The 72089-nt window shown below is 37.4% G+C and overlaps 4 protein-coding genes across 4 annotated transcripts; all 4 read left to right on the top strand.

The window, feature by feature from the left end:
* The first annotated feature begins 2826 nt into the window (after window positions 1-2826).
* On the top strand, window positions 2827-3774 carry LOC134375321 (olfactory receptor 5B17-like). The gene has a single exon (XM_063093671.1). It carries the CDS (start codon window positions 2830-2832, stop codon window positions 3772-3774), a length of 945 nt encoding a protein of 314 aa, XP_062949741.1. The 5' UTR covers window positions 2827-2829.
* Window positions 3775-26443: 22669 nt separating this feature from the next.
* On the top strand, window positions 26444-27391 carry LOC134375346 (olfactory receptor 5B17-like). The gene has a single exon (XM_063093713.1). The coding sequence runs from the start codon at window positions 26447-26449 to the stop codon at window positions 27389-27391; it is 945 nt and encodes a 314-aa protein (XP_062949783.1). The 5' UTR covers window positions 26444-26446.
* Window positions 27392-33099: 5708 nt separating this feature from the next.
* On the top strand, window positions 33100-34050 carry LOC134375332 (olfactory receptor 5B17-like). The gene has a single exon (XM_063093685.1). It carries the CDS (start codon window positions 33103-33105, stop codon window positions 34048-34050), a length of 948 nt encoding a protein of 315 aa, XP_062949755.1. The 5' UTR covers window positions 33100-33102.
* Window positions 34051-54293: 20243 nt separating this feature from the next.
* On the top strand, window positions 54294-55232 carry LOC134376611 (olfactory receptor 5B3-like). The gene has a single exon (XM_063095101.1). It carries the CDS (start codon window positions 54297-54299, stop codon window positions 55230-55232), a length of 936 nt encoding a protein of 311 aa, XP_062951171.1. The 5' UTR covers window positions 54294-54296.
* The last annotated feature ends 16857 nt before the right edge of the window (window positions 55233-72089 follow it).

Below are 72089 nucleotides of genomic sequence, written 5' to 3'. Positions count from 1 at the left end.
TTTCTAGTTGAATTCTATCAAATCTTTAAGGAGGAATTAATATCAATTCTCCTCAAACTATTCCAAAAAATTGAAACAGTAGCAACTCTCTCATACTTATTCTATTAGGCCAACACAACTCTGATACAAAAACCAGATAAAGACACACATAAAAAAGAAAATTATAGGCCAATATCCTTGATGAACATAGATGCAAAACTCCTCAACAAAATATTAGCAATCAGAATACAACAACACGTTAAAAAAATTATACACCATGATCAAGTGGGATTCATCCCAGGGATTCAAGGATGTTTCAGCATACGAAAGTCGATAAATGTGATACATCACATCAAGAAACTCAAGGACAAAGACCATATGATTATCTCAAAGATGCTGAATAAAACATTTGACAAAAGTCAACACTGCTTATGATAAAGACTCTCAACAAATTATGTATAGAAGGAAAGTATCTCAACACAGTCAAAGCCATCTATGACAAGCCCACTGCCAGTATCATTCTGCATGAGGAATAACTGAGGGATTTTCCATTAAGAACAGGAAAAAGACAATGATTTCCACTCTCACCACTTCTATTTGACATAGTACTGGAGGTACTAGCCAGAGCAATCAGGCAAGAGAAAGAAATAAAGGGCATTCAGATTGGAAAGTATGAAGTCAAACCATCCTTATTAGCACATGACATGATACTACATATGGAAAACCTAAAGACTCTACCAAAAAAATCCTAGAGCTGGCTAATAATTTCAGTAACATTGCAGGATACAAAATAAATGCCCCCAAATCAGTTGCATTTATATTCTCCAAAAATGAGCTAACAAAAAGAGAAATCAAGAAAGTAAGCCCATTTACAAAAGTTACGAAAAAAATAAAATACATAGGAATCAATTTAACCAAAGAGGTGAAAGATCCCTACAATGAGAACTACAAACCACTACTGAAAGAAATTAGAGAAGACATTCCAAAAGATGGAAAGACATTCTACGATCTTGGATTGGAGGAATTAACATTGTGAAAATGTCTATATTACCCAAAGAGATCAACAGATTCAATGCAATCACCATCAAAATACCAATGACATTCTTGACAGAAATGACCAAAACAATCTTACCATTCATATGGAACAACAAAAGACCCCAAATAGTCAAAGCAATCCTAAGCAAAAAAAAAAAAAATTAATAATAATAATAAATAAAGGCAAAGGAATAAAACACCACCTAACTTGAAATTATATGATAAAGGTATAGTAACCAAAACAGCATGGTACTGACATAAAAATAGACACTTGGACTAGTGGAGCAGAATAGAGAAACCAGAAATCACCCCTCAGGCTTACAGCCATCTGATAGTTGACAGAAGGAACAAAAACCTACATTGAGGAAAAGACTGCCTCTTCAATAAGTGGTGCTGGAAAAATTGGATATCAATATGCAGAAGAATGAAATTAGACATGCACCTCTCACCATTTACCAGAATCAACTCAAAATGGATTAACGACTTAAGTATAAGACCTGAAACTGTAAAATTAGTAAGGGGAAATATGGAGGAAACACTTCAGGAACTAGATATGGGCAGAGACTTTATGAACATGAGTTCAAAAGCACAGGCAACAAAGGAAAACATAAACAAATGGGACTATATCAAATGTAAAAACTTCTGCACAGCAAAGGAAACAATCAGCAGAGTGAAATGACAACCTACAGAGTGGGAAAAAATTTTTGCTAACTATGCATCTTATAAGGGATTAATAACCATAATATACAAGAAACTCAAGTAATTACACAGTAAAAAACCAAATAACTCAATTAAAAAATAGGCTAAGGAGCTGAATAGACATTTTTCAAAGGAAGATATACAAATGGCCTGCAGATACATGAAAAAATGCTCAACATCACTAGTTATCAGGGAAATGCAAATTAAAACCACATTGGGATATCATCTCACCCCAGTTAGACTGGCTATAATCAAAAAGAATGCGAAGAACTAATGCTGGCGAGTGTGCAGAGAGAAGGGAATGCCCCTACACTGTTGGTGGGACTGTAAATTAATACAACCACTATGAAAAACTGTCTGAAGTTTTCCCAAACAACTGCAGATTGATATTCCACATTATCCAGCATTCCCACTTCAGGGTATATACCCAAAGGAATGGAAATCATCATGTTGAAGGGATACCAGCACTCCCATGTTTATCGCAGCTCTGTTTACTATAGCCAAGATATGGAAACAACCTAAATGTCCATCAATGGAGGTTTGGATAAGGAAACTGTGGTGTACATACACCATGAAATACTACTGTGCCATAAAAAAGAATGTAATTCTCCCATTTGCAACAACACGGATGAGCTTAGAGAAACTTATGTTGTGTGAAATAAGCAAAGCACAGAGGGATAAATACCACGTGTAGTCACTCATAAGTGGGAGCTAAGAGAGAAAGAGGAAAGGAAAGAAAGACCACAGTGGTGTGTTGGAATTAACAGAAGGGGAGAGCATACCTAGGGATACAAAGTAGAGTTGGGGAAAGCTGGATGGGGATGGGGAGGGAGGTCTGGAGGAACTGGGTGGGACACATGAGGTAAAATGACAATTTGTAGTAATGTGCATGCTGCCAGTATGGATATGGATAACACATCTTGGGCATGAGTGCTGACAATCTGCTTGTATCACACGAATATTCAGAACTATGAAAATAATTATTAATTAATTAATTAATTAATGAAAAGAATAATGCTTATACATTTCTATTTCTGTGCAACACTTTTTTGTTCATCACTCTGGTTCTTTATCTCTCTTTGCCACAGAGCACCATGTGTTTGTAAAATAACATCTATGGAGAATAATACGAAGGTGAGTGAATTCATCCTGCAAGGACTAACCAATGCCCCAGAACTGCAGGTTCCCCTCTTTATAATGTTCATGCTCATCTACCTCATCACTCTGATTGGGAATCTGGGAATGATCAAGTTGATCCTGCTGGATTCTCGGCTCCACTCTCCCATGTACTTTTTCCTCAGTAACCTGTCTCTGGTGGACTTTTGCTACTCATCAACTGTCACTCCAAAGGTTTTGGGTGGGCTGCTTATTGAAGACAAGGTCATCTCCTACAATGCGTGTGCTGCTCAGATGTTCTTTTTTACATTCTTGGGTACTGTGGAATGTTATCTCTTGGCTTTAATGGCCTATGACCGCTACGCAGCAGTGTGTAAACCCCTCCATTACACCACCATGATGACTGCAAGTGTGTGTGCTCGTCTGGCCATAGGCTGTTATGTCATTGGTTTTATGAATGCTTCTATCCAAACTGGAGACACCTTCTGCCTCTCTTTCTGTGAGTCCAATGTGATCCATCACTTTTTCTGTGATATTCCAGCAGTCATGACTCTGACTTGCTCTGAGAAGCACCTTAGTGAGCTGATTCTTGTTCTTATTTCGAGCTTTAATGTCTTTTTTGCACTTTTTGTTATCTTGATATCCTACCTGCTCATATTTATCACCATTTTGAAGATGCACTCAGGTGAGGGATATCAGAAGGCTTTATCTACCTGTGGCTCTCACCTCACTGCAGTTGCCTTATTCTATGGAACTGTTATCATCATGTACTTACAGCCCGGCTCCAGTCACTCCATGGACACAGACAAAATTGCATCTGTGTTCTATACTATGGTTATCCCCATGCTGAATCCTATAGTCTACAGCCTGAGGAACAAGGAGGTCCATAGTGCATTCAAGAAGGTTGTAAAGAAGGCAAAACGTTCTCTAGGTTTACTCTTCTAATGATGTTAAATCCACAAAAAGTTATTTCATCTCTCATAGATCTGCTTTGTGCAATAACTCATGTAAAACAAAACATTTTGCATAGTTTTATTTATTTAGTTGAGGTACCGTTCTAAGTATCCACAAATTAGAGAACTATGATAATCATTTTTAATGAAGTTTAATAAAGTATTTGCTTTTTGTTGTCACATCTTATCCAGATATAATTTCTGCATTTTAGTAAATTAATGTTTCAATCTCTACCACGTCATTTTATTCAAGAAAGCTTGCTCATGGGACAATTTACAAATAGTAAATAGCTCTATTAGAATTAAAAGGCAGAGATGATTAACTCATTTTTTAACTTAACCTTATAACTATCAAAGAGATTGAGATGGGAAAGGAAATAATAAAACTACTCTATTTGCAGATGGCATGCTCTTTAATATATAAAATCATAAGCAATAACTGAAAATTATTAGAACACATAAATGAGTTCAGCAAAGTTTAAGATATAAGATCAATATACGAAAAGCTGTGGTATTCGTATATACCAGAAATAAATCATCTGAAAATAAAATTAAGAGATTCCATGTACAAAATTATAAAAAATAATATATAGAGAAAAAATAACAAAAGAAATGCAGTGCTTAACTCTTAAAACTACTAAACATAGTTGAAATTCATGAAAGAAAATCTAAGTAAGAAAAGACATTCCTTGTTCATGGATCAATGTTGGAGACCAGCAGTACTCCCTAAATGATCTGCAGATTCAATTCCCTCCCTGTCAAATCCCAGCTGGCTTTTTTCTGATATTGGTAAGTCTATTCCAAAATTCATAAGAAAATTCATGAGAAAAAGAATAACCAAAATAGTATTTAAAAAGAAGAGCAAAGTTGGAGTATTCTCACTGCAATTTCAATACTTACTATATATGCTACAGTAATCAAGATAGTATGGTATTTCCTTAGCATAATGTTCTACAGGTTCATCTATGCTGTTGCAAGTTACAGAATTTCCCCTTTTTTAAGGCTGTACAGTATTCTGTTGTGTAAGTATACCACATTTTCTTCATCTATTCACCTCATGATGGACACCTAGGTTGCCTCCATATCTTGGCTATTGTGAATAGTGCTGCAATGAACATTACACTGCAGTTATGTCGATATGGTGGTGTGTGACCCAGAAGAAACAAGACCATCTCAGCCAGCAGCCAGGTGCAGGGAGGAGATTTCAACCTGTGTTAGAGCATGCACTGCCACAGTGATCCTCTGGTCAATGTCAGCTCTGTGTGGGCTGTATATGAGAATAGTGTCTTCATGTGCACTGAGGGCAGCAGCCCAGTTCAGACCCTATGGTCCTTCCCAGACACTGTCTACAAGATGCTGGTCCAGAGATAGACGACCTTAAATGTTTAGAAAGTGGGGGAGTTTCAAGATGGCGGCGGCTGCGGCGGCTGGCGCGGAGTAGCTGAGGTGGAAAAGGTGGCCACTGGGCCTCAGGCAGCCGGGAAACTTGTGGACCTTCCTCTGGCCATCTCCTAAGGGAGGACTGCTGCTGCTGGCCGGTCGTGGGGGCTCAACGCCACTTTGCCCCCGGCAGGAGAGGCTGCCTCATTTACAGGCAACAGCTTTGAAGTGTGGAGCAGGAAAAGAACTGATTCTTAGCTGCAAAAACGAGTCTTGAAACAGGGAACACGGCGCCAGGGCTGCTGTGGATGCAGCCAGGATCCCGGAGGCTGGGGCCGCACTGAAGGCGGCCAGCTGCCCTATTCAGGATTCGAGGTTACAGGCCGGCATTAAAGAAGATTCCTGGGAGCGCCCGAGCGGCGCCGCGACTGAACAGCCCGAGGCGGCAGCGCCGAGAACACGGAAGGCAACAAACCAGAGACAGAGCGAGCGCCCGACCTGGCACAGCACTGTGAGTGATCCCTGGCACAGCTCTGTTCGGGGGGTGGATGCCCACGCGGCTCCTGCCTGCACCACCAGGCCACTCACTGCCCCGGTGCAACCTCCATTTCCCCAGGTGCGGGCAGCTCCGCCCTGCTCGGCCATCACTGAGCCCATTTGCTTGGCCTGGCGCGGGGCTTTCCGGACCCTGCGGGCCGGCCTCCTCTCCCACTCCCTCCGCGGTTCTCTGGCGGGGCTGGGGGTGTGGGGCGTCCCGACCAGTGTTGGGAGGGCTAGAAAGTACGGGCAGGCCGACTGTTACTCCACCACACCCTGGACTCCGGCCCGGTAAACTTCCTGTTACTGGGAGGCAGATAACATCTCTGCGACCACCAGTTTGGAAAAAAGCCTAACGAATTTCTGGTTGGGAATGTTGTGGTAGGAGAGTTCCCAGGTCCGCTTGAAGCTGCCGGAGAGCAGGCTGCAGGCGGGCACTAGACTCGGTTTATACCGGGGGGATACAAAGGTGAACAAGACCCAAGAAAGATCTACACAGTGCTACAAAGGCACCCAGAGAGACCGGTCGTCTGCGCCTAGCAGAAACCTGGTAGACTTCCTGGGCGAGGCGGTGCCGAGCAGGGTCTTGAAGGCCCAGCTGATAGACGAGGGGTGCAGAAGACACACCCCAGCCCAGCACAGTGTGCACAGAGAGGGGAGACGTGCGGCCAGGGAGGCGGAGACTCGACAGAAACCACACACCCGGTGGGGTCGCCACTGCACGATCTAACAGCCTGGGCCAGAGCACACGGAACGGGGAGAAGTCCTGTACAGGAAGTGAAAGCTCAACAGAGATCACACACCCTGTGGTACGTGATCCACCAGCCCAGCAGAGTACAAGCTGACCAGAAAGGTGGATCCCCGGAGAAGCCCAAGACCCGAGGCAACCACACACACAAGACACTAGAGGCCAACTGAGCAGTCACGGCGGGAGCCATACCAAATTGGCAACCACAGCAACATCCTAGTTAGTCATTAGTCTCAAACCGGTGGACTGTGAAACCCCCTGCCACAATGAATAAACACCAAAAAAAAGACACCAGAAATACAAAAAATCAAGAAAGTACACCACCAAAAGTTAATAAATCTCATACTCTAGATCCTATAGAACAAGAAGCCCTTGAAATAACTGACAAGGAATTTCGAGTGATAATTCTAAGGAAACTGAATGAGATACAAGAAAACTCAGCTAGACATCATGATGAAATGAGGAAAAGTATACAGGATCTGAAAGAGGAAATATACGAGGAAATCAATGTCCTGAAAAAAAATGTAGCAGAACTTGCTGAACTGAAGAAGTTATTCAGCGAAATAAAAAACCCAACGGAGAGTTTAACCAGCAGGCTTGTCGAAGTTGAAGAGAGAACCTCTGAACTTGAAGATGGGCTGTTTGAAATAACACAAGCAGACAAAAAGAAAGAAAAAAGAATCAAGGACATGGAAGAAAATCTGAGAGAGATATCAGACAACCTCAAGCGCTCAAATATCCGAGTCATGGGTATTCCAGAAGGGGAGGAAAATGGAGATTCCATTGAAAACATATTCAACAAAATAGTGGCAGAAAACTTCCCAGGTATAGGAAAAATCACAAATCTTCAGATCCAGGAAGCTCAACGATCTCCAAACGTATTCAACCCAAAAAGGCCTTCTCCAAGACATGTCATAGTCAAATTGGCAAAACTCAGAGACAAAGAGACAATCTTAAAAGCTGCAAGAGAGAAGCGTCAAATCACCTATAAGGAGCCCCAATCAGGTTAACATCAGACTTCTCATCACAAACCCTAAAAGCTAGAAAGGAATGGGATGATATTTTCAAAATACTAAAAGACAAAGATTGCCAGCCAAGAATACTCTACCCTGCAAGGCTATCCTTCCGAAATGAGGGGCAAATAGTATATTTCTCAGACAAACAAAAACTGCGGGAGTTCACTACCACAAGACCACCCTTACAAGAAATCCTCAAGGGAGTACTGGGTTTGGTTCCTGAAAAATAACTACCACTGCCATAAAAACCTAAGAAAAATCTAAACGAACTAGTACAATAAAAATGGCATTCATGAAGAGAAAACAAGCTAACAAAAACACTATCTACAACCTAAGGAACCAACAAACAAAGAAACCAAACAGTAAATCAGAAAGCAAGGAACAAAAGACACCTAAGACAACCAAACAACCAATAAAATGCTAGGAATAAATCAACACCTTTCAATAACAACTCTTAATGTTAAAGGCTTAAATTCCCCAATTAAAAGACACAGACTGGCTGACTGGATCAAAAAGCAGGACCCAACTATATGCTGCCTACAAGAGACCCACCTCACCCATAAAGATTCACACAGACTAAGAGTGAAAGGATGGAAAAAGATTTACCATGCAAACAGAAAAGAAAAACGAGCTGGAGTGGCTATTCTTATATCTGACAAAATAGACTTTAAACTAAAAACCATAAAAAGAGACAATGAGGGACACTACTTAATGATAAAAGGACTGATCCATCAAGAAGACATAACAATCATGAATATGTACGCACCCAATGTTGGAGCAGCCAGATTTATAAAACAAACTCTATTAGACTTAAAGAAGGAAATAGACACTAATACCATAATAGCAGGGGACCGGAACACTCCACTGTCAATATTAGACAGATCATCTAGGCAAAGAATCAGTAGAGAAACACAAGATCTAAACAACACTCTAGACCAATTGGAATTGGCAGATATCTACAGAACCTTCCACCCAACAACCTCAGAATATTCATTCTTCTCATCAGCACATGGATCATTCTCCAGGATAGATCACATATTAGGTCACAAATCAAGTCTCAATAAATTCAAAAAAATTGGAATTATCCCATGTATCTTCTCAGACCACAATGGATTAAAACTAGAAATTAATAACAAACGAAACTCTGGAAACTATACAAACACATGGAAATTAAACAGCATTCTACTTAATGACATATGGGTCCAAGAAGAAATCAAGCAGGAAATCAAAAAGTTTATTGAAACTAATGAAAACAATGATACATCATACCAAAACCTGTGGGATACTGCAAAAGCAGTATTGAGGGGAAAATTTATTGCATTAAATGCTCACTTCAGAAGAATGGAAAGATGGCAAGTGAACAACCTAACACTTCACCTTAAAGAACTAGAAAAACAAGAACAATCCAATCCTAAAGTTAGCAGACGGAAAGAAATCATTAAGATCAGAGCAGAACTGAATGAAATTGAAAACCAAAAAACAATTCAAAAGATCAACGAATCAAAAAGTTGGTTTTTTGAAAAGATAAATAAAATTGACAAACCATTAGCATGGCTAACAAAAAAAAGAAGAGAGAAGACTCAAATAACAAAAATTAGAAATGAAAAAGGCGATATTACAACTGATTCATCTGAAATACAAGGAATCATTCGAGACTACTATAAACAACTATACGCCAACAAATTTGAAAATCTGGAGGAAATGGATAAATTTCTGGACACACACAAGCTCCCAAAACTGAACCGTGAAGACGTAGAAAATTTGAACAGACCAATAACAATAAAGGAGATTGAAGAAGTTATCAGAAGGCTCCCAACAAAGAAAAGCCCAGGACCAGATGGATTCACAGCAGAATTTTACCAAACATTCAAACAGGAATTGACACCGATTCTTTACAAACTATTCCAAAAGATTGAAACGGACACAAATCTCCCAAACTCATTCTATGAAGCAAACATCATCCTGATACCAAAACCAGGTAAAGATATAACCAAAAAAGAAAACTACAGGCCGATATCCTTGATGAGTATAGATGCAAAAATCCTCACTAAAATACTAGCAAACAGAATACAGCAACACATATGAAAAATTATTCATCACGATCAAGTGGGATTCATCCCAGGGATGCAAGGTTGGTTCAACATATGCAAATCAATAAATGTGATACACCATATTAATAAACTCAAACACAAGGACCATATGATCATCTCTATAGATGCTGAAAAAGCATTTGATAAAGTTCAGCACTCATTCATGACAAAGACTCTCTATAAGTTAGGTATAGAGGGAAAGTATCTCAACATAATTAAAGCCATATATGCCAAACCCACAGCCAATATCATCCTGAATGGGGAAAAGCTGGAAGCTTTTCCTTTAAGAACAGGAACTAGACAAGGATGCCCACTCTCACCACTCCTATTCAACATAGTGTTGGAAGTACTAGCCAGAGCAATCAGAGAAGAGAAGGAAATAAAGGGCATCCAGATTGGAAAAGATGAAGTCAAACTGTCCCTGTTTGCAGATGACATGATCCTATATATCGAAGAGCCTAAAACCTCTACAAAAAAACTGTTGGAATTGATAAATGATTTCAGCACAGTAGCAGGATACAAAATCAACACAGAAAAATCAGTAGCATTTCTTTTCTCCAATAGTGAACATGCACAAGGAGAAATCAAGAAAGCCTGCCCATTTACAATAGCCACCAAAAAAATAAAATACTTAGGAATTGAGTTAACCAAGGAGGTGAAATATCTCTATAATGAGAACTACAATCCACTGCTGAGAGAAATTAGAGAAGATACAAGAAGATGGAAAGATATTCCATGCTCTTGGATTGGAAGAATCAACATAGTGAAAATGTCCATACTACCCAAAGTGATATACAAATTCAATGCAATCCCCATCAAAATTCCAAAGACATTTTTCTCAGAAATGGAAAAAACTATTCAGACATTTATATGGAACAATAAAAGACCACGAATAGCCAAAGCAATGCTCAGCAAAAAAAATAAAGCTGGAGGCATAACACTACCTGACTTTAAGCTATACTACAAAGCTATAATAACCAAAACAGTATGGTACTGGCATAAAAACAGACACACTGACCAATGGAATAGAATAGAGAATCCAGAAATCAACCCACACACTTACTGCCATCTGATCTTTGACAAAGGCACCAAGCCTATTCACTGGGGAAGGGACTGCCTCTTCAGCAAGTGGTGTTGGGATAACTGGATATCGAAATGCAGGAGAATGAAACTAGATCTATACCTCTCACCGTATACTAAAATCAACTCAAAATGGATTAAGGATTTAAATATACACCCTGAGACAATAAACCTTCTTAAAGAAAACATAGGAGAAACATTTCAGGAAATAGGACTGGGCACAGAATTCATGAATACCACCCCAAAAGCACGGGCAACCAAAGGAGAAATAAACAAATGGGATTATATCAAACTAAAAAGCTTCTGCACAGCAAAAGAAACAATTAAAAGAGTTAAAAGACAACCAACAGAGTGGGAGAAAATATTTGCAAAATATACATCTGACAAAGGATTAATATCCAGAATATATAAGGAACTCAAACAACTTTACAAGAAGAAAACAAGCAACCCAATTAAAAAATGGGCAAAAGAGCTAAGTAGGCATTTCTCTAAGGAAGATATCCAAATGGCCAACAGACATATGAAAAAATGCTCAACATCACTCAGCATCCGGGAAATGCAAATCAAAACCACATTGAGATAGATACCATCTAACCCCAGTTAGGATGGCTAAAATCCAAAAGACTATGAACGATAAATGCTGGCGAGGCTGCGGAGAAAAAGGAACTCTCATACATTGTTGGTGGGACTGCAAAATGGTGCAGCCTCTATGGAAAATGGTATGGAGGTTCCTTAAACAATTGCAAATAGATCTACCATACGACCCAGCCATCCCACTGTTGGGAATATACCCAGAGGAATGGAAATCATCAAGTCGAAGGTATACCTGTTCCCCAATGTTCATCGCAGCCCTCTTTACAATAGCCAAGAGTTGGAACCAGCCCAAATGCCCATCATCAGATGAGTGGATACGGAAAATGTGGTACATCTACACAATGGAATACTACTCAGCTATAAAAACGAATGAAATACTGCCATTTGCAACAACATGGATGGACCTTGAGAGAATTATATTAAGTGAAACAAGTCAGGCACAGAAAGAGAAATACCACATGTTCTCACTTATTGGTGGGAGCTAAAAATTAATATATATAAATTCACACACACACACACACACACACACACACAAACCGGGGGGGGGAAGGAGATATAACAACCACAATTATTTGAAGTTGATACGACAAGCAAACAGAAAGGACATTGTTGGGGGGGGGGAGGGAGAAGGGAGGGAGGTTTTGGTGATGGGGAGCAATAATCAGCCACAATGTATATCGACAAAATAAAATTTAAAAAAAAAAAAAGGCCACTTTCAAACACTCCTACCCCCCATTACCAACAAGGGAGCATGAATTCACCTTTACCCTCTCTGGTTCTCAGATGGGTGACCATGTTCCAAAGTGAGCTATTTGGTAAAGGCACTGAACCATTCCCAAGTGAGGATGTGTCACTGCCACTAGCATGCACACCCACTGGCTGCAGCCACATGGGCAGGAGAGTCTGGGCTGGGCAGCACACCACCTGATGGGGCCACACAGGATCTAGAAGCCCTTCTCATGTCTTCCAAAATGTGATTCATTGTGTTTTGAGCCAACTCTAACAGGCACCTTGAGATGTGTTCCTTCTGCTGTGCGCCTTTCCATCCTGGGCTTCATCAGGCTTTTCTGAGGTCCAGGAAGTCCACACTATGCACAGAGCCCAGTGCATAGAGTCCGGGCCCAGCCTCTCCTCTCATACCTGCCTCCAAGCACTGGCTTTGAGAAAGTCCAGAAGCTACTACCCTATCCCCTAGACGACTGGTGAGTTGTCTAGAACACTTTAGTATATGTATTTTTAACAGAAAAAGACACTTTTCCTTTAGGACCTATAGTTACATTTCTCAAGTCAGACAGATGTTAGATTCCCAGCCATGCCCAGGACATCCTTTCTCTCCTGACTCAACTCTGGCCCTTGTGTGAGTGTAGTTGGGACAACCTGAGTGGGTGTGGCTGGGGTACCTTGTGCCCTTTGACAGTTTCTTCCTCTCCGCATTCATGCTCTCTGTGAGTCATAGGCCAAGAACGGCTAGCTGAGGAAGCTGGTGCCAGGCTAGTACAAGTTATTTTCTTTTGAACATTTGTTTTGCACAGTGTTTTGCTTTGACTTGTTTGTGCATCCTGTGAAAAATAACAGTGTCTCATGTCACTAGCATAGCAAAGAAACTGGAATAAGTGAATGTGGTCCTCAGGAGATGCTGCACTCAACAGCAACTAGACAGCCCAGGGCAGAGACAATGGCAGAAGAAAGAGGGTAGGCTGGACTCACAGATCCCTCTTCTCTACACCTGAGATCCTCCAGGCTGCCAGAGACATGGTCCTAGGTCCATTTTCCCCTCCTTTCCCCACCACTCGTGATCTAGTTTCCTATATTCTGAGGTTATGTCTGGGATGCTGGTCCTGGGTACCTTCAGCAGCAGAATGGCACTTCCCATTTCTGCTGCTATTCACTCCCAGCACTAAACTCCCACCCCCCGCTCACCCACACACACTCAGCTTTTTATAACATTCCGGTGCTAGACAAAGGCCTGGCCACTCCTCCGGTATAATTGGCAAGAGGCCTAATACTTGCTGAGAGGGGGAGCAGGAGAGGGGCTAGCTAGATTCCAGGGAAGGAGACTCCAGACCTGCAGGAATTGACAGTAGAACCTGCATTGTTGTGCAGGTGCTGCCATCACCACCACACCTCTGCCACCACACCTCCACCTGCTTCTGGCTTCCATCTCCTCCCACTTACAGTTAGGCCCTCACTGCCTGGAAAGTTCCACATAGGTTTCCATGGAAACATTAGAGGCTGGGTGATATACATCCACCTTGAGTAATCTGGAGAGTAATTCATCTACCTGCCCTGTTAAGTAAGCCCTGCCTGAATCTTAGGGAAGTGATTTTATGTTGCACATCTGGTTTGAGCCCCCAGCACTACTGGACATTTGGGTTAATGGTCATGCCCCGCATATTTCTGAGCAGAGCAGTGATGGTGGCCAGCTGGGCAGAGCATCCTTGTTTGGGCTAGGAAAGCTTTACCTTCTCTGAGTGCCTCCAAGAGACACATGGTCCATGGTGGTGGGAGACCACATCTAGGAGTGGTCAATTTTTGGTCTTCCACTCCATCCACCCCAAATCCTTACGTAGACCCCACCTTTTCCCAGAAACGTCTATATGGAAGTCAGAAGGAAGTTCAAAGAAACAAATAAATGGCTTTCCTTGTTTATCATGGCTTAATAGTTTCCATTGTGTGTGCGTGTATGTGTGTGTCTGTGTGTGTGTACTGCCATATTATAATCCACTCATTTGTTAACAGACATTTAATGGCTATTGTGAATAATTCTGCAATAAACATGCAAGTGCAGATATCTCTTTGGTATATTATTTCATTTCCTTTGGATATATACCCAGAACAGACAGTCCCTGAATTAGGATGGTTCAACTTACAATTTTTCAACCTTACGATAGTGTAAAAACAGTGCACATTCAGAAGAAACAATACTTCAGACAGTATTCAATAAATTACATAAGGCATTCAACATTTTATTTTAAAACTGTGTTAGGTAATTTTGACCAACTGTCGACTAAGTGTTCTGAGCATGTTTAAGGTAGGCTAAACTAAGCTGTGATATTTGGTAAGTTAGGTGCATTAAAAGCATTTTTATTTTATTTTATTTTATCAATATATGATGTAGTTGATTGTGTCCCTTTACTGATTCCTCCCTCCCCTCTCCCTCTCTCCCCTCCTGCCCATCAATATCATAACTGTTCACTTATGTTAACAAACTCAAGGAATTCTGATTGTTGTGTCTTCTTCCCCACCCCACCCCACGTTTGTTTGTTTATTTATTTAATTATGTTTAGCTCCCACAAATAAGTCAGAGCATGTGGTATTTCTCTTTCTGTGCCTGACATTTCACTTAATATAATTTTTTCTAAGTCCACCCATGTTGCTGCGAATGGTAGTATTTCATTCCTTTTTAAAGCAGAGTAGAATTCCATTGTGTAAATATACCACATTTTCCATATTCACTCATCTGATAATGGGCATTTGGGCTGGTTCCAACTCTTGGCTATTGTAAATAGTGCTGCAATAAATATTGGAGTACAGGTATCCCTTCAACATGATTTCCATTCCTCTGGGTATATTCCCAGCAGTGGGATAGCTGGGTCATATGGTAGATCTAACTATAGTTGTGTGAGGAAACTCCAAACCATTTTCCATAAAGACTGCACCATTTTGCAGTCCCACCAACAGTGCATGAGAGTTCCTTTTTCCCCCCAATCTCGCCAGCATTTATCATTCTCAGTCTTCTGTATACTACCCATCCTGACTGGAGTGAGATGGTATCTCAGTGTGGTTTTGACTTGCATTTCCCAGATGCTGACTGATGTTGAGCATTTTTTCATGTGTCCGTTGGCAACTTGTATATCCTCCTTTGAGAAATGCCTATTCAGCTCCTTTGCCCATTTTTTAATTAGGTTATTTGTTTATTTGTTTGTTTGTTTGTTAATTTTGCTGTAAAGTTCTTTGAGTTCCTTGTATATTCTGGATATTAATCCTTTGTCAGATGTATGTTTTGCAAATATTTTCTCCCACTCTGTTGGTTGCCTTTTAACTCTGTTAATTGTTTCTTTTGCTGTACAGAAACTTTTTAGTTTTATATAATCTCATTTGTTTATTTTTTCTTTGGTGGCCCATGCTTTTGGGGTCTTATTCATCAAGTCTGTACCCAGTACCACTTCCTGGAGTGTTTCCCTTATGTTTTCTTTAAGGAGTTTTATTGTTTCAGAATGTATATTTCTTTAGTCCATTGTGAGTTGATTTTGGAATATGGTGAGAGGTATAGGTCTAGTTTCATTCTCCTGCATATGGATATCTAGTTTCCCAAAACCATTTGCTGAAGAGGCAGTCTCTTCCCCAGTGTGTAGACTTGCTGCCTTTGTCAAAGATCAGATGGCTGTAGGTATATGGGTTGATTGGATTTTCTATTCTATTCCATTGATCCATGTGTCTGTTTTTATGCCAGTACCATTTCGTTTTGGTTATTATAGCTCTGTAGTATAGTTTAAAGTCAGGTAGTGTTACGCCTCCAGCTCTTTTTTTTTTTTCCTCAGAATTGCTTTAGCTATTCATTGTCTTTTGTTATTCCATGCAAATGTTAGGATAGTTCTTTCCTTTTCAGAGAAAAATGTCATTGGAATATTGATGGGGATTGCATTGAATTTGTAGATCACCTTGGGTAATATGGACATGTTCACCATGTTAATTCTTCCAATCCAAGAGCATGAGATATCTTTCCATCTTCTTCTGTCCTTTTTAATTTCTCTCAGCAGTGGTTTGCAGTTCTCATTGTAGAGATTTTTCACATCCTTGGTTAACTTTGTTCTTAACCATTTTATTCTCTTGATGGCTATTGTGAATAAGCTAGCTTTCTTGATTTCTTTTTCTGTATCTTCACTGTTGGAGTATAGAAATGCTACTGATTTTTATGTGTTGGTTTTGTATCCTGCAACTTTGCAGAAATCATTTATCAACTCTAGGAGTTTTTTTTGTAGAGGCTTTAGGCTGTTCAATTTATAGGATCATGTCATCTGCAAAGAGGGACAGTTTGACTTCATCTTTTCCAATCTGGATGCCCTTTATTTCCTTCTCTTCTCTGATTGCTCTGGATAGTACTCCCAACACTATGTTGAATAGGAGTGGTGAGAGTGGGCATCCTTATCTAGTTCCTGTTCTTATGGAAAAAGCTTTTCCCCATTCGGGATGATGTTGGCAGTGGGCTTTTCATATACAGCTTTAACTATATTGAGATACTTTCCATCTATACCTAACTTGTAGAGTCTTTATCATGAATGAATGTTGGATTTTGTCAAATGCTTTTTCAGTGTCTGTAGAGATGATCATACGGTCTTTGTCTTTGATTTTATTGATGTGGTGTATCACATATATTGATTTGCATATGTAGAACCAGCCTTGCATCCCTGGTACGAATCCCACTTGATCGTGCTGGATAATTTTGTGTGTGTTGCTGTATTCTGTTAGCTAGCATTTTATTGAGGATTTTTGTATATATATTCATCAAGGATATATGCCTGTAGTTTTCTTCTTTTGTTGTATCTTTGTCTTCTTTTGGCATCAGGATGATGTTTGCTTCATAGAAAGAGTTTGGGGGAATGGCCTCTGTTTCAATCTTTTGGAATAGTTTGTAGAGAATTGGTGTCAATTCCCCTTTGAAGGTTTGGTAGAATTCTGCTCTGAACCCATCTGGTCCTGGGCTTTTCTTTGTTGGGAGCCTTCTGATAACAGCTTAAATCTCCTTTATTGTTATTGGTCTATTCAGATTTTCTATATCTTCTTGGCTCAGTTTTGGTAGTGTGTGTCCAGAAATTTATCCATTTCCTCCAGATTTTCAAATTTGTTGGCATATAGTTGTTTATCGTAGTCTCTAATGATTTCTTGTATTTCTAATGTATCAGTTTTAATATCACCTTTTTCATTTCTAATTTTTGTTATTTGGGTCTTTTCTTCTTTATTTAATTAGTCTTGCTAATGGTTTGTCAATCTTATTTATCTTTTCAAAAAACCAACTCTTTGATTCATTGATCCTTTGTATCATATTTTAGGTTTCAATTTCATTAAGTTCTGCTCTGATCTTAATTGTTTCTTTCCATTTGCTAACTTCGGGTTTGGATGGTTCTTGTTTTTCTAGTTCTTTCAGGTGAAGTATTAGGTTGTTCACTTGCCATCTTTCCATTCTTCTGAAGTAAGTATATAATGCTTAAAATAAATTTCCCCCTTAGTACTGCTTTTTCAGTATCCCACAGGTTTTGGTGTGATGTATCATTATTTTCATTAGTTTCAATACTTTTTTTTATTTTCTGTTTAATTTCTTGTTGGACCCCTATGTCATTAAGTAGAATGCTGTTTAATTTCCATGTGTTTGTATAGTTTCCAGAGTTTCATTTGTTATTGACTTCTACTTTTAATCCATTATTATCTGAAAAAATACCTGAAAGAATTCCAATTTTTTTGAATTTGTTGAGACTTGATTTGTGACCTAACATTTCGTCTGTTCTGGAGAATGCTGCACGTGCTGAGGAGAAGGATGAATATTCTGAGGTTGTTGGATGGAATGTTCTGTAGATATCTGCCAAGTCCAATTTGTCTAAAGTGTTGTTTAGATCTTGTGTTTCTCTGATGATTGTTTGCCTGATAATCAGTCCAATAGTGACAGTGGGATGTTCAGGTCCCCTGCTATTATGGTATTAGTTTCTATTTCATTCTTTAGGTCTGAAAGAGTTTGTTTTATAAATTTGGCTGCTCTGACGTTGGGTGCATATATATTTATGATTGTTATGTCTTCTTGACAGATCAATCCTTTTATCATGTAGTGGCCCTCATTATCTCTTTTTATGATTTTTAGCTTAAAGTCTATTTTATCAGATATAAGAATAGCTATTCCAGCTCTTTTTTCATTTCTACTTGCATGGTAAATCTTTTCCATCCTTTCACTCTTAGTCTATGTGTGTCTTTACAGGTGAGGTGAGTCTCTTGAAGGCAGAATATAGTTGGGTCCTCCTTTTTAATCCAGTCAGTCAGTCTGTGTCTTTTGAGTGGGGAATTTAATCCTTTTTCATTAAGAGTTGTTATTGAAAGGTGTTGACTTACTCCCTGCATTTTATTGATTTTTGTTTGGATGTTTTAAGTATGTTTTGTTCCTTTCTTTCTGATTTGCTGTTTGTCTTCTGTATTTGTTGGTTTCTTGGGGTGGTAGATAAACTTTTTTTTCTTTCTTGTTAGCATTTTTATTTTACTAGTGGGTTCTGTTTTTTCTTGAGTATTTATGGCATTATTGGTTGTTTTTCAGGTATCAAACCCAGTACTCCCAGTACCATGTATAATGCTCAGTGCAATGTCTGTATCACGACAGGCACTCAGTGTTTACTCCCACTACTGCTGCTGCTACTACTACTGTAACTCCTACTACTACTATTATAGTAGTTGGAGGTAATATATTGATAAAGGCATGAATTCATAAATAAAATAGTATAAATTTTAAAATATAATAATGTTGTAATATAATTAGTAAAATATAAGACAATCAAAAATTTATTTAAGAGTAGAACATAAATATGAGAGAGAGAGAGGGAGGCAGAAACAGAGAGAATAGAACTTTAAGAGAAAAATTAAGAAAAAATTTCTTAGATTGTAGATACAATGTAACCATTCAGGCGAAGTCTCCTGGGGATCATTTACAGCAACGGAACTACAAGAACATGCTTATTTAGTAATTTACCTGGTTGTGAAAATAAGTAGAACTCCTTAGCAACTTGAATGAATATGGCCTTGAGAATATTACTGCTATTCTTTTAATCCCAGTTTCATGTTCTGTGAAAATTCAGTTTATATAATACACAGTGTACATTTTTCACAGAGCTATACAAAATTGCATTCAGTGCTATATCATACACTACTAACACTATGCCTGACACAGGGAATTAGTTCAGCATTAGTTTCCTTGTTATTCTTCTCCTAGCTGGCTTTTCACACCTGGCTAGATTTAGAAGTAATTACTTTTGAATAAACATGTTCTATCCTACACGCCCAGTACTGAAAATAAGGTTGGCATAGCTCTTACACACAGGGCATAGCTTGAATCAGATTGATCTAATTCATTCCTTTCACTAAAGGATATTGAGTCTCAACTGTGGGCCAGGCCCTGTGTTAGTTGCACTCATTACTAAGTGAACAATATCTTTCCTTTCTTATTATGGGGATAGACATAGCGAACTCTGCAAACTAGCTCTCAAAAAGTGGTAAATGCTATAACAAAAATAAAGTATTATAAAATCTTTATCAAAGTGTTCAGAATGTGCCAGTAAAAACCATGAAATTTCTTCCTTCTGAAAGATGCTATATTGTACCCAAACACATTCATGTGAATCTGATTACAGTTGTTTTTTGAAAATACTTAATTGCTACATTCTTCTGATACACAAAGAGTGACCAATACATTGTCCAAATTCTCTTATGGGATATAAAGGTATGTAAAATGGTTCTTTTAGATCTAAGAGTTCAGGGATGTAGGGATGAGAATAGGATTTTACTGTAAAACACAGAACCAACGATAACACTGTCCATTGTTGCTGACGAGATGGTTATAAAGCTGCATGGCTTAATCTTCTTAATTCACAAGATGAAAAACCCTCTCTATCCACATTCTAAGCTGTTATCCTGCTCTGATATGACAACGAATATGAAAGTTCTTTTAAAAGTATAAAATATATTAAGATATTATACTCTAAAAGAAAACATAGAAGAAACACTTCAGGAGGTAAAACTAGGCCAAGACTTTATGAATAAGATCCCAAAAGCACAGACAACAAAAGAAAAATAAACAAATGGCATTAAATCAAGCTTAAAAAACTTCTGCACAGCAAAAGAAACAATAACAGAGCAAAAAGGCAACCAATAGAGTGGGAGAAAATATTTGCAAACTATGCATCCGACAAAGGATTAATATCCAGAATAGACAAAGAACTCAAACAACTGAGCAGTAAGAAAACAAGTGATCCAATTGAAAAATGGGCAAAGGAGCGGAATAGACATTTCTCAAAGGAAGATATGCAAGTGGCCAACAGACACATGAAAAAATGCTCAACATCACTAATCATCAAGGAAATGCAAATCAAGAGCACATTGAGATATCATCTCACCCCAGTTAGACAGGCTATTAACAAAAAGACTGAAGAAACCAAATGTTTGCAAGGATGTGGGAGAAGGGGAACCATACTATACTCTTGATGGGACTGTAAATTAGTGCAGCCATTATGGGAGACATGGTGGAGGTTCTTCAAAAAACTGCAGATAGGACTGCCACATGATCCAGCAATCCCACTGCTGCGTTTATACCCAGAGGAATGGAAATCATCATGGGATACCTGTACTCCCATGTTTATTGCAGTGCTATTTACAATAGCCAAGAATTGGAACAAGCCTAAATGCCCATCACTGGATATGTGGATAAGGAAAATATGGTATATCTACACAATGGAATACTACTCTGCTATTTAAAAAAATGAAATACTACCATTCACATCAACATGGATGGACTTAGAGAGAATTATATTAAGTGAAATGAGTCAGGCACAGAAAGAGAAATACTGCATGTTCTCACTTATTTGTGGGAGCTAAAAATAAATAAGTAAATATACAAAAAGATGGGGGGGGGGAGAAGGCACAACAATCACAACAATTCTTTGAACTTGTTAAGCCAGTGAATAGATATTGATGTTGATGGGGGAGTGGGGAAGGGAGAGAAGGAGGGAGGAAAAGGAGGAATTGGTAAAGGGACATGAAAATAAACTACATTGTACATTGATAAATTAAAAATTTTTTAAAATGGGCCAGTGACCTGTATAGAAATTTCTCAAAGGACGACATACAAATGGCCAGCAACTATATAAAAAACATGTGTAACATCATTAATCATCAGGGAAATGCAAATCAAAACCACAATGAAATATTACCTCACCCCAGTAAGAATGGTTACAATCAAAAAATCAAAAGATAACAAGTGTTGACAAGGATGTGGAGAAAAGGAAACTCTTACACACAGCTGATGGGAATTTAATTTAGTACAACCATTATGAAAAACAGTATGGAGGTTCCTCAAAATATTAAAAATAGAGTGTCATATGATTCTGCAATCCCCCTACTTGGGTGTATATTCAAAGGAAATAAAATCAATATGCTGAAGAGATACCTGCACACCTATGTTTATTGCAGCACTATTCACAATAGCTAAGGAAAAGAATCAATGTAAATATCTATTAACAGAGAAGTGGGAAAGGAAAATGTAGTATATATGCACAATGGAACACTATTTGGCCATCAAAAAAAAGAATAAAATTCTTTCATTTGTGGCAACATGGATAATAAAATTCTTTCATTTGCGGCAATATGGATAAATAGCATTTGTTAAGTGAAAGTAGCCAGGCATGGAAAGACAAATGCTGCGTGACCTCATTTATATGTGGAATCTAAAATATAGAAGTTGAGAGTAGAATGTTGGTTAGCAGAGGATGGAGAGTAGGGGAAGGAAAGCAATGGTGAGAAGTCGGTCTATGTGTATAAAGCCTATGTGTATAGTTAGAAGGAATAAGTGTTGGTGTTTAATTGTGTAGTAGGATGACTACGGCTAACAATATTGTATATTCCAAAGTAGCTTGAGCATAGGAGTTTGAATGTACTCATCACAAAGAAATACTAAACATTTAAGATGATGGATATACTAATTACCCTGCTTTGATCATTATTCAAAATATACATGTATCAAAATATCATGTTGTACCCCATAGATGTCTACAATTAAAAATGTTTTTAAAGTTAAAATTTTCAAATAGTGAAAATACAACTCACAGAAAAAATAGGTGAAAAATATGAGACAATTTAAGAGATAAGAAGGATATGCTGAAAAGTTTAAACATATTATTGTGTGAACTCCACATGGAAAGAATAAAAAAGAACAAGAAAAAAAATTCAAATATTAAATGAATGAAAATTTGCCATATTGAAGTAATTTGGGTCCTTGGACTGAAAAACCAATTAATTTTTGAGAGAATCCATTTTTAAAATTCTGCATTGAATCACACTTTTGGGAAAGTGGAAACACAAGGACAAGAACATACTTTTTAGATGTCAGAGAGAGAAATATACAAAATAATAACAGTCAGCCTGATATTAGTCTTTTCATCAAAGGAAAAATAATCAGCAAACAGTGAAATTTCATCATTAAAAAGTTTTGAGAAAACAAATATCAATCCAGATCTCAATATCCAGATAAAATGCCAGAGAAGTCTGATTGCAAAATCAGGACATTTATCAGATATAAAAAAAAAAAAAAATTGAAAGTGGGTTTACTATCCAGAGGTGGTACAGAGGTACAGTGAAAGTGTTTCAGGAGCGAGAAAAGATGTAATCTGTCTTATTTGAGAATTCGGAAAAAGGATTCAAGCAGGTTTTGTTCTTTTTATTCTTTCTCTTTTGGTCTTTCTTACCTGTAGCAGGAGTGTACTCTGTCTTTTTGTCCAGCTTTATTTATGCACTAAGAAAAATGGGACCGGAATAGAACAGAGGTTAACAGAGGCAGGGAAGGTGGGGGATAATGGAGGAATAGAAAAATATCTATGAAAAACAATAATATTGTATAATACTGAATATACTAATTATACTGAAAAAAAATTCCAAAGAAACGGTGGTGTAATAAACGAACAAACACACAGATAGATAGATAGATAGATAGATAGATAGATAGATAGATAGATAGATAGATAGATAGATAGATAAATGGGAAAGGATCAGTGGAGAGACTTACAATCCTGGGAAGCATATTAAATTAGGTTCCGCAAAGTAGACTTCATTGCAAGTGATTTGCATTCAAGTAGTTTATTTGGGAATTAACAGCAGAGAGCACTGATGAGGCAGTGGGAAAGTAAGTCAGAGAAGGGAAGGATGCCAATGCATCATTTCATTAGTGGGTAGATTGTATCTTTGAGCAACTGGGGGCTCAATCTAATGATAACCACTAGAAGACTGAATAAAACATGTCTCTGTTATATCACCTGAAAGATGAGAAATTGGGTACTTATCACTCTACATCTATCTGTCATTTACCTATTGCTGACACGAAAGAAATTAAATTACTTATACATGAGCTAAGCTTACGCTTAGAGCAAAATAAGTCCTAAATCTAAGAGATGCAACCCTTTTTTTTTTTTGTAATAAGTATTGGCCTGTACATGGTCAATGAGTGCCAAGAGGCTGTGGATAGAGCACCAACCGCATCTGCTGAGAAAGGGTAATTCAGAGTAGAAAAAAGTGCATCACCCTACAGATCTGAGTCACAGTTTCAAATTGACTCATCAGCATTAAGGCAGATTCTAATCTTTATCTCTATAACACCCGTGTCATGTTTTTTAGTTGTTTGTAAACACAAGAAAGGAAAGCAGGAGTTTTAATTACCAATTTCCTATAGAAATTGGCAAAAAAAATATTTAGGATATAAAACAAGTTTGATAATACAATAAATGTAATTGGATTAAACACAATGCTTATGTACTTAATGAAAAGTTTGTAAAATTGGGGAAGAAAAAAGGAATAACAGCAATTACCACAAATTCGTCTATGTGCTACTCAGCATAGCAAACTTGATCCCTGCTCACAGTTTAATTGCTTCTTCAGTAGGTAAGGAGAATGAGGAGAAGCAATTGCCCTCACAGGGACCCTCTTCCTCAGAGAGTGTCATACCAGCACAATTTTCTCTCTGTTCTCATTCATTAGGCCCCTAAATTATATCATGGCTTCACATGACAGTATTTTAAAGGGACAAGACTGATCAAAGTCACTTTAGTCACCATTTAGGAATGCTAATACCAGCCTTTCCCCAACTGAGTATTTGCAGTGAGTCTGCAACCACAGGTAGGGAAAACTCCCTAAGATAAAAATTATATTGAAACATGTTGAAGGGATAGCACCTTACTAAGATCTACATAGACCTGCCCTCATTTGCTCTTCACAGATACAGTTCAGTAAAGTCGTGGGAGAGATAATTTTATCATTTCTATTTTACAAATAAGGAAACTGAGTGCAGTAGAAGGTGAATAACTTTCCTAAGCATACAGAAAAAAATCCATGGTGCAGGCAAGACCTAAACCCAGGCTTCCTAGCTCATGTTAGTGATTCTTTCTCCACCTCTTTATGCCTCAGGGACCTTGCAAACTTTTTGAAACGTAATGAGAGAGATTTTCTCCAGTATTATTTGTACATTCTTCCAAGGATAAATTTCTGATTTCAAACTCACTCTTCAAGATTGATTGTTGCTTGTTTTCAAGGCACAAGGTAAGCTTTTATATTCAATATATACTTCTAGTAAAAAATGAAATTGGTGTAGAAGCAGTGGGGCAACTACATGTTCGATCGTTTTGTCTCAGATCTGGTCTTTGAACACTTTCTGAAGCATTTAAATGCAAAAACATTTTAATCAGCAGAGAATACAATGATATTTATGAAATGCTATGTTGCTTTATTTAAGAGGATCGCAAAAATCTAGTATAGATGATCCTTTGAGTCCTTGATGAATTCGTCCTGTTTACTAAGTGTTGACCTGTCATTGTCACCAAAACAGGGTGCAACAATTCTATAGACTCCAGAAGGAGTATCATAAAACTACCAAGATGCGTACTCTGTGTTCTCTATCATTTCCCCACAATTTCACTTTTTCATTACTTGCCTATATAGCAAATCTGACATTGCATCGATTAAAAGAGCAGATACCGGAGTAAATTAGACATGGGGTTAAATAAAAATCAAATAAAAAGATTTAAAACAGTGTTTGCACATGAACAGACCTACAGGCTAGAGTCAATCCTCTAGACTTGAGTTTTCAGCCTCAGTATCTGATATCCAGCTAAGTGTTGACAGTAACGACAGTAAAAATGAGTGTAAGATAGGAGATAGGAGGGAATTCTTTCAGCACAAGTTAAAATGTGGTTTGCAAAAAAGAAATTAAACAAAAGAGGACTTGAAGATCACCGGGTTCTCCTGCAGAATGGTTGACACAACCACTCATCTGGGAGAGAAAAAACAGTGAGTAAAATGGAAGGAAACAAAAGAGTTAAGTGGAAGTAGTGTTTGAGAAACCACAAATCAAAGAGCAAAGCTAACAGACTTCAAAACCCACCCACACCTTGAGCCCTGTGTGTTGCCACCTACCTTTCCTATATCAATATATAGAGCATCATTCCATCCTAATAACAATATGGTAGTTAGCACTCATTATGTTAACTTTTGTCATGCATTATTTCACTTAACTCTCAAAATAAGCCCTTGAAGTAGGTCACAAGACCACCTTCATTTTACTGATGGATTAAATAAGATCAGGAAAGTGAAGTTAAGGCCAATGTCTCCCAAGAAATAAGTGGTAGGCTTTTAAGTTAATGCAAATGCACCTCTTTCCAGAGCCCAAGATTATTACCCAATGCTATACTTCCTTTTCAGAATTGGCTTTAATATTTGTACGTGACTCTAATGCTGAATTTATTCCTCTGTATCTATTATGCATTTATTTGTTAATTGCTCTACTATGAAAGCCCATGCATTATGCCTGGTATAATGAAGACAATGATTAAATGTAAATTGGGTAATATTACAATTAATTCAAATTTATTAACAGCATTTACATTCGGAACCATCCTGATTGTGTCTAAAGCTTGGCTCAGTATGTTAATACTTGGGTGATCTTGAATAAATTATTAAACCTTCTTGTTACCAAGTTACTTCATACATAAACAGGTACAATAACTAATCAACCTAATGGGGTTATGAAAGGATTAAATACACAGACAAAGTGTCTGGCATTTGACAACTATAGGAGTTTAAGCAGTTAGACTCAAAAGATCTTATTCGGCAGATAGATTTTTTTCCAGGTATGTGACCTTGAGGAACCCATTATCCCTTTCCTGTGACTCAGTTTACTCACATACAAAGTTAAGAAGTTGGAAAGATGATTCATGAAGACCTTTTCTTTTCAAATATCCATTACCATATAGGTAAGTTAACCACTAAATTGTGTTATGTCCATATATTGGATCTGGATAATAATGGGGGGAAAAACTATTGTTATAATAAAATAATGCTTATACATTTCTATTTCTGTGCAGCTCTTTTTTGTTCAAAATCTGTTCCTTTATCTCTCTTTGCTACAGAGCATCTCATGATTCTCAGATCACATCCATGGAGAATAACACAGAGGTGAGTGAATTCATCCTGCAAGGACTAACCAATGCCCCAAAACTGCAGGTTCCCCTCTTTATAATGTTCATGCTCATCTACCTCGTCACTCTGATTGGGAATCTGGGGATGATCATGTTGATCCTGCTGGATTCTCGGCTCCACTCTCCCATGTACTTTTTCCTCAGTAACCTGTCTCTGGTGGACTTTTGCTACTCATCAACTGTCACTCCAAAGGTTTTGGCTGGGCTGCTTATTGAAGACAAGGTCATCTCCTACAATGCATGTGCTGCTCAGATGTTCTTTTTTGCACTCTGTGCTACTGTGGAATGTTACCTCTTGGCTTTAATGGCCTATGACCGCTACGCAGCAGTGTGTAAACCCCTCCATTACACCACCATGATGACTGCAAGTGTGTGTGCTCGTCTGGCCATAGGCTGTTATGTCATTGGTTTTCTGAATGCTTCTATCCAAACTGGAGACACCTTCTGCCTCTCTTTCTGTGAGTCCAATGTGATCCATCACTTTTTCTGTGATGTTCCAGCAGTCATGACTCAGACTTGCTCTGAGAAGCACATTAGTGAGCTGATTCTTGTTCTTATTTCGAGCTTTAATGTCTTTTTTGCACTTTTTGTTATCTTGATTTCCTACCTGCTCATATTTATCACCATTTTGAAGATGCACTCAGGTGAGGGATATCAGAAGGCTTTATCTACCTGTGGCTCTCACCTCATTGCAGTTGCTTTATTCTATGGAACTGTTATCATCATGTACTTACAGCCCAGCTCCAGGCACTCCATGGACACAGACAAAATTGCATCTGTGTTCTATACTATGGTTATCCCCATGCTGAACCCTATGGTCTACAGCCTGAGGAGCAAGGAGGTCCATAGTGCATTCAAGAAGGTTGTAAAGAAGGCAAAACGTTCTCTAGGTTTACTCTTCTAATGATGTAGAATCCACAAAAAGCTATTTCATCCCTCTTAGATCTGCTCTGTGCAATAACTCATGTTTAACAAAACATTTTGTATATTTTTATTTAGTTAGTTGAGGTACACGTCTAAGCATCCCCAAATTAGAGAAGTATGATAATCATTTTTAATGAAGTTTAATAAAGTATGTGCTTTTTGTTGTCACATTTTATCCATATTAAATAATGTCTGCATTTTAATAAATTAATGTTTCAAAAATTGCTAAGTTATTTGGTTTAAGAAAGCTCGATCATGGGACAATTTACAAATAGTAAATAAGTATATTAGAATTAAACGGCAGAGATGATGAACTTTTTTTTTTTTTTTTTTTTTTACCTTAACCTTATAACTATCAAAGGGATCCAGATTGGAAAGGAAATAATAAAACTACTTCTATTTGCAGATGAAATGATCTTTAATATATAAAATCATAAGCAATCACTAAAAATCATTAGAACTCACAAATGAGTTCAGCAAAGTTTAAGGTATAGGATCAATATACAAAAAGCATTGGCATATGTATATACTAGAAATAAATCATCCGCAAATAAAATTAAGAGAATTCCACATACAAAATTCTCAAAAGTAAGATACAAAGAGAAAAAATAACAAAATAAATGCAGTGCTTAACTCTTAAAACTACAAAACATAGTTGAAAGTCATGAAAGAAAATCTGGGTAAGAAAAGACATTCCTTGTTCATGGATCAATGTTGGAGGCCAGCAGTACTCCCTAATTGATCTACAGATTCAATTCCCTCCCTGTCAAATCCCAGCTGGCTTTTTTGCTGATATTGGTAAGTCTATTCCAAAATTCATAAGAAAATTCATGAGAAAAAGAAAAACCAAAATAGTATTTAAAAAGAAGAAAAAAGTTGGAGTATTCTCACTGCAATTTCAATACTTACTGCACATGCTACAGTAATCAAGATAGTATGGTATTTCCTTAGCATAATGTCCTCCAGGTTCATCTATGCTGTCACAAATTACAGAATTTTCCATTTTTTGAGGCTGTACAGTATTCTTTTATGTATGTATACCACATTTTCTTCATCTATTCACCTCATGATGGACACCTAGGTTGCCTCCATATCTTGGCTATTGTGAATGGTGCTGCAATGAACATTGCACTGCAGTTATGTCGATGTGGTGGTGTGTGACCCAGAAGAAACAAGACCATCTCAGCCAGCAGCCAGGTGCAGGGAGGAGATTTCAACCTGTGTTAGAGCATGCACTGCCACAGTGATCCTCTGGTCAACGTCAGCTCTGTGTGGGCTATATATGAGAATAGTGTCTTCATGTGCACTGAGGGCAGCAGCCAAGTTCAGACTCTGTGGTCCTTCCCAGACACTGTCTACAAGATGCTGATCCAGAGATAGAAGACCTTAAATGTTTAGAAAGTGGACCACTGCACTCCCTACCTGGGGTATGTAGCTTTTGTACATCCTGGGAAAAAGAGATAGAAAATCCACGTGCAGACACGCCTACCTACCCATTACCAACAAGGGAGCTTGAGGGACCTTCAAGAATTCAGTTTCAGCCTCTCTAGTTCTCAGATGGGTGACCGTGTTCCAAAATGAGCTATTTGGTAAATGCACTGAACCACTCCCCAAGCGAGGAAGTGTCACTGCCACTAGCATACACACCCTCTGGCTGCAGCCACAGGGGCAGGAGAGTCTGGGCTGGGCAGCACACCACCTGATGGGGCTTCACAGGAGAAACAAACAAACAAACAAACAAATGAACAATCACAATAATACTTTAAACTTTTGGAAAAAAGGAGCAGAACTGTGGTTATTAGAGGTGGAAGGGTGAGAGGGAGGAGGAATGGCAAGAAACTAGTTAAGGGTCACAAAGATTGATTACGTTTAGTAAACATGAGTATATAATTATCCTGATTTGCTCACCACATATTGTACACGTGTATTGATATTCGATTCTGTACCCCCCAAATACATACAACAATTATCTTTCACTAAAAAAACTGTCAGGAAAAGAGAGAAAAAAACAAATATAAAATGGCTTAGAATTTGCCAAATTGAAGAAATTTAAGTTCTCTGTTTGTAGAATCACACCAATTTCTGAGTAATACAATTAATAGCAACAACAACAAAATTGTTGAGTTACATTGGTGTGAAAATGCAAAAATAAGAAACAGAAACTTTTTTAGATGACAGACAGAGAAACACACAAAGTAGTAATAACCATCCTGGTATCAGTCTTTTTATATGAAAAATAGAATAGAAGTCAGCAGACTTTCTTCAAAAATCTCAGGGAAAATAACCATTTGATTGGGAAGGTGAAATCAAGACATGATCAAATACACATAAAAAAGAAAACTTACAATGCACAGGTACAGAAGGATAGCAAAAGTGTTTCAATAAGAGGGAAGGGATGTAAATACATTAGACTGAGGAATCTGGAAGAAGGAACAGAGCACGTTTTGTTACTCTGCTTTTTGCTTTCTCTTTTCTTCCTGCTTTTCTGCAGCCAGGATGCTTTCTGTTCTACTTATCCTACTCTTTGGTAACAATAATGACACAGGATCTGCCTGTGCAAAGGAGAGATGCTTAATCTTGGGATATGCATTGAACGAGGTTCCACAGAAGCAGACCCAGGGTCAGTGATTTGAATTCAAATAGTTTATTTGGGAATTAATAGCAGAAGGCACTGGTAGGGTGGTGGAAAAGTGAGATAAGGAGAAGTCAGTACAGGATTTTGTTTGTGGGTAGGTAACATCTACAGACAACTGAGACTTGATTGTCCTGGGAACCATGTATAAACGATTCTCAGGTAACATCTGAAAGGTGAGGAGTCTGGGGAATGTTGGGTTCTACTTTTTCTCACATTTACTAATGGCTGCCCCAGAGGAATTAAATGGTTCACACATGCGCTGATCATATTCTTGCAGAAAAATAAGCCCTTAGTTCAAGAGTTGCAGACTGTTAATTTTTTTGAATACACATTGGTCATTAGAGAGACAGTGAGTGCCAAGAAGATATGGGTAAAACACCAATGGTGGCTGTTGCATGAGGGTAAATTGGAGGAGCAAAGAAACCCTCTGGCTACAGATTTGAACAAAATTTTCAGATTGACTCACTAAGATTAAGTTAGATCCTAATCTTTATCTCTCTGACAACTACACTATATTTGCCTGTTCATTGTAACTCAGGAAGGGAAAATAGAGATATTATTTATCAATCTCCTAAAATTTCTAGTGGCCTAGTAACTCATTATATTACCTAAAACAATAAAAAGGTGAAAAAACAAAATAAATAAAAACACAGCATATAGGATATAAAATAAATTTCTAGAGATATATTTCAAATAACAAAAATCACAATAAATGTAAATTAAACTCACTCTCTATACATGTAAATGTCACCTTGATTTAAAAAATGAGGGGAAAAGGTATGACATCAAGTAGTGCAAATGCATGTGTCTGCTATACAACATACAACACTATGCCCTGCACACAGTTTAATTGCTTCTTCTGTAAATAAGTGAGATGAATAGAAACAATTGTCCTCACTGGGACCCTGTTCCCCAGAGGGCTCCATGCCCATTCAATTTTCTCCTGGTTCCTATTCATTAGGCTCTGAAATGCCTATTGTGACCTCACATAACATTATTTTAAAGAGATCAGACTCAGAGCAGAGCCTCTGGCCATCATTTATTGAAACATGTGCTGATACTTTCATTACATAGCAATCTCTCCCATAACTGAGTATATGCAGTGAGTCTTGGAACCTTTTAATTAGCACCTGAGAGAGTTTCTCAAATATTATTTATGTATTCTTCCAGGGATAAATCTTTTTAAATTTATTTTATTAAGAATATTCAAGAGATACAAAGCTAATTGTCACCCCTCGTGCCCATGATGTGAGGGCCAGATTCATACTGGGGGCATACCCATTACCAGAAATTACTTTTGTACCCTGTCCCCACCCAATTATTCCCCAACCTCCCTCCCCCTCCCTCTCTCCCCCCAACTCTGCTTTGTAGCCCTAGGAATGTTCTCAGGGATAAATTTTTGATTTCAGACATACAATTCAAGATTTAATTTCCCTCATTTCAAGAAGTAAGGTAAGCTTTTATATTCAATATACACTTTTAGTGAGAAATGTAATTTATGTAGAACAGTAGAGCAGTTACATCTTCTGTGAGTTTTTGAGCTCAGATATGACTGGACAGTTTTTCTCGATCCTTGACATGGGTCTAAGATTCAAGTGCAAAAACATTTTATTCAGGCAATAGTGCAGTGATATTTATGAAATGGTGTGATGCTTTCCTTAATAGAATAAGCAAAACCCTAGGATAGGTGATGCTCTTTTTAAAAAATTATCTTTCTTTATACATATTTATGGGGTACAGAGTTGACTATCAGAATTTGTGTACAGTATGTGATGGTCAAATCAATAGTATTAGCATGTTCATCATTAAAAATCACGTTACATTTTGTGTGCCTTACCCAATTACTCCCTATCCCCCCTTCCCCTCCGTGTTTCCCACATCTAGAAACTTTAAGTCTGTTCTCTCCTGAACATTCAATGTTTTAATATAGTCTTTCTTTCTTTCTTTGTATCTTAGTTCCCACTCATGAGTGAGGACCTGCAGTGTTTCTATTTCTGTGCTTTGCTTATTTCACTTAACTTAATTTTCTCAAAGCTCATCCATGTTGCTGCAAATGATAGAATTTCATTCTTTTTTATGGCTGAGTGGTATTCTGTTGTGTATATATACCACAATTTCCTTATCCAGTTGTCCACTGATGGGCATTTAATTTGGTTCTATATCTTGGCTATTGTAAACAGAGCTGTGATGAACATGGGAGTGCAGGTATTTCTTTAACACGATGATTTCCGTTCCTTTGTGTATATACCTATGAGTGGGACTGCTGTGTCCTATGGTAGTTCTATCTGTAGTTGTTTGAGAAACCTCTATACTGTTTTCCATAACGACTGGACTAATTTACAGTCCCATCAACAGTGTAGAAGAGTTCCCTTTTCTAATGATCATCTATACACTCATTACGATTGTGCTTAACACCCACATTGTGCTTTCTTAAAACATTATCTCATTTAGCTCAATAATAATCCCTTAAGCAGATCCCCACACCACATTGATTTTATTGATGAATAAAATGAGGCTCAGAGAACATAGTTTAGGACCAGTACCTTCCAGGTAGTAAATAGTAGGGCTTACATGTAAATGAAAATATACCTCTTTCCAGATTCTGTTTTTGGAATAATAATTAATCAACCTAATGGAGTTGATGAGAGGATTAAATAAATATATTCATATAAAGCACCTAGTACGTGAGAACTATACAAGCATGAAACGGTTAGAAGACCAAAAGATCTAATTTGGAAGATGGATTTATTCCAAGCATGTAGACTTGACTTATTAGCCTTTTCTGCAACTCTGTTTACTCATACACAAAATTAAGACGTTGGGAAGGTGATCTGTGAAGTGTCTTCCTGCTAGGTCTATTACTGTACAGATAGTTATCTATTAAATTATGTTTATCGTGTCCACACTTTAGATCTGGAGAATAGTGAAGAATTAGTTCTTGCTATAATGAAATAATGCATCTACATTGTAATTTCTTTGCAACTCTGTTTTGTTCATGACTCTGTTTCTTTATCTCTCTTTGCTACAGAGCATCTCATGATTCTCAGATCACATCCATGGAGAATAAAACGAAGGTGAGTGAATTCATCCTGCAAGGACTAACCAGTGCCCAAGAACTGCAGGTTCCCCTCTTTATAATGTTCATGCTCATCTACCTCGTCACTCTGATTGGGAATCTGGGGATGATCATGTTGATCCTGCTGGATTCTCGGCTCCACTCTCCCATGTACTTTTTCCTCAGTAACCTGTCTCTGGTGGACTTTTGCTACTCATCAACTGTCACTCCACAGGTTTTGGGTGGGCTGCTTATTGAAGACAAGGTCATCTCCTACAATGCGTGTGCTGCTCAGATGTTCTTTTTTACATTCTTGGGTACTGTGGAATGTTATCTCTTGGCTTTAATGGCCTATGACCGCTACGCAGCAGTGTGTAAACCCCTCCATTACACCACCATGATGACTGCAAGTGTGTGTGCTCATCTGGCCATAGGCTGTTATGTCGTTGGTTTTCTGAATGCTTCTATCCAAACTGGAGACACCTTCTGCCTCTCTTTCTGTATGTCCAGTGTGATCCATCACATTTTCTGTGATGTTCCAGCAGTCATGACTCTGACTTGCTCTGGGAAGCACATTAGTGAGCTGATCCTTCTTCTTATTTCAAGCTTTGACGTCTTTTTTGCACTTTTTGTTATCTTGATTTCCTACCTGCTCATATTTATCACCATTTTGAAGATGCACTCAGGTGAGGGATATCAGAAGGCTTTATCTACCTGTGGCTCTCACCTCATTGCAGTTTCCTTATTCTATGGAACTGTTATCATCATGTACTTACAGCCCGGCTCCGGTCACTCCATGGACACAGGCAAAATTGCATCTGCGTTCTTCTATACTATGGTTATCCCCATGCTGAACCCTATAGTCTACAGCCCGAGAAACAAGGAGGTCAACAGTGTGTTCAAGGAGGTTATAGAAAAGGCAAAACATTCTCTAGGTTTGGTATTTTAATGACGTAGAATCCACAAAAAGTTATTTCATACTTCTTACATCTATCGGCTCTGTGCAATAAGTCAAATAGAACATAACATTTTGTATAATTTTATTTAGTTAGTTGAGGTAAAGTTTTAAGTATCCCTAAATTAGAGAACTATGATAATCATTTTTAATGAGCTTTAATAAAGTATGTGCTTTTTGTTTTCACATTTTATCCAGATATAAATTATTTCTGCATTTTAATGAATTAATTTTTCAAACATTACTGAGTTATTTGCTATCAGAAAGCTTGTTCATGGGACAATTTGCAAACAGTAAATAGCTGCATTAGAATTAAAAGACAGGGATGATTAACTCATTTTTGTCCTTAACTTTATGGCTACCAGAGAGATCCAGACTGGAAAGGAAATAATAAAACTACCTCTAATTGCAGATGGCATGATCTTTAATAGAAAAATTCATAAGCTATAACTAAAAATCATTACAACTCATAAATGAGTTCAGCAAAGTTTAAGATATAAATCAGTATACAAAAAGCAGTGTTTATTTGTATATACCAGAAATAAATCATCTGAAAATAAAATTAAGAGAATTCCATGTACAAAATTATCAAAAATAAGATACATAGAGAAAAAATAACAAAACAAATGCAGTGCTTAACTCTTAAAACTACTAAACATAGTTGAAAGTCATGAAAGAAAATCTAAGTAAGAAAAGACATTCCTTGTTTATGGATCAATGTTGGAAAGCTGGCAATACTACCTAAATGATCTGCAGATCCAGTTCTCTCCCTGTCAGATCCCAGATGGATTCGTTGCTGAAATTTATAAGCATATTCCAAAATTCATAAGAAAATTCATGAGACCAAGAAAAACCAAAACAATACTTAAAAAGAAGAGCAAAGTTGGAGTGCTCTCACTGCAATTTCAATACTTATTACATATGCTACAGTAATCAAGAAAGTATGGTATTTCCTTAGCATAATGTCCTACAGGTTCATCTATGCTGTCACAAATTACAGAATTTTCCCTTTTTAAGGCTGTACAGTATTCTGTTGTGTATGTATACCACATTTTCTTTATCTAATCACCTCATGATGGACACCTAGGTTGCCTCCATATCTTGGCTATTGTGAATGGTGCTGCGATGAACATTACACTGCAGTTATGTCGATGTGGTGGTGTGTGACCCAGAAGAAACAAGACCATCTCAGCCAGCAGCCAGGTGCAGGGAGGAGATTTCAACCTGTGTTAGAGCATGCACTGCCACAGTGATCCTCTGGTCAATGTCAGCTCTGTGTGGGCTGTATATGAGAATAGTGTCTTCATGTGCACTGAGGGCAGCAGCCAAGTTCAGACCCTATGGTCCTTCCCAGACACTGTCTACAAGATGCTGGTCCAGAGATAGACGACCTTAAATGTTCAGAAAGTGAACCACTGCACTCCCTACCTGGGGTATGTAGCTTTTGTACATGCTGGAAAAAAGAGATAGAAAGGCCACTTGCAAACACTCCTACCCCTCCCCTCCCCATTACCAGAATGAATTCACATTCACCCTCTCTGGTTCTCAGATGGGTGACCATGTTGAGCTATTTGGTAAAAGCACTGAATCATTCCCAAGTGAGGATGTGTCACTGCCACTAGCATGCACACCCACTGGCTGCAGCCACAGGGGCAGGAGAGTCTGGGCTGGGCAGCACACCACCTGATGGGGCCACACAGGATCCAGAAGCCCTTCCCATGTCTTCCAAAATCTGATTCATTGTGTTTTGAGCCAACCCTAACAGGCACCTTGAGATGTGTTCCTTCTGCTGTGCTCCTTTCCTTCCTGGTTCTCAGCAGGCTTTTCTGAGGTCCAGGAAGTCCACACTATGCACAGAGCCTGGTGCATAGAGCCCTGGCCCAGCCCCTCCTCTCATACCTGCCTCCAAGCACTGGCTTTGAGAAAGTCCAGAAGCTACTGCCTTATCCCCTAGTTGACTGACAAAGCACTTTAGTATATGTGTTTTTAAAAGAAAAAGACTCTTGTCCTTTAGGACCTATAGTTACATTTCTCAAGTCAGACAGATGTTAGATTCCCAGCCATGCCCAGGACATCCTGTCTCTCCTGACTCAACTCTGGCCCTTGTGTGAGTGTAGTTGGGACAACCTGAGTGGGTGTGGCTGGGGTACCCTGTGCCCTTTGACTGTTTCTTCCTCTCCGCATTCATGCTCTCTGTGAGTCATGAGCCAAGAATGGCTAGCTGAGCAGGCTGGTGCCAGGCTGGTGCCAGGCTAGTGCAAGTTATTTTCTTTTGAACATTTGTCTTGCTCAGTGGTTTGCTTTGACTTATTTGTGCATCCTGTGAAAAATAACAGTGCCTCATGTCACTAGCATAGCATAAAAAATGGAATAAGTGAATGTGGTCCTTAGGAGATGCTGCACTCAACAGCAACCAGACAGCCCAGGGCAGAGACAATGGCAGAAGGCCTGGGGTAGGCTGGACTCCCAGATCCCTCCTCTCTACACCTGAGATCATCCAGGCTGCCAGAGACATGGTCCCAGGTCCATTTCCCCTCCTGTCCCCTCCTCTCCTGGTCTAGTTTCCTGTATTTTTAGGGTGTACCTGCGATGCTGGTCCTAGAGACCTTCAGCAGCAGAATGGCACTTCCCATTTTTGCTGCTATTCACTCTCAGCACTAAACTCCTCCCCTCCCCAACACACACATACTCAGCTTTTTATAACATCCCCCTGCTGTACAAAGGCCTGGCCACTCCTCCTGTATAATTGGCAAGAGGCCTAAAGCTTGCTGAGAGCAGAAGTAGGAGAGGAGCAGCAACTGGCAGTAGAACCTGCATTGTTGTGCAGGTGCTGCCATCACCACCACACCTCCACCTGCATGTGGCTTCCATCTCCTCCCACTTACAGTTAGGCCCTCACTGTCTCCAAAGTTCCACAGAGGTTTCCATGGAAACATTAGAAGCTGGGCGATCTATATCCACCTTGAATAATCTGGGAAGTAACTCAGCTATCTGTCCTGTTAAGTAAGCCCTGCCTGTATCTTAGGGAAGTGATTTTATGTTGCACATCTGGTTTGAGCCCCCAGCACTACTGGACATTTGGGTTAATGGTCATGCCCTGCATATTTCTGAGCAGAGCAGTGATGGTGGCCAGCTGGGCAGAGCATCCTTGTTTGGGCTAGGAAAGCTTTACCTTCTCTGAGTGCCTCCAAGAGACACATGGTCTATGGTGCTGGGAGACCATATCCAGGAGTGGTCAATTTTAGGTCTTCCACTCTGTCCACCCCCAATCTTTTGTAGACCTCACCTTTTCCCAAGAACTTCTAGATGGAAGTCAGAAAGAGGTTCCAGGAAACAGATAAATGGACAGACCCCATCACCCATTTCTTGCTCCTCAGCAGCACTCCAACCAGCTCCACCACCAGCCCCAATGGCTCCTGATCCTAATGAAAGTGTCTCTGGTTGCACTGAATGGAGCTCTCAAACTGGTCTTGCACTTGGTGAATAAATATCGTTGTTCTTTCTATACTTATATTCAAATTTGTTGTTGTTCTTTGTAAACATGTATTTAAATTTGTTTAATATACTAATATATCGTTATGTATTTGCTACATATGATTAATTTATTTACATGTATACTTGTGTGTGTATGTATATATATATATATATATATATATATATATATATAGTCTGCATAATCCTACTTCTATTAAACAAATTTAATTTGTTTGATATTCTTCCAATGGCAGCAGCAACAACAAAACAATCTAAGTAGAGATGGCTTCCCTGAAAATTCTACAAATCTTTAAGGAAAATGTAGCACAGTTCTACAGAAAGTCTTCCAGAATACAAAAGATAAGGGCCTGATTTCCAAATCATTTTATATGGCTAGACTTTTCCTGATGCCAAGAGCAGTTAAAGACTTTGCAAGAAAAGAAAACCACAGACCAGTATTCCTCATGAACCTTATCACAATAAATCTTATTAGATGGTGCTGGGAAAACTGGATGGCCACATGCAGAAAAATAAAACTAGACTCTTATTTCTCATCAGTTACAAAAATCAATTCAAAATGTAAGACCCAAAACTACAAAACTACCAGAAGAAAAATCAGGGAAACAATTGATAACATTGGTCCGAGCAAAGATTTTTGGGGTAAGACCTCAAAAGCACAAGCAACAGAAGCAAAAATAAATATATGGTATCACGTCAAACTAAAAAGCATCTGCACAGCAAAAGAAACAGTCAACAGAGTGAAGAGACAACCTACAGATCGGGAGAAAATATTTGCAAACTATGCATCTGACAAGGGATTAATATCCAGAAATATATAAGGAACTCAAATAACTCATAGCAAAGAAACAAATAATTGGGTTAAAACATTGGCAAAAGATCTCAATCGACATTTGTTAAAAGATGACATACAAAGGCCAACAGACATATGAATGAATGTTCAACATCATTAATCATAAGGGAAATGCAATAAAAACCACAATGAGCCAGACAGAATGGCTATTATGAAAAAGATAAAAAGTAACAAGTGCTGGTGAGGATGTGGAGAAAGGGGAACTCTAATATACTGTTGGTGGGACTGTAAATTAGTACAGCCATTATGGAAAACAGTATGGAAGTTCCTCAAAAAATTAGAAATGGAACTCCCATATGATCCAGCAATTCCACTACTGTGAATATATCCAAAGGAAATGAATTAATATGTCTAAGAAATATCTGCACATCCATGTTTTTTGCACCACTATTCATAATAACCAAGATATGGAATCAACCTAGGTGTCCATCTAGTCCTAGTTTTCTGAGTGTATTATCATGAAGGCATGAAAGATTTTTTTTGGCTATGAATATTCATGAGATACACAGCTGATTATCACCCCTCGTGCCCAAGATGTGAAGATCATATTCATACTGGCAGTATGCCTATTAACACAAATTGAGATTGTACCATGTCCCCACCAAATTAATCCCTGACCTCCTTCCCACTCTCCCTTTCTCTCACCCCATTTTGCAACCCTAGGTATGCTCTCTCCCTCTGCAAGTCCAATGCATCACTGTGGTCTCTCTTTCCTTCCTTCCTTCTCTCTTAGCTCCCATTTATGAGTGAGTACATGTGGTATTTATCCCTCTGTGCTTTGCTTATTTCACTCAACAAAAGTTTCTCCAAATTCATCCACGTTGTTTCAAATGGGACAATTTTCATTCTTTTTTATGGCAGAATAATATTCTACGGCAGAATAATATTCCACAGTTTCCTTATCCAATCATCCATTGATGGACATTCAGGTTGGTTCCATGTCTTGGATATTGTAAACAGAGCTGCAATGAACATGGGAGAGCAGTTATACCTTTGACATGGTGATTTCCATTCCTCTGGGTATATCCCCAGAACTGGGATTGCTGGATCATATGGGAGATGTATCTGTAGTTGTTTGAGAAACCTCCATACTGTTTTCCATAGTTGTTGTACTGATTTACTGTCCAAACAACAGTGCAGGAGCATTCCCTTCTCTCTATACCTTCACCAGCATTTGTTATTAACCATCTTTTCAATTACAGCCAGTCTAACTGAGATGAGGTGGTATCTCAATGTAGTTTTAATTTGCATTTCCCTGATGACTAGTGATGTTGAGCATTTTTCATGTACCTCTTGGCCATTTGTATGTCTTCCTTTGAAAAATGTCTATTCAGCTCCTTTGCCCATTTTTTAATTAATTTTTTTTAACTGTGTAATTGCTTGAGTTCCTTGTATATTATGGATATTAATTCTTCGTTGGATGCATAGTTAGCAAAAATTTTCCCACTCTGTAGGTTGTTGTTTCACTCTGTTATTTCCTTTGCTGTGCAGAAGCTTTTCAGTTTGATATAGTACCATTTGTTTATTTTTTATTTTGCTGTTTGTGCTTTCGGGCTCATGTTCATAAAATCTGTGCCCACACCTAGTTCCTGAGGTGTTTCAGCTATATTTTCCCTTAGTAATTTTACAGTTTCAGGTCTTATACTTAAGTCTTTAATCTATTTTGAGTTGATTTTAGTGTATGGTGAGAGGTGCATATCTAGTTTCATTCTTCTGCATATGGATATTCAATTTTCCCAGCACCACTTTTTGAAGAGGCAATCTTTTCCCCAATGTAGATTTCTGTTGCCTTTGTCTGATATCAGATAGCTATAAGCCTGAGGAGTGATTTCTGAGTTCTCAGTTCTGCTCCACTGGTTTCAGTGTTTGTTTATATGCCAGTACCATGCTGTTTTGGTTACAGTAGCTTTGTAGTATAATTCAAAGGCAGGTAGTGTTAAGCATGAAAGACTTTTCCAAACAGTTTTCTGAATTAATGAATGAGATATTCTTGTGGATTTTTTCTTCTTTCTGTTAAGGGATGTACTACATTGCCAGTTTTTCAATTTTGAACCACTGTTGCATTCCTGGGATAAATCCTGTTAGTCATAGTTTACAGCCATTTTAAAATGCTGATGGAATTGGTTCATTGCATCTATAATCATGAGAGATATTGGTCTGCAGTTTTCCTTTCTTCGATGTTATTTCATTTTGATTTTTTTTAGTTTTTCTTTTTCAAATGATGGATAAAATTGTAGGCTGGTTACCCAGATTTGATCATTACACATTGCATACATTTATCAAAATATCACATGTACTGTGTAAGTATATACAATTATTATTATGTATCAATTTTTAAATATAATGAATGAATGAATGAATTTTTAAAAATGATATTTATTTATTTTGTACATGAGTTTTGATTCATTCATTTTATTTAGTCATTGTGGAATGACTAAATCTAGCTAATTAACACACTCAATACTTCACATAGTTATCACTTTTGTGGTGAGAACTCTCTTAGCATTTTTCAAGAATATAATAAATTGTTGTTAACTATAGTTACCAGGTTGCACAATAGATGTCTTGAACTTATTTCTTCTACCAAACTGAAATTTTGTATCCTTTGACAAACATGTCCCCAGCTACCCCTAACCTCCCCAGTCCCTAGTAACCACCATTCTACTCTCTACTTCTATGAAATTTAATTTTTAGGTGCTGCAGAAGAGTGAGATCATCCAGTATTTGTCTCACTGTGCCTGGCTTATTTAACATAGCATGATGTTTTCCAGGTTCATCCCCATTACCACAAATAACAGGATTTCCTTCTTTTTCATTGGCTGAATAGTTTCCATTGTGAATATATATGTGTGTGTATATATATGTGTGTATATACTGCATATTATTACCTACTCATTTGTTGACAAACACTTGTTAATTCCATATCTTAGCTATTGTGAATAATTCTGCAATAAACATGGGAAAGCAGATATCTCTTTAATGTATTGATTTCATTCCCTTTGAATATATACCCAGGACAGACAATCCCCAACTTAAAATGGTACAACCTAGAATTTTTCAACCTTACGATGGTGTAAAAGCAGTACACATTCAGAAGAAACCATACTTCAGACAATATTCAATAAATTACATAAGACATTCAACAGTTTATTTTACAATTGTGTTAGACTATTTTGCCCAACTGTAGGCTAACGTAAGTGTTCTGAGCATGTTTAAGGTAGCGTAAGCTAAGCCGTGATATTTGGTAGGTTAGGTGTATTAAAAGTATTTTCAACTTAAGATATTTTCAACTTAGGATGAGTGTATCAGGATGTAACTACATCATAGATCAAGGAGCATCTGTAGTGAGATACTGAGTCACATGGTAATTTTACTTTTAATTTTCTGAGGAGGAATTCTATACTGTTGTCCGTAATGGCTGGACTAATTCACATTTGTCTCATTTTGGTATGAGGGTAATGCCGACCTCAAAGAATGAGGAAGCGTTTCCTCTTCTTTGTTTTCTGGAATAATTTGAAAACTTGTGTTTAAATGTTTGGTAGAATTCACCAGTGAAAACATCTGTTCCTGGGCTTTACCTTTTGGGGGAGGTTATATATTATTGATACAATTTTTTTTACTTGTTATCAGTCTCTTCGGTTTTCTTTTTCTTCAGTTTTGCTAGTTTGTGCATTTCTATGAGTTTGCCTAATTCATTTATGTTATTTAGTATCTTGGTGTACAGTTGTTCATAGAATTCTCTTATAATCTTTTTTATTTCTGTAAGGTCAATGGTAATGTCCCCACTTTTTATTTCATGTTACCATTCAACTACATTTATCTTAGAAAGGTAAATACGTATATTTATGTTATTTGCTATGGGGCATTCTCATATATCCCTGGAACAAATATTGGAAAACTTAAATCTTTTGTTTTCTTTTAGGACAAGTTTTATTTGGAAATATCACTTAATCTTATTCTTGATCATATTATTCAAAATTTTGTTGAATGATTCCAAAACACCATTAAATATTTCCTGTAGCGGTATGAATGTTTTCATATACAGTGATTCTAATACTTGAAAGGCAGATTTATTGTGTTTATTGGGATTTATTTATTACCTCTGGTATTATATATGTTTATGGGGTACAGAGCAATATTCTGATACATATATACCATGTGTAATGATCAAATCACGGTAATTAGCACATTCATCACTGCAAACATTTATCATATCCTTGTGTTGAGAATATGAAAACTCCTCACTTTATTTCTGGTTGTATTAATCCGAGTTTTCTCTCTTTTTTTATAGTCAGCCTAAAAAGGATGGTCACTTTTGCTGATCTTTTTGAAGAATCAACTCTTAGTTTTGCTTATTTTCTTTATTGTTTTTCTGTTCTATGTTATGCTTATATCATTACTATATTTATAATTATATTATTTCCTTCAATTTGCTAAATTTGGGCTTAGTTTCACTGCTTTTTCCTATTTCTTAAGGTGTAAAGTTAGTTATTTGTTTGAGGTCTTTTTTAAGTTTTAATTTAGGCACTTACATCAATAAATTTCTCTCTGAGCACTGATTGGCTGACTCCCACAGATTTTGGTATGTTGTGTTTTTATTTTCTTTTGTCTCAAAGCATTTTATAATTTCTTTTTTTTATTTTTCTTTGACACATGGGTTGTATCCAAATGTATTCTTTAATTTCCACAATTATGTATTTAATATTTCCTTCTGTTGTTGATTTTTATTTTCATTATATTTTCAATTATGTTCATTCCAGTGTCTGCAAATATGCTTTACATGGTTTCAGTCTTTTCAAACTTATGGCAATTTGTTTTGTTCTCTGATATTTGACTGTCTTAGTCTGTTTTTACTGCTGTAACAAAATACCTTACACTAGGCAAGGTCAAAGATCAAGGCACCAGCAGACTCAGTCTCTGGTGAGAGCACATTCTGTGCATCATAGATGGTGCCTTCCTGCTGTGTTCTAACACAGCAGAAGGGGAGAAAAATCTCCCTCAGCCCTCGTTTATAAGAGCACTAATTCCGTTTAGGAGGGTAGAGCCCTCATGACCTAATCATTTCCCAAAGGCCACCTCTTATTACCACCACGATGTAAGTTTCAACATATGAATTTTGCTGAAAACAAACATTCAAACCACAGCAATGGTAAAATATTTCCCTTGCATTTGAGAAGAATGTGCATTGTGCTGTTGTTGGGTGGAGTGTTTTAGATTTATGTCTGTTGAGTTACTTTCTAATATTGTTCATATTCTCTATTTCCTTATTGGTCTTCTCTCTAATTGTTTAATATATCTGCTACTCATGTGGGACATTGCTGTCTTCAGCTATTGTGCTGTAGCTGTCAATTTCTCCCTTCAATTCTGTCAATTTTTCCTTTATATGTTTTGAGGATCTGTTTTTAGGTATGTATATGTATATAATATTTATATCTTGATGAATTGACTCTTTTTGCAAGATATAATGTCCTCTTTGGTCTTTTCTAAGTATTTTTTACTTCTAGTCAATTTTGTCTGATGGTAGTTTAGCCAGTCCAGCTCTCTTTTGGCTACTATTTGCATGGAACACCTGTTTCCATTTCTTCATGTTCACCTCCTGGTGTCCTTGAGTGCAAGTAGATTTTTAATAGATGGTATGTAGTTCTTTTTAGTTTTTAATTTAATTTTATTTTGTCAATATACAATGTGGTTGATTATGTGGCCCATTACCGAAACCTCCCTCCCTGTTCCCTGTCCCCCCTCTCTCCTCATATCTGTTCACTTGTCGTATCAACTTCAAGGAATTGTAATTGTTGTGTCTTCTTCCCTCCCCACCCCAGGTTATTTGTGCATTTATTTATTTATTTTTAGCTCCCACACATGAAAGCATGTGATAGCCCTCTTTCTGTGCCTGACTCGTTTCACTTAATATAATTCTCTCTACGTCTATCCATTTCTTGCAAATGGCAGTATTTCATTCTTTTTTACAGCACAGTAGTATTCCATTGTGTAGAATGCCACACTTCCCATATCCACTCATCTGATGATGGACATTTGGGTTGGTTCCAACTCTTAGCTCTTGTAAATAGTGCTGCAAAGAACATTGGAGAAAAGGCATAACTTTGACTTGATGATCTCCATTCTTCTGGGTATATCGCCAGCAGTGGGATAGCTGGGTCATGTGGTAGATCAATCTACAATTGTTTGAGGAACCTCAATACCATTTTCCATAGAGGCTGCACCATTTTGCAGTCCCACTAACAATGTAAGAGAGTTCCTCACCAGCATTAATCACTCACGGTCTTTAGGATATTAGGCATCCTAACTGGGGTGAGATGGTATCTCAGTGTGGTTTCGATTTGCATTTCCCAAATGTTGAGTGATGTTGAGCATTTGTTCATGTGTCTGTTGGCCATTCGTATATCTTCCTTTGAGAAATGCCTATTTAGCTCCTTTGCCCATTTTTTAATTGGGTTACTTGTTTTTCTGTTGTAAAGTTGTTTCAGTTCCTTGTATATTCTGGATATTAATCCTCTGTCAGATGTATATTTTGCAAATATTTTCTCCCACTCTTTTGGTTGCTTTTAACTCTGTTAATTGTTTCTTTTGCTGTACAGAAGCTTTTTAGTTTGATATAATCCCATTTGTTTATTTTTCCTTTGGTTGCCTGTGCTTTTGGGGTCGTATTCATGAAGTCTGTGTCCAGTACTACTTCCTGAAGTGTTTCTCCTATATTTTCTTTAAGAAGTTATATTGTTTCAGGGTGTATATTTAATTCTTTAATCCATTTTGAGTTGATTTTGGTATATAGTGAGAGGTGTGGGTCTAGTTTCATTCTCCTGCATATGGATATCCAGTTCTCCCAGCACCATTTGCTGAAGAGGCAGTCTCTTCCCCGGTTTATAGGCTTGGTGCCTTTGTCAAAGGTCAGATGGCTGTAGGTGTGTGGGTTGATTTCTGTATTCTCTATTCTATTCCATTGATCCATGTGTCTGTTTTTATGCCAGTACCATATTGTTTTGGTTATTATAGCTTTGTAGTATAGTTTAAAGTCAGGTAGTGTTATGCCTCCACCTTTATTCTTGTTTACTCAGAATTGCTTTGGCTATGCATGGTCTTTTGTTATTCCATATAAATGTCTGGATAGTTTTTTCCATTTCTGAGAAAAATGTCATTGGAATTTTGATGGGGACTGTACTGAATTTGTATATCACTTTGGGTAGAATGGGCGTTTTCACAATGTTGATTCTCCAATCCAAGAGCCCTCTTTAATTTCTCTCAGCAGTGGTTCATAGTTCTCATTATAAAGATTTTTCACATCCTTGGTTAACTCTATTCCTAAGTATTTTATTTTTTTGCTGGCTATTGTAAATGGGCAAGCTTTCTTGATTTCTCTTTCTGCATGCTCACTGTTGGAGAACAAAAATGATACTGATTTTTGTGTGTTGATTTTGTACCCTGCTACATTACTGAAATCATTTATCAACTCCAAGAGTTTTTTTGTAGAGGCTTTAGGCTGTTCTATTTATAGGATCATGTCATCTGCAAACAGGAGCAGTGTAACTTCATCTTTTCCAATGTGGATGTCCTTTATTTCCTTCTCTTCTCTGATTGCTCTGGCTAGTACTTCCAACACTATGTTGAATAGGAGTGGTGAGAGTGGGCATCCTTGTCTAGTTTCTGTTCTTAAAGGAAAAGCTTTCAGCTTTTCCCCATTCAGGATGATATTGGCAGTGGGTTTATCATATATGGCTTTAACTATGGTAAGATACTTTCCATCTATACCTAACTTGTAGAGTCTTTATCATGAATGAGTGTTGAATTATATCAAATGCTTTTTCAGCATCTATAGAGAGGATCATATGGTCCTTGTGTTTGATTTTACTGATGTGGTGTATCACATTTATTGATTTGCGTATGTTGAACCAACCTTGTATCTCTGGGATGAATCCCACTTGATCATGGTGTATAATTTTGCGTATGTGTTGCTGTATTCTGTTAGCTAGTATTTTACTGAGGATTTTTGTGTCTATATTCATCAAGGATATCGGCCTGTAGTTTTCTTTTTTAGTTGTATCTTTGCCTGGTTTTGGTATCAGTGTGATGTTTGCTTCGTAGAATGAGTTTGGGAGAATTGCCTTTGTTTCAACCTTCTGGAATAGTTTGTAGAGAATTGATATCAATTCCGCTTTGAATGTTTGGTAGAATTCTGCTGTGAATCGATCTGGTCCTGGGCTTTTCTTTGTTTGGAGCCTTCTATAAAAGCTTCAATCTCTTTTATTATTATTGGTCTGTTAAGATTTTCTACATCTTCTTGGCGCAGTTTGTGTGTGTCCAGAAATTTATCCATTTCCTCCAGATTTTCAAATTTGTTGGCATATATTTCTTTATAGTAGTCTCTAATGATTCCTTGTATTTCAGTGGTATCAATTGTGATATCACCTATTTCACTTTAATTTTTGTTATTTGTGTCTTTTGTCTTTTTTTTTTTTTTTTTAGTTTGCTGTGCTAATTGACAATTTTATTTATCTTTTCAAAAAACCAACTTTTTAATTCATTGATCTTTTGTATTGTTTTTGGGGTTACAATTTCATTAAGTTCTGCTTTGATCTTAACGATTTCTTTCCGTCTGCTAACTTTGGTTTTGGATTGTTCTTGTTTTTCTAGTTCTTTAAGGTGAAGTATTAGGTTGTTCACTTACCATTCTTCTGAAGTAAGCATTTAATGTGATAAATTTCCCCTTTAATACTGCTTTTGCAGCATCCTGCAGGTTTTGGTATGATGTATCATTATTTTCATTAGTTTCTAGAAATTTTTTGATTTTCTGTTTGATTTCTTCTTGGACCTATATGTCATTAAGTAGAATACGGTTTAATTTCCATGTGTTTGTATAGTTTCCAGAATTTTGTTTGCTATTGATTTCTAATTTTAATTCATTGTGGTCTGAAAAAATACATGGGATAATTCCAATTTTTTTGAATTTGTTGCGACCTGATTTTTGACCTAATATGTGATCTGTCCTGGAGAATGATCTATGTGCTGCTGAGAAGAATGAATATTCTGAGGTTGTTGGATGGAATGTTCTGTAGATATCTACCAGGTCCAATTGGTCTAGTATGTTGTTTAGATCTTGTGTTTCTCTGCTGATTCTTTGCGTAGATGATCTGTCCAATATTGATAGTGGGGTGTTCAGGTCCTCTGCTGAACATGTATGTTTTCTTATACATTCTTCCAATCACTTCGTTTTATTGAAGAATTTACATTTAAGTACTCACTGATAATAAAAGGCTTAATTCTGCCATTTTGCTATTTGTTTTCTATATGTCTTATGTCTTTTTTGTTCTTTATTTTTCCTCTTACTGGTTCTTTCTGTTTTTAATTGATTTTTTTAGGGTAGCCTTTGGTTCATTTCTCATTTCCATCTTAATGAACTTAGTAATTATCTTTGGATTATAATTAACAAATAAACTTATAGTAATATACTTTGAGTAATGCCAAAATATTTTCAGTAGCATACAAACACTACTCTTATATAGCTACTTCCCTCTTATGTTATGCTGTTGTCACAAATTACATGTTTATATATTTTGTACCCAGTGCTATTGGTTTATATTTATTATTTTATTTATTGTATTTAAAATCATATAAGGACAATAAAGTAGTTATAAACCCTATATAATACTAGCCTTTATATTTACCTATGTAATTACCTTTCTGCCCTTTTCTTTTCCTGTCCTATTATTCTGGAATTCCCATTTAGGGCATGTATGCAAATTTGATGGCATCCAACAGGTGTCTCAGGCTCTTCACAGTTTTTCTTCATTCTTTCTTTCTGCTCCTCTGATTGTGTTACTTCAACTAACTTATTCTCAAATTTACTGTTTTTCCCTTCTCCCTGCTCAAATCAGCTGAATCTCTCTTGTAAACTTTTAATTTTATTTACAGTACTTTTCATTTTCAAACCTTCCACTTAGTACCTTTTTAGGTTATCTATCTCTTTATTGATACTCCCTATTTTATAAAAATTTATTCTATTTTCATCATTTCAATATTTGTCCAATATTCCTTTAGATTTTAAGCATATTTAAGACAGTTTATTTAAAATCTTTGTCTTGTAAGAATAATATCTGTGCTTCCTCAGAGACGGTTTCTGTAAATTTCTCTCCCCTCCCCTTGAATGCTATATATGTTGTTACTTCTTTGTATTTCTCTTAGTTTTGCCTCAAAACTCTACACTTTGAACACTATATGATTATTACTCTTGAAATAGGATTCCTCTCTCTTTACAAAGATTTTGTTGTGGCTTGCTGTGAGTTGTAGGTGTTCATTTAATGGGTTTTATAAAATGTAGTTAAAGACTTTATTCTTTGTCAGATGTGGTATCTGAAGTCTCTGTTACTTTACTTGTGGTTGGATAGTAGTTTAATAAAGATTTCCTTAAAAGCCACGTGTCAATGAACTTTTTCTTGATTCAGCACACTCACTTGTAATGTTGGACTGTTTTCCAGAGTTCTAGCAAAGTTGGTTTGAGAATTTTTGTTTGCTTTATCTGTGTTTTCATGGAGGGACATATCCTAGGAATACCTTAATCTTCCATAATTAAATTATGGCCTCTCCATTATAACGACACTAGTTATTGCTTTTAGGGCCCAACAGTAATCCAGGTAAATCTCCTATCTTGATATCCTTAACTTAATTACAACTGCAAGTCATTTCCATGTAAGGTAATATTTATAGGTTCCGGTATTAGGACCTGACATGTTTGAGGACCATTATCTAGTCCCCGCAAATTTGTTTCTCAGTTACACTACTACATGTCCATTGTACAATTTGCCTGGTGAAATGGAAGGTTCTCTCTATGCAGTCATTCAAAGACAGGCTGATGAAGGCTTCACTTTCTAGAGATGCACCTGCTGAAATATGAAACCTCCTCAATCATCATAGCAGGAGAGAGACAACTGGAGGGTAATGTACATGCTTCAATCCATTTAGAAATGACACATATTGATTCTTCCTACCTCATCTACAACTAGTATATGTTTTAGCCTAGCTGCAATGGGACAGGCACATGTAGGGAATCAGGTGAAATAATTGAGCATGACTATTTTTTGACCTATGCTATATGTTTATAAATAATATAATATTATTATTTATATTAATAACCTTATGGAACACTATATGTGCTATAAAGTGTTCTCTGCATTGTATATATGTGATCTGATAATCTTCTTGACAATGTCATAAGGATGAAATAATATTATCTCCTTCTTTACAGCTAAGGAGCTGAAATTTGATGTTAAATTACTTACCCAATTGTAGGCAGAGCCACATTAACACACAAAACAAACTTTTAATCATTACACAGGCCTGCTATGAGAAAGGTGTGAAAAGTCTGCTAGTGAGTGAGGGATCAGAGTAGACTACATTTTAAAAAATGGATTTATTCCATTTATGGGAAATAAAATGTTCCCAGGCCATTAATGTGGGATAATTTAAGTGGGCATCTTCATTTTTTATTATTTTGCTGAGAAGACTGTTGAAGCATCTTTGAGAAAGAGCAAAAATAAAAATTTAATTTAATTTAATGTAAAAATAAAGTACTTTAAAATATCAAGGGATGGAAAAGATGTGAAGAAATTTGAATGCATGGCTCTTGGCAATGAAAAATGATACAACCATTTCCAGAAACATTTTCTATTATTATTCGATTATTATTCTCTTCTATTAGTAGAATAGTTTCTATTCTATTAAGCATAATTATTATGTGACCAAGCAATACCACATTTAGGTATTTAGCCAAATAAAGTAAAAATCTATGTTCACACAAAAACATTTGCCAATGTTTAGATCAGCTTTATTCATAATCAACAGTCACTGGCAACAATGCAAATGGTCATCAACAGGTTAGTGAAAAAAGTGTGTAAAGTTCACATTACTAAGTACTATACCACAAAAATAATAAAATTCAACTACAGGCAGAGATAACAGGAATGATGGGCCTCAACTGAATTATATTAAGTGAAAGTTGCCTGAACCAAAGACAACATATTCTAGGATTCTAGTTAAGAACACTCTTGCCGTGGCAAAATTATACAAACGAAAATAGTATAGTGGTTGCCAGGAACAGTAGATGAAAGATGGGGTTGACTACAAAGAAGCTTGGGAAGTTAGCTTAGGTGATAATGTTTATGTTTACATCGTTATATATTTAACAAAATTCTTAGAAAGAAACACTAAAGAGTGTGCATATCATTGTTTGTAACATATACTAATTAAAACGAAAAAGAAATATGAATAACAAGTAATTCAAAAACATAAGTGCACACTCAAAATATCATATTTGGCCCCCACAGGTAATTTAATTGTTTCTTCCCTAGGAAAGTGGGAAGAGGATGCTCTCATGGGGGGGTGTCTCCAGAGAGCCCCCTGTCTCTATAATTGTCTCCTCTGCCCTTGCATGAGCTTCTGAACCCCATCATGACTCTAGATGACTGCATTTTAGAGGGACCAGAATTCAATCCCAGCCACTCTGGTCATCATTTGTTTCATAGGAATGTTAATGGTTGTTCATACACACAGGCCTTCTCCTGGTTTTAGGATTTGCTATGGTCCTGCAGCCATGGCCAAGATAACACCTCAACATAAAAATTATATTGAGGGACTTTAAAATGATAACCACTTAGTGAGTGGTTTTTAGACACTCCCTTATTCACTATTTACAAACACAATTCTGTGAATTATGTGGAAGAGATAATTTGACTATGTTTATTTTACAATTAAGGAGAAGACAAGTGACTCCTCCAAGGGATGGAAAGAATGGATGGTAGATTCAGGACTTGAGCCCATGTTAACACCCTTTCCTCTATTCCTTCCTGCCTTAGAGACCTCGGGACCACTGACCACTACCTGAGTGAGAGTTTCTCTGACAGAATATATGCACTAATCCATGGCTGAATTTCTGGTTTCATACTCACTATTTAAGACTGACTGTCACTTGTTTGCAAGGAGCAAGGTAAGCTACCATATTCAATATACAGTTTTAGTGAAAAGTGAAATTTATGCAAAAGCAGTGGGGCAACTATAACTTATGATTTATTGAGCAAAGAAATAAATGTTGTCAACATATTTCTTTAAAAATGAGCTGGAGCAGGAGTATAAATTTCAAAATTTCCATCAGTAGAGAGATAATACTTCGGAAACATCAAGCCGCTCCGTTAAAAAATGATTACTCAAAAACAATAATGCAAGTGATGCTCTGATTGATTAGGTGATTATTTCACTTTGTTCACTATATGTGAGTTTCTCACTGAGGTAAAGAAAAAAAATGGAAAGAAGAGAATTAGCAAGATTCAAACTTCACTTTAACTTTTTTTTTTTTTGTAATTTTATCTTTATTGTTCCTGGCACATCTATACACATTGAAAGTGATGTAGCAAAAAACAAAGGCTGCTGATTATGTTCAAACTGGGCTTAAATCTTGAATCCTGCTCATACTAGTTACATAACTATGGAGCATCACAAATCTTCACCAATTTTCATTTGCCTTAATGAGAAAATAAAAATAATACTACTACCTACCTTACACCTAAATGTCCACTGATGGATGACTGGATAAGGAAACTGTGGTTTATATACACAGTGGAATACTTCTCAGCCATAAAAAAGAATGAAATTCTACCATTTGCAGCAACATGGATGAGCCTGGAGAAAATCATTCTAAGTGAAACAACCCAGGTACAGAAAGAGAAATACCACATATTCTCACTCATAACTGTGAAGTGAATCCATAAATAAATGAACACTAAAGAGAGACAGAGAGAAAGAAAGAATAATCACAGTAATATGTTGAACTTTTAGAGAACTAGTGGTGGAAAAGGCGAGGGTGGAGGGGGGTTAATGAGGAATTGGTCAATGGACACAAAGAATGATTGCATAGTGTAATGATGAATAAGTTATCCTGATCTAACCACCACGAACTGTACAATTATTGAAAATCAATGTTGTACCCCACATGTATGTACAATAAATTATCAAAAAATAAATAATAAAATAAAATAAGTATTAAAAAAAAACCAAACAAACACACATCTAACATGCACACAGACTCACACACACACTCCCATTTACATATAAAGTTAGTATTATTGGTTATAGACATAGTATATGCTAAAAGTGGTCATGTGGGTTAAGGCTGCAAAACATAATGCCTTCAAGAAATTGGCTTATAAAGTGAAGTGGCCAAAGGTTAATGTGGAAGTTGGTAGGGAATAGTAGTTAACATTGGATGTGTACACTTCCAAAAACTTCACATTCAAATACAAATAATTAAAACATTGTTCCTACGCCAGAACAGACTCAAATGAAATGTGCTACAACATGGACTTTGCTACAAAACAGATCTGCAGGCTTAAGTCAACCACAAACTACAAGCTTTCAACTCTCGATGTCTGTGATTCAAGTATGGAATGACACAACTGAGAGAATGAGTGTTAGAAAAGGAGACTCTTTCAATGCAAGTTAAATACGGATTTCAGGGAAGAAATTAAACAACAAATGGCTACCTGGAAGAGGTAGAGTGGCCAAGCACTTGGGTGCAGCAATTACAGAAAACAACTACAGGATAGCACAGAAAATTCCAGTGATGCTATGAGAATAAAAGCAAACTGAAGAAGGAGGCTACAAGACCAAAAATCACCCACACTTGAAGCCTTGCATGTTACCATCTACTTTTTCTAAACCAACAGAGTGTTCATTATCCCATCCTAACCATAACACTATAGCTAGCACACAAAAGGTTGGCTAACCACCCAGCATTTAAGCACTGATTTTTATGCATTACCATGTTTAATTTCACAATAATACCTTGAGTTAGATATCATCACTATCCTCATTTTGCAGATAGAGAAAATAAGGTTCTGGGGAGTTAGGCCAGGACCAGTGATTTATAGAGAGTAAATGGTAGGGCCAGTAGGCAGCTCTTTACAGAGCCCAAGCTCTGTATCTGGTACTGCCTTCCCCTTGGAATTGCCTTTGCTGGTTAGATGTGCCCCTGTTGCCCCATTGTCTTAGGGCATCAATCTGTCAGGTACTTCACTGTGAAACCCAAGCAGTAAATAAAGACCAGTGGAAACAATGAGTTAAAACAATTTGATGTATATACAATTATGACCGTGGTACTTGAGAACCATTCTGCCTGTGACCATACCTTGGGTTGCTATTAACACTGTATAAAAGTAAAACAAACAAACAAAAGACACTTTTGTAAACATGATAAATTACTCCACCTCTTCTGCCTCACAATGTAAATGAAAGTAACTACTGATCAAATCAAACTCATAATATGGTTGAAAGAAATCAATGAATCAATAAACATACAATGAATCAATAAAAATAAATGTAAAGTATCTAGAGTAATCCTGCCAGGTGAACGACATAGTAATAATATCTAACTCAATGTTTGTATACTCCTAGGAGAAATATATATATGTATCTACACACACACACAAACACACATATTGAGTTAGATATTATATATATATCACATGTATGTATATACACCAATTCCAGATATATATATCACATGTATGTATATACACCAATTCCAGATATGTCATGTTGAATAATGCATAAAATTTTCCAAATATTTGTTTACAATTGTATGAAATTTGGAAACTGAGGAGATAACCCATGAAGGTCTTTCCATTTCAACAGTTTCTAACTCTATGTGTAACTAATGTACTAAACTCTCTGGCTAAGCTAGTGTGTAGATACAGAATATCTTGAAGCATGTATTATTGCTACAATAAAATAACACACATCGTATATGAACATTTCAGTTTCAGTGCAGTATCTATTAACATTCTTGTCCCTTACTTCTCTTTGGTAAAGGATATTTTCTGCTTCCCAAATAACATTGATGGAGAACAGGACAGAAGTGACACAGTTCATCCTCCTAGGACTAACCAATGCTCCAGAACTACAAGTCCCCCTCTTCATCACGTTCACTGTCATCTACCTCATTGATGTGCTTGGAAATCTGGGTGTGATCATTTTGATTCTCTGGGACTGTCGTCTCCACACTCCCATGTACTTTTTTCTTGGTAATTTGTCACTGGTGGACATCTGTTACTCTTCAGCTGTCACTCCCATGGTCATGACTGGGCTTAAAGGAAACAAGGTCATTTTCTACAATGATTGTGCTGCTCAGGCATTCTTTTTTGGAGCCTTCGCCAGTGTGGAAAATTTACTTTTAGCCTCAATGGCTTATGACCGTTATGCAGCAGTGTGCAAGCCCCTACATTACAGCACCATCATGACTACTAATGTGTGTGCGTGTCTGGCCACAGGCTGCTATGTCGGTGGCTTCTTGAATGCCCTCATCCACATGGGGGAAACATTCAGTCTCTCTTTCTGTATGTCCAATGTGATCCATCACTTTTTCTGTGATGTCCCGGCACTCATGGCTCTGTCTTGCTCTGACAGACGTCTTAATGAGCTGGTTCTTGTTTATGTAGTCAGCATCAATATCTTTTTTGCCCTCCTAGTTATCTTGATATCTTACCTATTTATATTTACGACCATCCTAAAGATGCACTCAGCTGCAGGATACCAGAAGGCTCTGTCCACCTGTGCCTCCCACCTCACTGCAGTCCTCATTTTCTATGGGACTGTTATCTTTATGTACGTACAACCCAGCTCCAATCACTCCATGGACACAGACAAAATTGCAGCTGTGTTCTATAGTATGGTCATCCCCATGCTGAATCCTGTGGTCTACAGCCTGAGGAACAAGGATGTCAACAGTGCGTTCAAGAGGGTTGTTTTAGCAGCAAAACTATTGTCAGGATTCTGATTTTAACCTCCTAGGATGCACAGTAACCTAGCTTCATTTCTCTCAGATCTTCGCCATGTCCTGAATCACATACTAAGACCCACATGAAAGTTAAGTTTATAAAGTGATAACCTTACCTCTTCAAAAGTCTGTTGTCTAGAAAGAAGGAGCATTATGTTCAGAAACAGAATACCTGAATGAGGAAGCTAAGAAGAATCATAAGATATCTTGGGTCCTACATGGCAAAAACCTTATTAAGCATGTTTGATTAATATACTCATTCTACATGCACTTCCTTTACCACATACCAGTAGAAACATACATGTAAAATAGGAGCATAAATGAGACCGTGAACATATTCATACACATACCCCTTGTGGGCACATACGTAAGGAGTGGGAAATTTGCCAGATTTAAATGGAATGTGGCTAATTTTTGATAAACAATAATTTAGGTAATTAACTGAGGTATTAGAATATAATTTTTGTCTAATAGTGTTAATTTCTTTAGTTAAACAATTGTTCCTAGAGTTCTAATGAATTTATTTGCCTTTTTGTTGGCACATTTTATGTAGTAATACATAAATACACCATCATAAATTCATAATATTTCTGTCCTGACTGAGTCATTCTATATAAACAACATGCTCATATTACAATTTCCAAAAGGATGAAATAGCCAAAATATAAGAAAATGGAGGAAAAATAAAAGCATTTTTCAATATGTTCATATATGACTATCAACTTCCACACTATTTTATTTTATTTTATTTTTTTACTGATGAAAATAAAGATGCATCATACCAAAACCTCTGGCATACTGCAAAAGCAGTACTAAGAGGCAAACTTATTGCAGTAAATGCTTATGTCAAAAAAACGAAAGACTTCAACAAACTACCTAACACTGTGCCTCAAAGAACTTGAAAAACAACAACAATCCAAACCTAAAGGCAGTAGACGGAAAGAAATAATTAAGATCAGAGCAAAACTAAATGAAATAGAGACCGAAAAAACAACAGAAAAGATCAACACAGCTAAAAGTTGGTTTTTCAAGAAGATAAACAAAATAGACACACCATTAGGTAGATTAACAAAACAAGAGAGAAGACCCAAATAACAAAAATTAGAAATGAAAAGGGAGACATTGCAACTGACACCACAGAAATACAAAGAATCATTACAGACTACTATAAACAACTGTATGACAATAAATTTGAAAATCTGGAAGATATGGATAAGTTTCTAGACATATAAATTACCAATACTGAACCAAAAAGAGATAGAAAACCTGAACAGACCAATAACAAGCAAGGAGATTGAAGCGGTAATTAGCAATCTTCCAACGAAAAAAGTCCGGCTCCAGATGGCTTTACAGCTGAATTCTATCAAACTTTTAAAGCGGAATTAATTCCAATCCTCATGAAACTGTTCCAAACAATTGAAACAGACGCTATTCTCCCAAATTCATGCTATGAGGCCAACATAACTCTGATACCAAAACCAGATAGAGACACAACAAAAAAAGAAAATTATAGGTCAATATCCTTGATGAACCTAGATGCTAAAATCCTCAACAAAATATTAGCAATCAGAATACAGCAACATATTAAAAAAATTATACACTATGATCAAGTGGGATTCATCCCACGGATGCAAGGATGGTTTAACATACAAAAGTGAGTAAATGTGATACATCCCATCAATAAGCTCAAGGACAAAGACCATATGATTATCTCAAAAGATGTGGAAAAACCATTTGACAAAATTCAATGTCGCTTCATGATAAAGACTCTCAACAAATTAGGTATAGAAGGAAAATATCTTAACACAATTAAAGCCATTTTCACACTATTTAAAAATTCACTGAGATATCAATAGTGTTATACATTTTCTCTCTGCACATGCTTTGAAATTGTTAACGCTGCCCATTGTCATTGTTACTTCAGTCGAGGCATATTATCTTTTGTCACACTCCTAGTCTTTCACCCCACTTCATTCTCACTGATTTCCTTGCTATTCCTTCACCACTACAAGCATGCTCCTGACCTCAGGGACTCTGCACTTGTTGCTCCCTGTGTGCAATGTTCCGTCACTCCTTTAGGTCTTTGCTTAAATGTTACTCTGTCATAGAGTCCTTCCTTGACCTCCTTAAAAAAATAGTCACTCTCCCCTCACCCAGGAAACCATGCTCTCACCATACATCTGTCTTCACAGTCCTTATCAAACCTCACCTATTGTACAGATTAGTTTGTTCATTTGTTTATCTGTCTCTCCCACCTACAAGTTAAACTCTATGAGAGCAGTGGCTTTACCTGTTTTGTTTCCATGGCTCTCAATATCTAAACGAATGTGTTCTATAGTAGAGTCTAATAAATATTTGTTAAATAAATAAATAAAATACTTAAGCGCAGAATTCTACTGCATCAATACGTTGAGTCTTAGAAACATTGATTATAGTGTTTCACCCATAGTATAAACCTTCTTCTAGAGATATTTCTAGAGTATTCAAGAGACATACTAATTTTCTGCTTTGTTTAAATTGTTTTTTGAAATGTAATTGATTATACATATTTGTGGGGTATATAGTTGACTCAGTGTTTGTGTATAATATATGATGATATAATCAGGATTGTTAGTATATTCATCACTACAAAACAAAATTTTTCTTTGTGTCCTTATCCAATTACTTCCTATCTCTCCCCCCCACCTTCCTAACTCTAGTAGCTATAGGTTTGTTCTCTCCTCTGAAAGTTCAACATTTTATTATGGTTTTCTTTCTTAACTCTAACTTATGAGTGAGGACATGTGGTATTTCTCTTTCTGTGCCTGGCTTATTTCATTTAATGTAATTTTCCCCAAGTTCATCCATGTTGCTGCAACAGGCAGAATTTCATTCTTTATTATGGCTGAGTAGTATTCCATTGTGCATACATAGCACATTTTCCTTATCCAGTTGTCCACTGATGGACATTTAGCCCTATGAGCTAGAGTGTTTCCTCTGTTTTCTTTCAGGAGATTTATAATTTCAGGTCTTATATTTAAGTCTCTAATCCATTTTGATTTGATTTTGTTATACAGTGACAAGTATGGATCTAGTTTCATTCTTCTATATATGGATATCCAGTTTTCTAAGCACCATTTATTTGAAGAGGCTGTCCTTCCCCAATTGTATGTTCTTCGTGTCTTTGTCAAAGATCAGTTGGTTGTAAATATGTGGGTTAATTTCTGAGTTCTCTATTTTGTTCCATTTTTCCATGTGTCTGTTTTTATACCAGTACCATGCTGTTTTGGTTGCTGTAGTTTTGTAAAATAATTTGAAGTCAGGAAACGTAATACTTCCAGATTTATTTATTTATTTATTTATTTATTTATTATGCTCAGAATTCCTTTGCTATTTGCGGTCTTTTGTTGTTCCAAATGAATGTTCAGATCACTTTTTCATTTTATTTATTTATTTATTTATAATTTTATTTTATTTTGTCGATATACAATGTGGTTGATTATTGTGGCCTGTTACCGAAACCTTCCTGCCTTCTCCCTGTTCCCCCTCTCTTCCAACAGCCTCATATCTGTTCACTTGTTGTATCAATGTCAAGGAACTGTAATTGCTGTGTCTTCTTCCCTACCCACCCCCAGGTTGTTTGTGTACTTATTTATTTATTTTTAGCTCCCACACATAAATGAAAGCATGTGATAGCCCTCTTACTGTGCCTGAATTGTTTCACTTAATATAATTCTCTCTATGTCTATCCATTTGTTGCAAATGGCAGTATTTCATTCTTTTTTATAACAGAGTAGTATTCCGTTGTGTAGATATACCACATTTTCCATATTTACTCATCTGATGATGGACATTTGGTCTGGTTCCAACTCTTACCTCTTGTAAACAGTGCTGCAATGAACATTGGAAAACAGGTATAACTTCAACTTGATGATCTCCTTTCCTCCGGATATATTCCCAGCAGTGAGATAGCTGGGTCACATGGTAAATCTATCTGCAATTGTTTGACGAATCTCCATACCATTTTCCATAGAGGCTGCACCATTTTGCAGTCCCACCAACAATGTATGAGAGTTCCTTTTTCTCCGCAACCTCGCCAGCATTAGTCACTCACAGACTTTTGGATATTAGCCATCCTAACTGGGGTGAGATGGTATCTCAGTGTGGTTTTGATTTTCATTTCCCGAATGCGGAGTGATGTTGAGCATTTTTTCATATGTCTGTTGGCCATTCATATATCTTCCTTTGAGAAATGCCTATTTAGCTCTTTTGCCCATTTTTTTAATTGGGTTACTTGTTTTTTTGTTGTAAAGTTTTTCAGTTCCTTGTATGTTCTGGGTATTAATCCTTTGTCAGATGTATATTTTGCAAATATTTTCTCCCACTCTGTTGGTTGTCTTTTAACTCTGTTAATTGGTTTTTTTGCTGTGCAGAAGCTTTTTAGTTTGATATAATCCCATTTGTTTATTTTTCCTTTGGTTACCTGTGCTTTTGGGGTCATATTCATGAAGTCTATGTCCAGACCTACTTCCTGAAGTGTTTATCCTATGTTTTCTTTAAGAAGTTCTATTGTTTCAGGGTGTATATTCAATTCTGTAATCCATTTTGAGTTGATTTTGGTATATGGTAAGAGCTGTGGGTCTAGTTTCGTTCTCCTGCATATGGATATCCAGTTATCCCAGCACCATTTGCTGAAGAGGCAGTCTCTTCCCCAGTGAATAGGCTTGGTGCCTTTGTCAAAGATCAGATGGCTGTAGGTGTGTGAGTTGATTTCTCTATTCTATTCCATTAATAGGATCATTTTTTCTATTTCTGTGAAGAGTATCATTGGTATTTAGATGAAGATCACATGAATCTGTACATGGCTTTGGGTAGTATGGACATTTTCACTACATTCATTCTTCCAATCCATGAATAAGGATGTCTTTCCATCTTTTGCCATCATCTTTAATTTCTTTCCGCAGTGATTTGTAGTTCTCATTGTAGAGATCTTTCCCCTCCTTGGTTAAATTGATTCCTCAGTATTTTATTTCTTGGCAGCTAATGTAAATAGGTTTGATTATTTGATTTCTTTTTCTGCTAGATTGTTGTTGGAGAATAAAATACTAGTGATTTGGTGGTGTTGATTTTGTATCCTGTGACTTTATTGAATTTGTTTATCCGCTCTAGGGTTTTTTAGGTAGAGTCTTCATGTTTTTCAATATATAAGATCATGTCATCTGCAAACAGGGATAATTTGACTTTGTCTTTTCTAATGTGGATGCCTTTTATTTCTTTCTCTTGGCTGATTGTTCTGGCAAGTACTTCCAATACTTTGTTAAACAGAGTGGTGAGAATAGGCATCTTTGTCTTGTACCTGTTTTTAAGAGAAAAATGTTCAGCTTTTCCCCACTCAGGATGATATTGGCAGTTGGTTTGTCATACATGGTTTTATTGTGCTGAGATACTTTTCTTCTATACTTAATTTGCTGATAGTCTTTATCATGAAGCGATGTTGATTTTTATCAAAAGCTTTTTCTGCATCTGTTGAGATGATCATATCATTTTTCCCCCTTGATTTTGTTGGAGAGTATCACAGCTATTGACTTGCGTACATTGAACCATCCTTGTCTCCCTGGGATGAATCCCGCTTGATCATGGTGTATAATTTTATTATTTATTTATTTATTCATCTATTTTAATTTTTATTGAATCAAAATTGATTCCTCCAGCTCCTGCTCCATGTGCTCCAGCATTAAAGCAGCCATGGGCTGAAACGCTGAGAGCAGTTTTTTCTTTCTCTCATCATGGTTTCTCCTGCCTTCATGAGTTCCATAGGTCTCTCTTCCTCTTCACCTGAGCTCCAGCAGCCCGAGCTTGGCTGGTGTTACATTTTTATAGTAGTAAATTCATTGATTTGTGGGAGATAGTGAAACTAGGGACCATCTATTCTGACATCTTGGAACTCAATAATTTTTTTTTTAATGTGCTGCTATATTCTGATTGGTAGTATTTTGTTGAGTGTTTTTGCATCTGTGTTCATCAATGATATTGGCCTGTAGTTTTCTCTTTTGCTATGTCTTTGTCTCATTTTGGTTTCTGGGTGATGCTGGCCTCAAAGAAAAAGTTTGGGAGAATGGCCTCTGTTTCAATTTTTTGAAATAGTTTGAAAAGCATTGGTATTAATTCTTTAAACGTTTGGTAGAATTCAGTAGTGAAGCCATCCACTCCAGGGCTTTTCTTTGTTGAGAGACTGCTGGTTACTGCTTCAATCTCACTGTTCATTATTGGTCTTTTCAGATTTTCTATTTCTTCTTGCTTAAGTTTGATAATTTGCATGTGCCCAGACATTTATCTATTTCCTCCAGGTCTACAAATTTTCGGCATAAAGTTGTTCATAATAGTTAATAATGTTTCTTTGCATTTCTGTGGTTCAGTTGTAATATCTCCTTTTTCATTTCTGATTTTTGTTATTTGTGTCATCTCCCTTTTTTTTTAGTTAGATCAGCTAATGGATTGTCTATTTTGTTTATATTTTCAAAAAAACAACTTTTTGTTTCATTAATCTTTTGTATCTTTTTTTTTTCATTTTTGGTTTCTACTTCATTTAATTCTGCTCTGAACTTTAGTGTTTCTTTCTGTCTACTAATTTTCAGATTGGATATTCTTGTTTTTCTAGTTATTTGTTTATTTGGAGTCTTTATATTATTTTCATATGAGCTTTTATTGCATTAAACTTCTCTCTTAGTGCTGCTTTTGCAGTATCCCACAGGTTTTGGTATGATACGTCCTTATTTTCATTAGTTTCAAGAAACTTTTTGATTTCCTGTTTAATTTCTTCAGTGACCCACAGGTCATTCAGGAACGTGTTGTTAAATTTCCATGGTTTGTATTGTTTCCAAAGTTTTTCTTGTTATTGATTTCTAGTTTTAATCCATTGTAGTCTGAAAAGATATTTGAAATGATTTCAATTTTTTAAATTTGTTGAGACTTGATTTGTGACATAACATGTTGTCTATACTGGAGAATATTCCATGTGCTGATGAGAAAAGTGTATATTCTGTAGTCGTTAGATGAAATAGTCTGTAGATATCTGCCAAGTTCAATTGGTTCAAAGTGTTTCTATGTTGAATTGTTGCTTAGATGATCTGTCTAATGTTTAAAGAGGGGGGTGTTCAGGTCCCCAACAATTATTGTATTGGGTTCTATCTCTTTTTGTAAGTCTAATATTGTGTTTGCTTTATATATCTGGGTGCTCCAATGTTGGGTACATATATATATATATATGATTGTTATATCCTCTTGCTGATTATATCTTTTTATCATTATATAATGACCTTCTTTGTTTCTTTTTATAGTTTTTGGTAAAAGTCTATGGTACATCTTTTTCCAACCCCTCACTATTAGTTTGCATGTATCTTTACAGGTAAGGTGGGTTTTTTATAGACAACATGTAGTTGGTCTTGTTTTTTACTCCATTCAACCACCGTATTTCTTTCAAGTAGAGAATTCAATCCATTTAGTATTGTCATTGAAAGGTATTGTCTTACCCCTGACATTTTATTGATTTTGTATCATTGCTTTAATTATATTTTGTTCCTTTCTTTCCATCTTATTGTTTGTCTCACTGTTTGTTGGTTTGTTCAAGTGGTAAGATATAGTTTCTTTCTCTTTTTTGATTGTATATCTGCTCCACCAGTGGATTTTGTTTTCTTTCTTGTATTCATGGTGATTCTCATTTTTTGGATTCCAGATGCAGGACTCCCTTGAGGATTTATTTTAGGTCTGTTTGTGTGGTGGTGTACTCCTGCAGATTTTATTTGTCTGGGAAATACACTATTTCCCCTTCATTTCTGAAGGATAGCCTTGCTGGGTATAGTATTCTTGGCTAGCAGTATTTTTCTTTCAGTACTTTGAATATGTCATCCTATTGTCTCCTGGCCTCTAAGGTTTCTGCTGAGAAATCTGCTGTTAGTCTGGTGGGGCTCTCTTATAGGTAACTTGACCCTTTTCTCTTGCTGTTTTTATTATCTCTTTGTCTTTGAGTTTTACCAGTTTGACTACATTATAGCCTCAGAGAGCACCTTTTTGGATTGAATCTTATTGGGAACCTTTGAGCCTCTTTGATGTGGAAGTCCATATCTTTTCCAATACCTGGGAAGTTCTCCACTACTATTATGTTGAACAGGTTTTCCACGCCTTTTCCTTTATCTTCCCCTTCCAGAACATCCATAACTCAGAAGTTTGTATGCTTAAGTTTGTCTGGCGGCTCTTATAGGTTTTCTTCATTTCTAAAAATTCCTTTTTCTTTTTATTGCCAAGAATTCTTTCTTCTGTTTGCTCTAGCCTGCTGCTGAAGCTCTAATTGTATTTTTTATTTTGTTGAATGAATCCTTTGGTTCCATGAGTTCTATTCTATGTCTTAAGGTATTTATCTCTTTATAAATTTCCTCCTTTATACCCTGGATTATTCCTTTTTTATTTTGTTGTGTTGTGTGAGTCTTCTTGTATCTCACTGAATTTCCTTAAGATTGTTTTTTGGAATTCCTTTTCAGTCATTTCCAAGGTTTCTTGATGTTTGGGGGTCTGGTAATTCAGAATTATTTTGTTCTTTTGGTGGCGTCATATTTTCTTGTTTTTTCTTACATAGGAGTATCCCTATGTCAATGTCTGGTCATCTGCTGGAGCATTGCTGCTTCTATTACTCTGGAGTAGTTTTTGAGGAGAGATACTCCTGCCTATAGATGTGTTTTATACTGACTGTTGGATAGGTAATTTTGTCTTGGTTCCAGGTATACTAAGTAAAGTAGTCTGTGTGGTTACTTTGGCCATATTCAATGCTGGAGTTTCTGTGAGTGCCTACATGGCCTAGGTACAGGGGATGTCAGTAGTTTGTTGCTGAAGTGAGTGACATTATGTTGGGCTGTCGAGGTCATGGGCAAGATCTCAGGTTCTTGAGAAGTGTCTGGGTGCCCTTTCACTCCCTGGCTGAGGTAAGTGACCTTGGAAAGACTTGCTGGCACCCCAGCTAGTAGCCCATGAGCCTGTAAATGCTCTAGAGTGGTCTGAAAGTCTTCAGCTTTAATGGATGACCATGTGTGGGGATCTTGGGGGGTAGGATTAGAACTTTATGCTTTGAGGGGGATAATAGGGGTATTCGGTTGCCCCTCAGCTAGAGTGATTGAGTCAATGGTGTCTCTGGGATTCTGGGCAGAGCCCTGTACCCCCAGGGGAAGTACTGGGGTACTCTGTAGCTTCACTATTGAAGTGGGTGATTCTCAGTGGGGTCACTGGATTTGTGTGGGGGTCCCTGTATTCTTAGGATGGACACTGGGATGGTCTTCAGCACTATTATTGAAGTGGAGTACTCTGTGTGAGGTGTTAGAAGTTTGAGTGGGATACATTACCCACGAGAGTGATGTGGAACACCTTCTGTAGCTGTTCAGTTGGAGTGGCTACTCTGGGTGAGTCTGCTGCAGTCCACAACTGGGAACATCACTGTGACACTCTGGATCTTCTCATCTGGTTTGGGCTGCCCCACACGAAGTCCCTGGTGCTCTGAGTGGACTTCTGTGCCCCAATGAAGATGCCAGATCCCTCTGAAGCCCCCACGCTGGGGCAAGCAGCCCTAGGTAGGCTCATTGGTGATTCTGGTGTGTGTCTGTGCCCACGAGAAGCATACAATTCTCCACTACCTCTTTGTGGCTGCATGAAATGCAAGAATGCCTCACCAATGAAGGTGGGGCTGCCAGCAGTGGAAATATTCTTCAATTAGGCAGTTTTCTGACTCTGGAAAATATGCATGTTGACCCCCTCTGTCCTGAGGGTGGCCCCCTCACTGCACTGGACCACCTGATCCCAGGGTGCAGAAGCTGCATGGCTGCAGGTATGGGCAATCCAGCACAATGATGAGGCCAAAGGGGAGTGAAATCTCTGTGGGGGACAGAGTGATGTGGTCTCAGGTGTTGGTGCCACTCTCAAATATGCAACTGCTACAGAAGTCTGGGGCCTGGGGGAGTAAGGGAAGTTCAGTTTGTGGCTCTCCCTGGATCAGTTCAGACATGCATGCCACCAGAAGTTTGCCACAGCAGGCATCTGGCCACATATAAAATGGCTGAGATAAGCGTGTCCCTCTCCTCACAGCTGTTAAGTATTGTATGTGTGTCTGCCAGTGTAGGTGGGGTCACCACTCATAGGACTGGGCCTGAAGATGCCTTCTGGATCTGCAGGGAGCATACACTGACCCCCCTCCATCCTGAGGGTGGCACCCTTGCAGCACTGAACAGTCTGTTCCCAGGTCGATGCCAAGGGCCAGTCCCAGTTCCAAGTTGCCTCACCAGTCTAGGATTCAGGGGGTGGGGGAGTGTGTCTCTCCCCAGGCCAATGAGGCCCCTTGTGCCCGCAGCAGTTCCTGATACTGAATGCATGGTCTCAGGAGTGGCACAAATTCCCCCATGGGTTTGGTCACAAGTCCACTCATCTTTCTGAAGTCAGAAACTCCCCCTGAGTCCCCATCACTCTGGAATGGAAGATGGCAAGGTGCTGGCCAAGGAGAATTTTTCCATTTTCTGTGACTATCCTGAGTCTCTGCACTCACCCAAGTCTCCAGTACTACCTCAATGGGTTCCTTTTCCCTTCTTTTGTTTTTCTCTTCTAACTGTGGCTGCACATTCGATGCATTCTCCATTCTTTTGGTAGAGACGAACAATGTCTCTTTCTAGTCAGCCATCTCGCATCTCTCCTTCCCTGCTGAAATTTTTTCTCTACATTCTCATTCAGTTTGCACTCCCTACTTTTGGACACAATGATTTCTTGGAAATTCCATCATCAGCTGGATCATCTCAAACCATCTCATAATTTGGACTTAACAGTGTTGTCTCATTAACTGGCAATCAACATGTCAAATAAATACTATTAGTAAATCATAAAAAGACATTAAATATGAGACTATTTAAAGGTTTAATATCTGATTTTATTTCTAAAATTACTTTCTACATACAAATTGCACAATTAAGTGAAATGATTCTAAATGTGCATATAGAATAAAACATGACAATATCTAAAGTAATAAAGATCACATACATGCAATATGCTAGTATATGACACAGTCTAAGCTTTTATTTTTGATCATCAGAGAGCACTGTCTTATACAACACCTACTCATAAGAATGTGCATGCATTTCTAAAATGCTGTCTCTGTACTATAAGAGCCTTACACATCTCAATATCCGTAAGATTGTGCTCGAATGTGTTAAGATGCTGATGCTTGCACTTGCGGAGCAGTGGAGTACAGCAAACATATTCACTTCTGTCTTTATGGGGATTTTTCTCCTGCTGGAAACATTTCTAATCATTATTTTAAATGATTCTTTAATCTTAGAATTGTTTGGGGTTGCAAAATTTTTTCAAGGACTTGGCTGAATGCTACAGGCTGAATAATAGTCCACAGAAGATCCATGTCCTAATCCTTGGAACCTGTCAATTTTCACTTACATGGCAAAAAAGAACTATTTGGATATGATTCAATTAAATATTTTAAATTGAGAGGTTTTCCTGGATTATCCATGTGTGCTTTAAAGTCAGTTCCACATATCCTTATGAGAAGTCAGAGAGATTGGGCTCAAAGTGAAGTGGGGAATGAAATGACAGAAGCAGAGATTATGATGACACAAACACCTGAAAGTCAAATATCCCTTTTGTGCCCTTTTTGTAGACCATCTCCACTTCCCAATGCCTAGAAACCATTTGCTTTTTTCCGGCCCTATGTTATATAAATGTTATCATACCAAATGTGGCCTTTGGGAAGCCTTACTTCTTTCATTGGTAAAATACACTTTAATTGACTCATGTTGCTGTGCAAATCAATGACATTCCATTTTATCACTGAATAATTTTCCAGTTTATGATGTACTCCAGTTTGTTCAACCATTCACCTTTGGAAATGTATCTGGTTGCTTCTAACTCTGCAAATTCTTATTCTCAATACAGCTTTTACAAAAAGTACATGAAGGTTTATGGAGAAAATATCATTTCAGTTTGCCTTTGACACATATGTGTATTTTCTTTTCATATGGACAGACAATTTTTAACATATGCAGCACAATTTGTTAAAAATAATATATCTTCTCCATTTTCTTGTCTTTGCATCATTCACAGAAATTTGTTGATTTTATACTGTGGATCACTTTCTGGAGTCTACAATCTGTTCCACTGATTTATATATTTTTTTCCCTAATGCCACATTGTGTTGATTTTATTGTAAGTTTTAGTAAGTCAGGATCAGGTAATGTGCATTCTCTAACTTTCTTTTTCATATTATTTTCTCTGTCTACTAACTTTGCCCTTCCATATGAATCTATAATCAGTGTGTCGATATTTACCAAAAAAAGACTGCCTGGGTTTCGATCATGATTGTATGGAGTCTGCAGAGCAGTTGCAGTCAGCTTAAAGTCTCCCAAATTCATGAATATGGAATTTCTCTACAATAATTAGAGTCACAAGCTGGTGACTCTCCTTGTGTCAATGCACTCCAGTGGCTGGCGGACCATCTGCATGGTGGTTGTGACATCTAGCCATTTTCATTGCAGCCATGGTTATTGTGGTGGCTGTAGTATGCCACCCACATGGAGGTGATGTTTTTGTCATGCTCCCTGGTGCTGGCAGTGTGCCAGGTTGTGGGGAGTGTCTGGTCCCTGGCTTCAAGCCTCAGGTCCCTGGGTGGGACCCAAAGTGCTGGTGTGGTGTGCCTGTTGTGGGAGGGGGGTCTGGTCCCCTTCTCCATGCCTTGAGTCCGTGGGCAGGCCCCGAGGCACTGGCAGAGTGTGCCTGGATGTGGGAGTGGGGTCTAGTCCTCAGCTCCATACCTCAGGTCCCTGGGTGGACCCAAGGTGCTGGTGATGTGCCTGAGCTGCAACTAATTTTTTGTCTTTTGCTTGCTTCTAACATGGGAGAACTTCCTGTGGGAACAAGTACTTGTGCTGTGTTGTTTAGCTAAATTGCTGCTTTGCTGCTGTTTCCCTAGGGAAGGCTTTTTGTGCAGCTCAGAGTTTAATGGTTGATCTTATAGGTACTTCCAGCTCTCCAGAGACTGGGTGCCCTTGGGTTGTGTAGAAACTCTGATCTGGGACAGAGTTTTTTCATCAAACTGCACCCCATGCAAACCTGCATTCCTGACCAGTCTTCTCTGAGTCGTCCTGCGCTGACTGGGGGAAGGATCAGCTGTCCTTCCTGTGTCCCAGTGTTCTCCCGGTGGGGCTCTCTCCTCAACCACCCATGCTCAAAACACTTCCCATGGGATGGGCCCTGCATTGGTCCCTTGCGTTGACTCACCAGCCTCTGAATGGCTCCCTTTTTTCAGCTGTTCTGGCCCCTTGCTCCTGCCTGGGTCCACGGGAACCCTATGAGTGGTCTTGCTGTCCTGCGGACCACCAAGGCCCTCTTCTCCTCTGCTGCCTCCAAGCAACTCCATCTGAAGGGCACAGCTGTGGCTTCTGCCGGCTCCTGCTCCATGTGCTCATCAGTTCCAGCATTAAAGCAGCCGCAGCCTGAAACACTCAGGGCAGTTTTTTCTCTCTCTCATCATAGTTTCTCCCGCCTTCATGAACTCCATAGGTCTCTCCTCCTCTTCTTCTGAGTTCCAGTGGCCCCAGCTTGGCTGATGTTACATTTTTACAGTTGTAAATTGGTTGATTTGTGGGAGAGAGTGACGCTGGGAACTGTCTATTCTGCCATCTTGTCCAGAACTCCCTAAAAGAACTGTCATATTCATTGTCACATCAGAGCAGGATAGCAGCCTAAGGCATAGATAAAGAGAGTTTTTCATCTTGTGAATTAAGAAGGTCTGGCCATGCAGCTTTGTAACCATATGGTTATTAACAAAGGACAACATTATAATTGGGTCTTTGTTTTACAGTAAAAGCCTATTCTCATCCCTACTTTTCTAAATTCCTAGACCAAAAAGAGACATTTGGGTACCTATATACCCAAAAGTATAAATAAGAGAATTTGGACAATGTATTGATCATTCTTGGTATATCAGAAAAATGTAGAAATTAACTATTTCAAAAAACAACTGTAACCAGATGCACATATATATGTGTTTGGGAACAATATGGCCTCTTTGAGAAGGAAGAAACTTCACCATGATTTGGATGATCTGGCATATTCTGAACACTTTCATAGTGATGTTATAATACTTTATTTTTATTACAGCATTTACCACTTTTTGAGAGGTGGTTTATAGAGCTTGCTACGTCTATCCCCATAATAAGAAAGGAAACATATTATTTACTTAGTACTGAGTGCAACTAACACAGAGCCTGGCACATGGTTGAGACTCAATATCCTTTGGTGAAGGGAATGAATTAGATCAACATGATTTAAGCAATGCCTTGTGTATTCAAGCTATGCCAACCTTATTTTCAATTCTGGGAACATAGGATAGAACATATTTATTCTAAAGTGATCATTAGAAGTGAAAAGCCAGCTAGGAGAAGAATAAGATGGAAACTAATGCTGAACTAATTCCTTGTGTCAGGCATAGTGTTAGTAGGGTACTATATAGCATTGAATGCAATTTTATAGCTCTCTGAAATATGTACACTGGGCATTATATAAACTCATACATCACTCAGCCTTCAGGAAATGCAAATCAAAACCACTTTGAGGTACCATGTCACTCCAGTTCGGATGGCTAATATCCGAAAGACTGAGAATGACAAATGCTAGTGAGGATATGGAGAAAAAGGAACCCTTCTACACTGTTGGTGGAACTGCAAAATAATGCAGACTTTATGGAAACTGGTATAGAGTTTCCTCAAACAATTACAGGCAGATCTACCATATGACCCAGATATTCCACTGCTTGGTATTTACCCAGAGGAATGGAAATCATCATGTCAAAGGGATACCTGTACTCTCATGTTTATTGCAGTGCTATTTACAATAGCCAAGAATTGGAACCAGCCTAAATGCCCATCATCGGATGAATGGATAAGGAAAATGTGGTACATCTACCCAATGGAATACTACTCTATCAAAAAAAAAAATGCAATACTACCATTTGCAGCAACATGGATGGACTTAGAGAAAATTATAGTAAGTGAAACAAGTAGGAACAGAAAGAGAAATACTGCATGTTCTCACTTATTTGTGGGAGCTAATAAAAATAAATAAGTAAATACAGAAACAAATGAGTGGGGAGAAGACACAACAATCACAATTCCTTGAACTTGTTAAGAAAAGTGAACAGATATGATATTGATGCAGGGGTAAGGGGAAAAGGAGGGAGGAAAAGGAGGAATTGGTAAAAGGATATGAAAATCAACTACATTGCATATTGATAAATTAAACTTTTTTAAATGGTCCAATGACCTGAATAGAAATTTCTCAAGACACACAAATGGCCAGCAAGTATATATTAAAAATGTGCAACATCACTAATCATCAGGAAAATGAAAATCAAAACCACAATGAAATATTACCTCACCCCAGTAAGAATGGTTACAATCAAAAAATTAAAACATAAGTGTTGGCAAGGATATGGAGAAAAGGAAACTTTTACACACTGCTGATGGGAATGTAAATTAGTACAACCATCATGAAAAACAATATGGAGGTTCCTCAAAATATTAAAAATAGAGTGTCAAATGATTCTGCAATCCCCCTACTTGGGTGTATATTCAAAGGAAATAAAATCAATATGCTAAAGAGATATCTGCACTCCTGTGTTTATTGCAGCACTATTCACAATAGCCAAGACAATGAATTGACATAAATATCCATTAACAAAGGAGTGGATAAGAAAATGTAGTGTATATACAAAATTGAATACTATTCGGCCATTAAAAAAAGAATAAAATTCTTTCATGTGTGGCAACATAGATAATCCTTGAGGACAATTGTTAAGTTAAAGAGTCTACGCATGGAAGACAAATGCTGCATGATCTCACTCATACATAGAATCTAAAATATAGAGGTTGAGAGTAGAATGTTGGTTAGCAGAGGATGGAGAGAGTAGGGGAAGGAAAACAACGGTGAGAAATTGGTCTATATGTACAAAACCACAGTTAGATATAAGGAATAAGTGTTGGTGTTTAATTGTGTAGTAGGATGACTACAGCTAACTATATTGTATATTTCAAAGCAGCTTGAAGATAGGAGTTTGAATGTGCTCATCACAAAGAAATGATAAACATTTAAGATGATGGGTATGCTAATTACCCTGATTTACTCATTACACAATATATACATGTATCAAAATGTCATGTTGTACCCCATAAATATCTACAATTAAATATGTTTTTAAAGTTAAAACTTTGAAATATTGAAAATACAGCTCAGAGAGAAAAGAGGTGAAAAACACAGAAGACAATTTAAGATGTAGGAAGCTTTCATTGAGAAGCTTACATATATTATTGTGTGGACTCCATATGGAAAGAATACAAAGAACATGAAAAAAGGTTCAAATATTAAATAAATAAAAATTTGCCAAATTAAAGAAATTTGAGTGGTTGGACTGAAGAACCAATCAATATTTGAGAGAATACATTTTTAAAATTCTGTATTGGATCACACTTTTGGGAAAGTGGAAACACAAGGACATGAACATACTTTTTAGATGCCAGAGAGAGAAATATACAAAATAGTAACAGCCTGATATTAGTCTTTTCAACAGAAGGAAAAATAAATCAGCAAACAGTGAAATTTCATCATTAAAAACTTTGAGAAATAAATATCAATTCAGGTTTCGATATCCAGATAAAGTGCCAATGAAGTTTCATTGCAAAATCAGGACGTTACCAGATGTAAAAAAATTGAAAGTTAGTTTACTATCGATAGGTGATACAGATGCACAGTGAAATGTTTCAGCAAAGGGAAAGGATGAAATTTGTCTTATTT

The sequence above is a fragment of the Cynocephalus volans genome, chromosome 4, assembly GCF_027409185.1.
Source record: "Cynocephalus volans isolate mCynVol1 chromosome 4, mCynVol1.pri, whole genome shotgun sequence".
Classification (NCBI taxonomy): domain Eukaryota; kingdom Metazoa; phylum Chordata; class Mammalia; order Dermoptera; family Cynocephalidae; genus Cynocephalus; species Cynocephalus volans.
This window is presented reverse-complemented; position numbering and strand designations above follow the sequence as displayed.

Coding starts and splice junctions, on each gene's coding strand:
- LOC134375321 (XM_063093671.1), top strand. CDS start 2,830: ATGGAGAATAATACGAAGGTGAGTGAATTCATCCTGCAAGGACTAACC.
- LOC134375346 (XM_063093713.1), top strand. CDS start 26,447: ATGGAGAATAACACAGAGGTGAGTGAATTCATCCTGCAAGGACTAACC.
- LOC134375332 (XM_063093685.1), top strand. CDS start 33,103: ATGGAGAATAAAACGAAGGTGAGTGAATTCATCCTGCAAGGACTAACC.
- LOC134376611 (XM_063095101.1), top strand. CDS start 54,297: ATGGAGAACAGGACAGAAGTGACACAGTTCATCCTCCTAGGACTAACC.